This window comes from Schistocerca americana, chromosome X (assembly GCF_021461395.2).
Source record: "Schistocerca americana isolate TAMUIC-IGC-003095 chromosome X, iqSchAmer2.1, whole genome shotgun sequence".
NCBI lineage: Eukaryota > Metazoa > Arthropoda > Insecta > Orthoptera > Acrididae > Schistocerca > Schistocerca americana.
The window spans coordinates 946,493,752-946,565,840 of NC_060130.1; the positions used below are offsets into that span (position 1 = coordinate 946,493,752).

A 72,089-nucleotide genomic window follows, 5' to 3' on the forward strand; every position below is an offset into this window, starting at 1 on the left:
TCACTGTCCGTATCACAGTTTCACCTTCACAGTTTTTCACACTGTTTAAAGTAACTGTTTCGATTAGTTCACAAACACTAAAGTATTTCATTCAGTCTGAACTGGATTTTGGCTCGTGCTGGATTTTACCAGTCTCTCGCACTAATTACTTCGTTCCATTTTCCACTATAGTCGTACTTGCCTTCAGACTTTTGACTATACAACTGTATTTCCGTTTCATCTGAGGTAAGTCCCCATGTCATGTCTGCCTAGTCATTGCGTACTTGCCCTCCAGAGCCAGGCTCGACTTTACAAAACTTTGCCTCTCGTATTATTTTACACATTTTGTAATCTAGGCCTAGCGTGCAAGTTCCTAGATCAGTGTTAGATTTGTAACTTTTGTTTACACGATAAATTCGTGCAAATCTCTGCCTTAGAAGATGGCATTATACTTTAACAGTGCTTAGCGTTAGTCGCGTTTACAGTACCTTGTCCATAACACATGAGGTACCTTAGGTGATGTCCACCCTGCGCTCATGTTGTTTAGTAAATTATGATTGATCATATTTCAGGGTCGGTATAGACATAAATACATGGAATAACATATACACTATAATATTGTATTTCATAAGTTTCATTACTACTACAGTTCAAAAATATTCATGATACACTAATGAAAAATTCTTTCATCATTACATGCTGTTGAATTTTTAAAAAATATTTTTAAAGCATTTTTAAAAATGAAATTTGTAAAGTATTCTTAAACCTACATTCATTTTTTTTCTTTCAAAATGCAATTGCTTAAAAATACTGTTATTCCTTAACATCTACAAAATTGAATCGCGCTAATCCTGTGTGCCTCACTGTCTTTAAATGTTACACTAAAATCTGAACATTTACACACAGAAAAAAATACACTCTAAACTTAACCCGCTACTCACATATGTAAAAGTTGCTCTACTGCGCTATCTTCTTTAAGTCTTTGTAAGTATGTTTCTTATTTGCTTCGTAACTGCCTCCTTCTTTGACCACGGGATGGTGCGTGACAGAAAGTAAAGTGAGGTACCACTTCGATGTTATAGGTGTAGCCCTCAATAGCAGCGGGTTTTTCCGAAAACACATTCTCATAATCTGTAAGTAGCTGAGTCAATTCGTTTTGTTGTGCTTCAGTCAAATGTTCTGACTCCCTGACTTTCATGGCTATCAGTTTCCTTTTTTCCTCTCTGTCTTCAGTAATGAACTCTTTATAACATGCTTGTCTTGTACTTAAGTCAGAATATAAATTCATTACCTGTATTCCTTCGAATCTACATTGAAAGCTCCGGCAATATTTACCGTGCACTTCCCGTGTCCTCAACAATGGCAAAATTACACGTCTACCGTCATTCATAAGGCTTACTTCCCCGCACAAGAGGTCGATTTTTGCGTCCCTCTGGCGTAAAAATTCCATCCCCAGGATGCAAGCAACACCTAATCCATTAACTACTAGGAACGAGCTTTTCATTGCTTCATTTCCTACCGCAAACTGGACTTGCACCTTGTGCCTTATGATATGAGATTGTGCACCTATTGCACCAGTTACACAACAATTCTTCACTGGAAATACTGGTATTCTATTATTTTGACTCAAGTACTTCTAAAAATTTGCACTCATGACATTGGTTGACGCACGGGTATCGACTATTATCTGTATGGGTACTCCGTACATATCTGCTTGCAATATAGCCTGCACAACACTTTTGCCGGCTCGGTTACATTTCTGCGGTATGTCTACAAGTTCCTTTTCTATTTTTATTCCCTCATTGTATCTCAGCATACAAAGTTTATGGCTCTCATCCGTGAATGTGCCCTCACTATACCATCCTGCAGCCAACAACGGAGAGCGTATTGTGGCTGTCTTTAGTTTAACGGACGAGCATTAGTGAGTTGACAGTTGTCTGGCACTTCCACTAACCTCACATTGTGGTTCTGGTTGTTGTTACTGCTACTGTTGGGTTGATCGCCCCGCCTCCCCGATGGTGTATTTTGATACTGTGTATGGCTCTGGTTTTGCGGTGGTCGGTTGTAACTTCCTGATATGGATCAAATGGCTCTGAGCACTATGGGACTTAACATCTATGGTCATCAGTCCCCTAGAACTTAGAACTACTTAAACCTAACTAACCTAAGGACATCACACAACACCCAGTCATCAAGAGGCAGAGCAAATCCCTGACCCCGCCGGGAATCGAACCCGGGAACCCGGGCGTGGGAAGCGAGAACGCTATCGCACGACCACGAGCTGCGGACTTCCTGATATGTTCTGTGATGGAACTGGATTGGCGTTCCATTGCGGCGCTGTGTTTTGTTGCCACAGTGGTGTCGGTTCATTATAACCACGCCACTGGTTTCGGTTGTTCCGCCATTGCGGATTGCCTTTACCATTATATCCATTAGTCGTGCGTCCATCATGATGTGTCTTCCGATTTTGACGATTATAACAGTTGCCGTTATAACCATTGCCATTGTTTGTGCCTCGATGCTGTTGCCGGTGCTCTTGCCTATTCCCGTAACCATTTGCTACTAAGTTACTACCGTTACTGTTGCTGCCATTGTAATCGGCTTTTTGTTGATTACAGCCTGCATGGTTCCACTTGTTTTCGGTTTTCTTGTCTTCGATCAATAAGTCAACAGAATCCACTATTTCCATGAATTGTACTATATCATATTCCGGCACATTGATGAAATATCTTTTAATTTCACTGGGCAACTTCATTTTTATTAATCTGATTACGTCACGATCGGACATGGGCTCTTCCCAGTACTTGGTTTTGTTTATATACTATTCAAAATATTTGGGTAACGTTCCCACCTTTTGTACATTTCTGGACTGTACAACTCCTTGCCTAGTCTTTCTTGGACGCTATCGGACCAGAATTTTTGCAAGAATGCACCTTCAAACTGTTGCATCGTTAGACATTTTTCGGACACGTCGGTGGGCCACAGTGCCGTGTCACATTGAATAAAGGAGACTACGAACTGTATTCTTTGTCTTTCCGTCCATGTCCTGGGAAGCACATTCCTGAAGCTCTTAATGAATATCACAGGGTGGACATTTCGTTTTTCGCTATTGAAGGGTTGGAATGTCTTGTGTTTTATCACATTGTCCTCCTTTTTGCACATCTGATTGCTACATTCTGTGACATTCATTACTTCGTGATGTGCGCTGCACGGTATCGCATGTTGTTCGTGCTCATAATTCACATTAGGTTGCGGTTGCGGACTCGCACCCTGCATACCGTCCGCGTTATTATAGTAATCCGTACGCGGAGTCGGATTCATCTGTCCGCCACTGTTTACATTGCTTTCCAACACAGTCTCCGCGCGATCTCCTGTTGCCAATTCGGCAACTCCGCTGTCACACGGGATTTGATCTGTGTTAATTCGGCGTGTAGTGCGGCAGCGCTAGCGTCAGTGTTTACACTCGCGGCCGCAGTCGCTTGTTCTACAGCTGTTTTTACGACGCTTTCAATCTTCGCAGATATCTCGCGATCCTTTACTTCTAGCCATTCATTAAATTCTTTTTCGACTTTTTGAGCTTGCACTTCCAAATATGTATCAACACTTTTCCGTGCATCTATCCCCACATTATCCACGCGGCTGGTTAAAGTTTGGACATTGTCTTCAAGCCTAGCCTGCGATATCTGTAATTTTTGCATCTCGCCGGCTAAGCTTTGCACAAGATCGGGTATTTCTTTGCAAGCGTCCCGCATCTCAGCAAGTTCGCTTTGGATACTGTCTAGTTTCACTTGGCTGCTCTTGCTCACTGAGCTTTTGCCTAAATTCTTTCCATTGCTCACTGAGTGTTGTGTACATAGTTTCACGTAGTCAGCGTGTACACAAATTTCCCACTAGAGCGCGCCACGCTAAGCACAACAGCGCAGGCGCAGCGCTCGTCCGTCTCCGCTCTACGAGATGTCGCTGCCATAAAGACGGACTAAATTCTGCTTCTGCCGATCCGCGTATTAATATGTAACGCAGCCAATGAGATTGCTGCTAACGTAGAACCTTTTCTCCTCGCGGATCACGCTCGCGCAGTGATACCTGAACGCGCGAGGTATTATAACGAGTGTACAGACCTCCGATTAGTCTGCATTAGTCTGTAGTCAAGTTTCAGTCTGCGCCTAATAACATTATCATATTCCTGTACATAGCCATGAAGAGAAATGTATAGACACTTTGTCAAGTATCAGAGATATGTGAGAATAAGATTAATATACCAAGACCAAAGGAACTTCAGATTGTCAATTGTAAACACCATCCAGAATCAAGTTACGTAATTTCTATGCTTTTTATTATTTTAATAAATGTGTGTGAAAATTAATCAAGTTCTGTTTAAAGTCGGTCACCGTCAATCTGCTACTCTAAGCGTGCAAGTGGCGTTTCTATCGTCTAAACTAACGGCAGAAGATAAACACGCCACGATAAGACAACGAGACATATTGCTGACACTCGCCTACTTCGTTAGAGCGACAAGTCAAATAATCTGATGGTGTGTGTACCGAATATCTTACAGTACGCACACCACACTGAGCTTTTGCGTAAATTCTTTCCATTGCTCACTGAGCTTTTGCGTAAATTCTTTCCCTTGCTCATGTAGCATTTGAGCCAGTTTTTCGTCTCTTTCTTTTTCCCTCTGTTCTGACATCCTTTCTTTTTCCCTATCTTTCAGTTCTCTTTGTTGCTCTTGCTCAAAGAGCATCTGAGCAAATTTCTGATCTCTCCCCCTATGTCTTTCTTCTAACCTGCGCAGAAATTCTGCAAATGGGTCTGCAATCGGTGAGCATACTGGTGCCCCACTTAATATAGCACTCGATTTGCTCCCCTACCCAGGCAGTGGAGTTGTTGTTATTCTATTCCCATTCTGCTGTGGAGCGTCATTCACTGTCCACAGATCCTCGCCCCCCGCTCCGGAAATTGTTATCCGAGACGGTGGTTTGGGATTCGTTTACGTTTTGCACTTTGATCTTCACTTTCCATGTTAACAGAATTTTGTTCGTCTGGTACGGATGCTTTAGATTGTCCTATCTTACCCATAATAAATTCACTTTAAGACACTGACAAATCTTTAACACTGACACATACACGAATAATTATCCCCTCCAAAAATAGACACACAAATACACACAATTTAATTTGCACTTAACTTACTATTTTTTCACCGAAGGTATCTCATGTGCATATGGGTTCGATATTCCGCACAGAGCTACACAGGATGCTTGCACAATAGGCCTTGCCTTTGGTTTTTTTTTCTTTAACGTAATCCTTTCTCTTTTCTACACTTTTTTTTCTTCAGATCTCCTCATGGTGTGGTTTTGTTGTTGTACATGTAAAACAATTCATATAGGCATTAATATTTTACAACAATTAGGCACATACATAATTACATTCATTACAATAGAATCAGATTTAATAAATTTCGCCTTTACTTTGATCGGGCCCCAAAGTTGCGGCACCAATCTCGCGTCCGTCGGCCGTCGTAATTTAATATATTATTATTATTATTATTATCTTTCCTTTCTCAGACCTTAGGTCTGGTTCGGAATGAAAGTGACGCGGACCTTGATCAAGCGTCACTTCCTTTTAACTGTACGGTATATGTTACATTGCGTTTAGGAACTTTCGGGTAATTGAACATGTATCAATAATTACGGATTTCTGAAGTTGTATATATAAGTTTGGATGTAGCTGTATTGCATTGATGTACTGGTGGATATTGCGTGGTATGACTCCTGTAGTTGAAAGTATAATTGGTATAATGTCAACTTTATCCTGATGCCACATGTCCTTGACTTCCTCAGCCAGTTGGATGTATTTTTCAATTTTTTCTCCTGTTTTCTTCTGTATATTTGCTGTATTGGGTATGGATATTTCAATTAGTTGTGTTAATTTCTTCTTTTTATTGGTGAGTATGATGTCAGGTTTGTTATGTGGCGTTGTTTTATCTGTTGTAATGGTTCTGTTCCAGTATAATTTGTATTCATCATTCTCCAGTACATTTTGTGGTGTATACTTGTATGTACACTCCTGGAAATGGAAAAAAGAACACATTGACACCGGTGTGTCAGACCCACCATACTTGCTCCGGACACTGCGAGAGGGCTGTACAAGCAATGATCACACGCACGGCACAGCGGACACACCAGGAACCGCGGTGTTGGCCGTCGAATGGCGCTAGCTGCGCAGCATTTGTGCACCGCCGCCGTCAGTGTCAGCCAGTTTGCCGTGGCGTACGGAGCTCCATCGCAGTCTTTAACACTGGTAGCATGCCGCGACAGCGTGGACGTGAACCGTATGTGCAGTTGACGGACTTTGAGCGAGGGCGTATAGTGGGCATGCGGGAGGCCGGGTGGACGTACCGCCGAATTGCTCAACACGTGGGGCGTGAGGTCTCCACAGTACATCGATGTTGTCGCCAGTGGTCGGCGGAAGGTGCACGTGCCCGTCGACCTGGGACCGGACCGCAGCGACGCACGGATGCACGCCAAGACCGTAGGATCCTACGCAGTGCCGTAGGGGACCGCACCGCCACTTCCCAGCAAATTAGGGACACTGTTGCTCCTGGGGTATCGGCGAGGACCATTCGCAACCGTCTCCATGAAGCTGGGCTACGGTCCCGCACACCGTTAGGCCGTCTTCCGCTCACGCCCCAACATCGTGCAGCCCGCCTCCAGTGGTGTCGCGACAGGCGTGAATGGAGGGACGAATGGAGACGTGTCGTCTTCAGCGATGAGAATCGCTTCTGCCTTGGTGCCAATGATGGTCGTATGCGTGTTTGGCGCCGTGCAGGTGAGCGCCACAATCAGGACTGCATACGACCGAGGCACACAGGGCCAACACCCGGCATCATGGTGTGGGGAGCGATCTCCTGCACTGGCCGTACACCACTGGTGATCGTCGAGGGGACACTGAATAGTGCACGGTACATCCAAACCGTCATCGAACCCATCGTTCTACCATTCCTAGACCGGCAAGGGAACTTGCTGTTCCAACAGGACAATGCACGTCCGCATGTATCCCGTGCCACCCAACGTGCTCTAGAAGGTGTAAGTCAACTACCCTGGCCAGCAAGATCTCCGGATCTGTCCCCCATTGAGCATGTTTGGGACTGGATGAAGCGTCGTCTCACACGGTCTGCACGTCCAGCACGAACGCTGGTCCAACTGAGGCGCCAGGTGGAAATGGCATGGCAAGCCGTTCCACAGGACTACATCCAGCATCTCTACAATCGTCTCCATGGGAGAATAGCAGCCTGCATTGCTGCGAAAGGTGGATATACACTGTACTAGTGCCGACATTGTGCATGCTCTGTTGCCTGTGTCTATGTGCCTGTGGTTCTGTCAGTGTGATCATGTGATGTATCTGACCCCAGGAATGTGTCAATAAAGTTTCCCCTTCCTGGGACAATGAATTCACGGTGTTCTTATTTCAATTTCCAGGAGTGTAGGAACGTGTTGTTTTAAAAGTTTATGTTGTAAGGCAAGCTGTTGATGTATTATTTTTGCGACGTTGTCATGTCTTCTGGGGTATTCTGTATTTGCTAGTATTGTACATCCGCTTGTGATGTGATCTACTGTTTCTATTTGTTGTTTGCAAAGTCTGCATTTATCTGTGTGGTATTGGGATCTTTAATAATATGCTTGCTGTAATATCTGGTGTTTATTGTTTGATCCTGTATTGCAATCATGAATCCTTCTGTCTCACTGTATATATTGCCTCTTCTTAGCCATGTGTTGGATGCGTCTTGATCGATGTGTGGCTGTGTTAGATGATACGGGTGCTTGCCATGTAGTGTTTTCTTTTTCCAATTTACTTTCTTTGTGTCTGTTGATGTTATGTGATCTAAGGGGTTGTAGAGGTGGTTATGAAATTGTAGTGGTGTAGCCGATGTATTTATGTGGGTGATTGCTTTGTGTATTTTGCTAGTTTCTGCTCGTTCTAGAAAGAATTTTCTTAAATTGTCTACGTGTCCATAATGTAGGTTTTTTATGTCGATAAATCCCCTTCCTCCTTCCTTTCTGCTTAATGTGAATCTTTCTGTTGCTGAATGTATGTGATGTATTCTATATTTGTGGCATTGTGATCGTGTAAGTGTATTGAGTGCTTCTAGGTCTGTGTAATATTATTATTATTATTATTATTATTTTGATTGTTGCCGACTTTCGTGGTGGGCCTTAATAAAAATGACATTTCATTCAATTCTGATTTACGATTAAATGCTTTTGTTAAGTTCTCCTTTCTAACGATATTAATCTTAAATTATTTGTTACGTTAATGAATGTTAGACTCACTGAATCTTAAAACATGGTCATATAAGTTGAACAATGGAATAAACTTTTCATATTAATTTCCTCGGCTAGTCAGTTCACTTTAAAGCAAAAAATCTTTAGTTATTAATTACAATTGACGCGCCCACACGCGCGAGAGTATTTCTTCTTACCTCCGTTAACCATTGCATTGTAGTCGGAGTCCTGGCTCTGGCTGTCGGCTATTGAACTGAAAATAAAAATCTTAAAGCTACGTATTTCTTGCAACGTTGGGCGGCTGAGGAGAAAAACGTATTTTATGTGAATAGCGGGCGAGTTTTCCGCTTCCGCTAATTTTTTAAAAGTTAATATCGCCACGTAATGGCGTCGCTGGTTGCATCGGCCGCTGCAATTGTTGCACTGTAAATTACTCCAATGCAGGTTAATTCAAGGAAAGGCGGACATGAAATCGGGATCACCTCTTACAAATTAAAAGTGAACAATAATATTAAATCAATATATTATCTGCTTAATTAGTAAAAATATGCTTACATTTGCCAGCACTCGCAAGATGACCGTCTACACGCAACCAAGACAAGAGAAGAAGTGAAGACGACTAAAAAATTAACAAAAGAGCGTATCTTGTCGTCTCTTTAGATCATTTTGTTATATTTCTTTGCACTCGAAACTTACACGGAGAAATTATTATTTTACGGGTACATGATAAAAATATATATTACTCAATTTTTAAATGTCTCTTCTTTATAAATACTGTGTTTTAAGTCTTTTCGTATTATTTCACTGGGGACGCTATAACGGGTAGCAGGGGTTGTGTGGCGTGGACTGGGCGGTTTTTTTAGGTTAGATGGCCTCGGGCAAGTACAGAAAGGGCAACAGTCTCAAAGGGTGCGGGGCAAAGTGAGGACATGCGGGGACCAAGCAGCAATCGGTATTGTAATTGTAAACTGTTGAAGCTGCATTGGTAAAGTACCGGAACGTCAAGCGCTGATAGAAAGCACCGAAGTTGAAATCGTTACAGGAACGGAAAGCTGGCTGAAGCCAGAGATAAATTCTGCCGAAATTTTTACAAAGGTACACACGGTGTTTAGAAAGGATAGATTGCATGCAACCGGTGGTGGCGTGTTTGTCGCTGTTAGTAGTAGTTTATCCTGTAGTGAAATAGAAGTGGATAGTTCCTGTGAATTATTATGGGTGGAGGTTACACTCAACAACCGAGCTAGGTTAATAGTTGGCTCCTTTTACCGACCTCCCGACTCAGCAGCATTAGTGGTAGAACAACTGAGAGAAAATCTGGAATAAATTTCACATAAATTTTCTCAGCATGTTATAGTCTTAGGTGGAGATTTCAATTTATCAGATATAGACTGGGACACTCAGATGTTTAGGACGGGTGGTAGGGACAGAGCGTCGAGTGATTTATACTGAGTGCACTATCCGAAAATTACCTCGAGCAATTAAACAGAGAACCGACTCATGCAGATAACATCTTGGACCTACTGATAACAAACAAACCCGAACTTTTCGACTCTGTAAGCGCAGAACAGGGAATCAGTGATCATAAGGCCGTTGCAGCATCCCTGAATATGGAAGTAAATAGGAATATAAAAAAATGGGAGAAGGTTTATCTGTTTAGCAAGAGTAATAGAAGGCAGATTTCAGACTACCTAACAGATCAAAACGAAAATTTCTGTTCCGACACTGACAATGTTGAGTGTTTATGGAAAAACTTCAAGGCAATCGTAAAATGTGTTTTAGACATGTACGTGCCGAGTAAAACTGTGAGGGACGGGAAAAACCCACCGTGGTTCAACAACAAAGTTAGGAAACTACTGCGAAAGCAAAGAGAGCTTCACTCCAAGTTTAAACGCAGCCAAAACCTCTCAGGCAAACAGAACCTAAACGATGTCAAAGTTAGCGTAAGAAGGGCTATGCGTGAAGCGTTCAGTGAATTCGAAAGTAAAATTCTATGTACCGACTTGACAGAAAAACCTAGGAAGTTCTGGTCTTACGTTAAATCAATAAGTGGCTCGAAACAGCATATCCAGACACTCCGGGATGATGATGTCATTGAAACAGAAGATGACATGCGTAAAGCTGAAATACTAAACACCTTTTTCCAAAGCTGTTTCACAGAAGAAGACCGCACTGCAGTTCCTTCTCTAAATCCTCACACAAACGAAAAAGTGGCTAACATCGAAATAAGTGTCCAAGGAATAGAAAAGCAACTGGAATCACTCAACAGAGGAAAGTCCACTGGACCTGACGGGATACCAATTAGATTCTACACAGAGTACGCGAAAGAACTTCCCCCCCCCCCCCCCCCCCCCTCTAACAGCCGTGTACCGCAAATCTCTAAAGAAACGGAAGGTTCCAAATGATTGGAAAAGTGCACAGGTAATCCCAGTCTTCAAGAAGGGTCATTGAGCAGATGCGCAAAGCTATAGACCTATATCTCTGACGTCGATCTGTTGTAGAATTTTAGAACATGTTTTTTGCACGCGTATCATGTCGTTTCTGGAAACCCAGAATCTACTCAGTAGGAATCAACATGGATTCCGGAAACAGCGATCGTGTGAGACCAAACCCGCTTTATTTGGTCATGAGACCCAGAGAATATTAGATACAGGCTGCCAGGTAGATGCCATTTTCTTTGACTTCCGGAAGGCGTTCGATACAGTTCCGCATGACAAACAAAGTAAGAGCCTGCGGAGTATCATACTAGCTGTGTGGCTGGATTGAAGAGTTTTTAGCAAACAGAACACAACATGTGGTTCACAATGGAGAGACGTCTACAGACGTTAAAGTAACCTCTGGCGTGCCACAGGGGAATGTTATGGTACCATTGCTTTTCACAGTATATATAAATGACCTAGTATATAGTGTCGGAAGTTGCATGCGGCTTTTCGCGGATGATGCTGTAGTATACAGAGAAGTTGCAGCATTAGAAAATTGTAGCGAAATGCAGGAAGATCTGCAGCGGATAGGCACTTGGTGCAGGGAGTGGCAACTGACCCTTAACATAGACAAATGTAATGTATTGCGAATACATAGAAAGAAGGATCCTTTATTGTATGATTATATGATAGCGGAACAAACACTGGTAGCAGTTACTTCTGTAAAATATCTGGGAGTATGCGTGCGGAACGATTTAAAGTGGAATGATCGTATAAAATTGATTGTTGGTAAGGCGGGTACCAGGTTGAGATTCATTGGGAGAGTCCTTAGAAAATGTAGTCCATCAACAAAGGAGGTGGCTTACAGAACACTCGTTCGACCTATACTTGAGTATTGTTCATCAGTGTGGGATCCGTACCAGATCGGGTTGACGGAGGAGATAGAGAAGATCCAAAGAAGAGCGGCGCGTTTCGTCACAGGGTTATTTGGTAACCGTGATAGCGTTACGGAGATTTTTAGCAAACTCAAGTGGCAGACTCTGCAAGAGAGGCGCTCTGTAGCTTACTCGCCAGGTTTCGAGAGGGTGCGTTTCTGGATGAGGTATCGAATATATTGCTTCCCCCTACTTATACCTCCCGAGGAGATCACGAATGTAAAATTAGAGAGATTCGAGCGCGCACGGAGGCTTTTTGGCAGTCGTTCTTCCCGCGAACCATACGCGACTGGAATAGGAAAGGGAGGTAATGACAGTGGCACGTCAAGTGCTCTCCGCCACACACCATTGGGTGGCTTGCGGAGTATAAATGTAGATGCAGACATCACGCTATATGCGTTGTTACAGTGGGTTCTGTTTAAAATTACATTATGCATTAGTAAACTGGTTCATAACAAAGTTCCTATGAAATCCATTTTAGCCTAAACATAATTAACACGTAACATGGAAATATAAAAGTAAGGTACACAAGTATCGTATTAAATTGCTGCATATGCTATATCAATAAGTAAATAAAGTTAAATGCCTGTTTGAGCTCACCGTCCAAGTGTAATAACGTTCACATTATGAGAAGAAGTTTCTCATGCATCATTATATTTGCTAAACACTGTAAAGGGTGAATGATAAAGAAAAATGACACCAGTTTGGTGCAGGTGGGGGGTAGATTGTGTCGTTGGACGTCAAAGTTGTTGCTAACAAGGTGAGAAAAACAAAACTCGACGAGAATCTAAAGATTTCCATAGTGGAAACAGAAAGCGTAAGGAATTGGATTAGAAAAGACAAAGTTGAGCGTAATTTCTGAAGGACGTTTCCTTTATGAAGGTATAGTGCACGGCGCATCGTTCACACGACGGTGTCGCATGCTTAACTGTGTATATGACACTTCTGCGACTCCAAAATAGCTGCTACTTACTTCTTCCAAAAACTCGACATTTCTCACATAAAAAACAACTTTATTGTGCTGCCAAATTCGCCGTCTTCATCCTCTCAACATTTTGCGACTAAACTCGCCGTCTCTATAACTCCGTGGTGCTGGCTTCATTGGGCCCAGTTGGTTGCTTAAAACTCCGTCTATCCTTGGTTAAGTCGCAATGTCCTGGGACACGTCACACAGTTAAAAGCTACTACTTCAATAGTCGGTATTTCTTCGGAAAATACAACGGGAAAACAGTGTCAAAGAAGGCTCAATGTTTTGAACAGAGATTTCCACTTTTGGCGGTTTAGCTGCGGGCTAGACGCGGTTCGCGTCTGATGGTGCCTGATCAGCTGTCGCCAGAGAGCACTGCACACTGTTCTCGTGAATACTTCTTCGACATGAAAGATTAAGGAATGGACTATGCCGCGAAATTGAAAAGTGAAGAAACGGCACAGAACAGCTAAGGGTTCCACGCTATCGTCATTCGCGTCACGTAAGGTACGTGCCACTGCGGGTGTGGTTCTCTTGTTCATCCAACAGACCAGGTATATGGCCAAAGCTTGCTCGTTCTGTGGGCTTCATTCACTCTGTTTATGTTACCTATCACGGGGGTAGGCATGTGGTATGTCCCTCCAGATAAACATTCAAATACAAATGAAAATAAAACATGGTTACATCCTAAATTACTCTTCCAAACCAATTTATTACCTAAGACATCATTATTACTAAACAAATAATTGGCAATAATGGGAAACTTACTCTAGCATACAAAATTGTTAAGGATTTCGTGGCCACTTGTTGAGAAACTGCCTATTGGCTTCTGTTTCGGGTTCTTCGGCCGACGTTCATCTAATGATTTTTCTGACTATCACACGCGCTTGTTCAGAGAAGCTGTAGAAATACAGAAACACGCGAACAGTTTGAACAAGAAAGAGGAAAGCCTTAAGGTAAACGGATCTTGGCTTCCCGTATTGCAGCGAACGACCGTCGCAGGTAGCAAGAGGAGAACCGCACCGGAAATGACCGCGGAGAAGCCCTCGGACGTTGGCGCGCCAGGTACATACAGTCTGCGGCCGCGAGCTCGGCTCCAGTTCACCACCGGCAATGGAGGGTGAAGCATTGACAATGGCAGCCACTCGTGCTGGCGAAACGTCAGAAAAATCATTAGATGAACGTCGGACGAAGAACCCGAAACAGAAGCCAATTACTCTAGCATACTTGAAATCCTACAAAATGATTATCTTCGTCAATCTAGTAACACAGTGACACATGGAAACACTAGGTTGATATAAATACTAAATTACTGGTGCTGCCACAACTTTAGTAAAATTCTCTAAATAGTTGGTAATAAAACATAGTCAAAATGAACAATAATAAGGTAATACATGGACCTAAGTAATTGGACACAAGTAATTGGACACAAGTAATTGGACACAAGTAATTGGACACAAGTAATTGGCAACTTGTCATAGTGATACAAGCGGTTGCAAAACCGCAACAAAATCAAAAGTTCAAAATATTATTGCCTTTATACAAAATTGCCTTATCCTCCAGTTATATTTCGTAGCAAAATGAATGTAAGTATCACCTGGTATTCCTTTATGCTCTCGTTTATGTTTTCATACCAACTGATAGTCTTTGATACTTCTACCTAAAAGTCATGGCAATGTTATGTGTAATGCTGTGGCGTAGTGTAATGTCATGTTAATGCTTCCTTTAAGAAGATTCTGATGAAAAATGAGTTTATGTCTCCTTCAATGAACAGACAATTAATTATTAAACGTGTGGTAAGCCGTTTGCTGTGTTGATTTGTATTTACAAATGTTGGTGATCATCAGTCACCCAGTCAATCGTTCCAGGATATGATTGTCGTTCCTTTTGTTAATTCTATCACCTACCTGCTTCCATGTAATCATTATTGGCGGCTCGACGAAGCTAGTTGCATCTCGAAGACGTTGATATGACTTACCTGGCGGCGCTTTTGTTTTTACTAAAATTAGAGTTCATTTGCCACATATAAAGTGTGTAGGAAACAAAGTAAATTCCTTAGTGTTGAAAATGTGCATAAAGTTATTCAAAGGGTTCGGTACATAATGGTTAAGAATTTCTGTGTTGAGATTCAGTGCAGCTTGAGGTGTGCTCGTGAGATTGTAAATTGCTGACAGCACAGCTGACAGTAGGGCTGCGTCCGGTTTCACTGGCTCGGCGGCAGAACTGGCGTTCACGCTGGGTCCGTCCTCTTGCTACGCGTGGAGTTTAGTCCCTCGGTACTGCCACAAAATTTCCTTCCAGAGTTAGTTTATGTTGTTCACGATAGTTATGCATTGAGAATGTTCTTTTCTATGGGACTCTAATAACTTCAATCGCTAGAGGTCACGAAACTATCGGGTTTCGCATTATTTTACTTAAGGGGAGTAGGACGTCAAACGGCCCGACTTGGAGCCGGAGAGGCACCACAGGACATTTCATTTTCTACTGTCTATACTTTTACAAATAAATTCATAAAAGTTTGTCAGCATGACCAGGAAGGATTCAAGATTCACACTCATGGCAGTGGAAGTGCCAAAACATAACAAAATAAATTTTTTTTAGATACGAAATTTCATCATTTTTTTCACTTACTGTTGGCTGCATTTGTTGCTATAGGTACATTTTTCTTCACAAGTAAGAGAGATTCTTTGATGAATTTTGCACAGCATGCAAACCATACTTACAGGTGTATGAAACTCTACAATTTTCCAAATCTATTAAAAACTGTGGTAAAAATTGAGATAATTATCTAAAAATTTGATTTTTTTCTAAACATAAAGCTTAAAACGTAACAGCTCATTCATTTCTTCATAAATTAGATTCTAGAGTTTCAGACACCTGTGAGTATGGTTTGTATGCTGCGCAAAATTCATCGAACAGTCTCTCTTACTTATAAAGAACGGTGTACCTATAGCAACAAATGCAGCCAATAGTAAGTGAAAAAATGATGAAATTTCACATGTAAAAAATTTTTTTTTTTTTTAACTTCCGCTGCTACGAGTGTGAATCCTGAATCCTTCCTGGTCATGATGACAAAGTTTTATGAATTTACTTGTACAAGTATAGGCAGTGGAAATTAAAATGTCCTGTGTGCCTCTCCTGCTCCAAGTCGGCCTGTTTGACGTCCTACCCCCCTTAAACACTCTGTTCTAAAATTTAGGTAACTGGCAGGTGTTAGGCTTCTAGATAAACTGTATTTTGCGATGGCGTTGCAAACCTAAGTCCTTGGCTAATGCGTTTCCCCCACAGCGGTCGTTGACAGGAAAGATATATCGGCAAGTGCCGGCTTCCTTGACGCCATACAGATCCGTTTATTAACCGTGGTGGTGAAACAACATAGCCAGAGATCGATCTGAAATTCCACGTTTACTAATCCGGATGGTTTAGACAATCTCTCACGATTTTGTTCCTTACTGAAAACTCAAATAGACAACACAAATAGATCCCCATCTTTTGATCAGACTAGTAAAATCTGTAGGGCAATATTAAGCTGGTGAATTTATTTCTATAACTATCCCTTTATTCTGCTGTTTAAACTGCAACGTACGAACCTATATCATTGACGTCGGTTTGCAGTAGGGTTTTGGAGCTTATACTGTATTCAAACGTTATGAATCACCTCGAAGGGAACGATATATTGATACGTAATCAGTATGGTTTCGCGCTGCAGTCCGGAACCGCGGGACTGCTACGGTCGCAGGTTCGAATCCTGCCCTGGGCATGGGTGTGTGTGATGTCCTTAGGTTAGTTAGGTTTAAGTAGTTCTAAGTTCTAGCGGACTTATGAGCTACGATGTTGAGTCCCATAGTGCTCAGAGCCATTTGAACCATTTTCAGCATGGTTTCAGAAAACATCGTTCTTGTGCAACGCAGCTAGCTCTTTATTCGCACGAAGTAATGGCCGCTATCGACAGGGGATCTCAAGTTGGTTCCGTATTTCTAGATTTCCGGAAAGCTTTTGACACCGTTCCTCACAAGCGACTTCTAATCAAGCTGCGGGCCTATGGGGTATCGTCTCAGTTGTGCGACTGGATTCGTGATTTCGTGTCAGGAAGGTCGCAGTTCGTAGTAATAGACGGCAAATCATCGAGTAAAACTGAAGTGATATCAGGTGTTCCCCAGGGAAGCGTCCTGGGACCTCTGCTGTTCCTGATCTATATAAATGACCTGGCTGACAATCTGAGCAGTTCTCTTAGGTTGTTCGCAGATGATGCTGTAATTTACCGTCTAGTAAGGTCATCCGAAGACCTGTATCAGTTGCAAAGCGATTTAGAAAAGATTGCTGTATGGTGTGGCAGTTGGCAGTCGACGCTAAATAATGAAAAGTGTGAGTTGATCCACATGAGTTCCAAAAGAAATCCGTCGGAATTCGATTACTCGATAAATAGTACAATTCTCAAGGCTGTCAATTCAACTAAGTACCCGGGTGTTAAAATTACGAACAACTTCAGTTGGAAAGACCACATAGATAATATTGTGGGGAAAGCGAGCCAAAGGTTGCGTTTCATTGGCAGGTCGCTTAGAAGATGCAACAAGTCCACTAAAGAGACAGCTTACACTACACTCGTTCGTCCTCTGTTAGAATATTGCTGCGTGTTGTGGGATCCTTACCAGGTGGGATTGACGGAGGACATCGAAAGCGTGCAAAAAAGGGCAGCTCGTTTTGTATTATCACGTAATAAGGGAGAGAGTGTGGCAGATATGATACGCGAGTTGGGATGGAAGTCATTAAAACAAAGACGTTTTTCGTCGCAGCGAGATTTATTTACGAAATTTCAGTCACCAACTTTCTCTTCCGAATGCGAAAATATTTTGTTGAACCCAACCTACGTAGGTAGGAATGATCATCAAAATAAAATAAGAGAAATCAGAGCTCGAACAGAAAGTTTCAGGTGTTCATTTTTCCCGCGCGCTGTTCGGGAGTGGAATGGTAGAGAGATAGTATGATTGCGGTTCGATGAACCCTCTGCCAAGCACTTAAATGTGAATAGCAGAGTAATCATGTAGATGCAGATGTAGATGGAGATGTACGAAGGTGTAGCGTGGCTGACGCACGTGGTCTGCAGGGCGAAAGGATGCTGTGTCGGAGGGGCGAGGGGAAAGGTGCAGATGCTGTACGCGCCAAAGACCGCGGCAGCGGGCTGGGGTAGGGGGGACTGCAATGGCCGCTCACTCGGTGGGCGAGAAGGTGGGGAGGGATCGCCAACTGACAGGGAGGGGCGGGACTCGCCGCATGTGAACAGTTGTAGCTAACAGCGGCGTTATTTACCCGACTCCTTCTGTGGCATTTAATATACAGAAATTAGTGGTAACAAGAAAAAAAACTTACCTTATTGTCCGCCTCATGAAAACAATAAAATAGCACTTGAGGAAGACTCCTTTTACTTTAGAGTAACGTATTTGTTGTTTAACTTGGACGTACCTACTCTTGGTATTATCGTTGTGTGATCATTTAGCAAAACGTACATGTAATAGGGCGTATTTCAAAGGTCAGGTAGACGGCAGCATGTAGTCACTGGTCTACTGGCAGTTACGAAGGCGTGTTACTATCGTGATTTTATGGTAAAGCTTTGACAGCTGTGTTGGTGCACTATTCCTAAGGCAACAGGTGAATTGTGAATCCATTAAAAATATACAAGAGTAACTGATTCATAATCCAGCGTATTCTATTGGCAAGGACAACTTTCACCCTAATTCCATGATTATAGAATATTTATGTTTTTAATTCTCGACCGCTACGATAACATTACTGGAGACGTTAAATGACACAAGATAAAATGATTACAAAACTTCAATCACTTCCATTAACATGTAACATCGTAAATTCTGTTACCAATGGTTGCCAATTCTTATGTCTACTTATAACTAACATAAACAACTTAAATAAATGTATAGTATAGTGTTTTCCGTCAATTAATTCTCTTGCTGCATGCAGGACTTTTCCAACTGTTTACATACCATCTCAGATCTACTTTCTGGAACGTCAATCATAGGGGTTTGACCTTAGAGCGTATCTACGTTGCTGTCTAGGCGGTTGTATTGCCTCCTTTCTTGCTTTTTTGGGTGGAACTAATGGCGTAATAGGCCCGGTTTCACTGTTAGGTGCGACTGGCTCGGGTCCTTTATACAGTTTCAATCTGTCAAAGTGAACGATCACTGGGCGTTCCGCTAACTGACTCCTTAAAATCGACGCGACATTGCGCACTTCTCTAGCTGAACATTTCTTTCTTCTCCTTCATTTCTCATCTTTATGTCGCTGCTTCTCAGCTCCTCTTATTTCCTCAAAAATTTCCTGTTCACTGGCAACAACAGTACCCTACGGTATCACAACATCTTTTACACCAAAATTACCTATACTTACTGGTATCGCAAAACCCTTCTGTCTCCTTTCCGGTCGGCAGATACTTCTCTTCATATGTACTGACTGACGATCTAAGGCATCATTCTGGGTCAGCGGGTCAACCAGAATGTCTGTCTTAGGCTGTTCTTGATTTTTGACATATATCCAGAGAATGTTTCCACTTCCGCCTTTTATCCTCACAGGGTCAGTGGTTTTTATCGCCCACATCTGCGGTTTTATGGGGAGACTGTGAACGGCGCCTTTCACAGCTCCCTCGCGTCTGACGGGGGTGCGCACTGCCAAATCGGTGAATTGCTTCGCCGAACTGCACAGTTCTACATCTACATCTACATTTATACTCCGCAAGCCACCCAACGGTGTGTGGCGGAGGGCACTTTACGTGCCACTGTCATTACCTCCCTTTCCTGTTCCAGTCGCGTATGGTTCGCGGGAAGAACGACTGCCAAAAAGCCTCCGTGCGCGCTCTAATCTCTCTAATTTTACATTCGTGATCTCCTCGGGAAGTATAAGTAGGGGGAAGCAATATATTCGATACCTCATCCAGAAACGCACCCTCTCGAAACCTGGCGAGCAAGCTACACCGCGATGCAGAGCGCCTCTCTTGCAGAGTCTGCCACTTGAGTTTATTAAACATCTCCGTAACGCTATCACGGTTACCAAATAACCCAGTGACGAAACGCGCCGCTCTTCTTTGGATCTTCTCTATCTCCTCCGTCAACCCGACCTGGTACGGATCCCACACTGATGAGCAATACTCAAGTATAGGTCGAACGAGTGTTTTGTAAGCCACCTCCTTTGTTGATGGACTACATTTTCTAAGCACTCTCCCAATGAATCTCAACCTGGTACCCGCCTTACCAACAATTAGTTTCATATGATCATTCCACTTCAAATCGTTCCGTACGCATACTCCCAGATATTTTACGGAAGTAACTGCTACCAGTGTTTGTTCCGCTATCATATAATCACACAATAAAGGATCCTTCTTTCTATGTATTCGCAATACATTACATTTGTCTATGTTAAGGGTCAGTTGCCACTCCCTGCACCAAGTGCCTATCCGCTGCAGATCTTCCTGTATTTCGCTACAATTTTCTAATGCAGCAACTTCTCTGTATACTACAGCATCATCCGCGAAAAGCCGCATGGAACTTCCGACACTATCTACTAAGTCATTTATATATATTGTGAAAAGCAATGGTCCCATAACACTCCCCTGTGGCACGCCAGAGGTTACTTTAACGTCTGTAGACGTCTCTCCATTGATAACAACATGCTGTGTTCTGTTTGCTAAAAACTCTTCAATCCAGCCACACAGCTGGTCTGATATTCCGTAGGCTCTTACTTTGTTTATCAGGCGACAGTGCGGAACTGTATCGAACGCCTTCCGGAAGTCAAGAAAAATAGCATCTACCTGGGAGCCTGTATCTAATATTTTCTGGGTCTCATGAACAAATAAGGCGAGTTGGGTCTCACACGATCGCTGTTTCCGGAATCCATGTTGATTCCTACATAGTAGATTCTGGGTTTCCAGAAATGACATGATACGCGAGCAAAAAAACGTGTTCTAAAATTCTACAAGAGATCGACGTAAGAGATATAGGTCTATAGTTTTGCGCATCTGCTCGACGACCCTTCTTGAAGACTGGGACTATCTGTGCTCTTTTTCAATCATTTGGAACCCTCCGTTCCTCTAGAGACTTGCGGTACACGGCTGTTAGAAGGGGGGCAAGTTCTTTCGCGTACTCTGTGTAGAACCGAATTGGTATCCCGTCAGGTCCAGTGGACTTTCCTCTATTGAGTGATTCCAGTTGCTTTTCTATTCCTTGGACACTTATTTCGATGTCAGCCATTTTTTCGTTTGTGCGAGGATTTAGAGAAGGAACTGCAGTGCGGTCTTCCTCTGTGAAACAGCTTTGGAAAAAGGTGTTTAGTATTTCAGCTTTACGCGCGTCATCCTCTGTTTCAATGCCATCATCATCCCGTAGTGTCTGGATATGCTGTTTCGAGCCACTTACTGATTTAACGTAAGACCAGAACTTCCTAGGATTTTCTGTCAAGTCGGTACATAGAATTTTACTTTCGAATTCAATGAACGCTTCACGCATAGCCCTCCTTACGCTAACTTTGACATCGTTTAGCTTCAGTTTGTCTGAGAGGTTTTGGCTGCGTTTAAATTTACAGTGAAGCTCTCTTTGCTTTCGCAGTAGTTTCCTAACTTTGTTGTTGTACCACGGTGGGTTTTTCCCGTCCCTCACAGTTTTACTCGGCACGTACCTGTCTAAAACGCATTTTACGATTGCCTTGAACTTTTTCCATAAACACTCAACATTGTCAGTGTCGGAACAGAAATTTTCGTTTTGATCTGTTAGGTAGTCTGAAATCTGCCTTCTATTACTCTTGCTAAACAGATAAACCTTCCTCCCTTTTTTATATTCGTATTAACTTCCATATTCAGGGATGCTGCAACGGCCTTATGATCACTGATTCCCTGTTCTGTACATACAGATTCGAAAAGTTCGGGTCTGTTTGTTATCAGTAGGTCCAAGATGTTATCTCCACGAGTCGGTTCTCTGTTTAATTGCTCGAGGTAATTTTCGGATAGTGCACTCAGTATAATGTCACTCGATGCTCTGTCCCTACCACCCGTCCTAAACATCTGAGTGTTCCAGTCTATATCTGGTAAATTGAAATCTCCACCTAAAACTATAACATGCTGAGAAAATTTATGTGAAATGTATTCCAAATTTTCTCTCAGTTGTTCTGCCACTAATGCTGCTGAGTCGGGAGGTCGGTAAAAGGAGCCAATTATTAACCTAGTTCGGTTGTTTAGTGTAGCCTCCACCCATAATAATTCACAGGAACTATCCACTTCTACTTCACTACAGGATAAACTACTACTAACAGCGATGAACACTCCACCACCGGTTGCATGCAATCTATCCTTTCTAAACACCGTGTGTACCTTTGTAAAAATTTCGGCAGAATTTATCTCTGGCTTAAGCCAGCTTTCTGTACCTATAACGATTTCAGCTTCGGTGCTTTCTATCAGCGCTTGAAGTTCCGGTACTTTACCAACGCAGCTTCGACAGTTGACAATTACAATACCGATTGCTGCTTGGTCCCCGCATGTCCTGACTTTGCCCCGCACCCGTTGAGGCTGTTGCCCTTTCTGTACTTGCCCAAGGCCATCTAACCTAAAAAACCGCCCAGCGCACGCCACACAACCCCTGCTACCCGTGTAGCCGCTTGTTGCGTGTAGTGGACTCCTGACCTATCCAGCGGAACCCGAAACCCCACCACCCTATGGCGCAGGTCGAGGAATCTGCAGCCCACACGGTCGCAGAACCGTCTCAGCCTCTGATTCAGACCCTCCACTCGGCTCTGTACCAAAGGTCCGCAGTCAGTCCTGTCGACGATGCTGCAGATGGTGAGCTCTGCTTTCAACCCGCTAGCGAGACTGGCAGTCTTCACCAAATCAGATAGCCGCCGGAAGCCAGAGAGGATTTCCTCCGATCCATAGCGACACACATCATTGGTGCCGACATGAGCGACCACCTGCAGATGGGTGCATCCTGTACCCTTCATGGCATCCGGAAGGACCCTTTCCACATCTGGAATGACTCCCCCCGGTATGCACACGGAGTGCACATTGGTTTTCTTCCCCTCTCTTGCTGCCATTTCCCTAAGGGGCCCCATTACGCGCCTGACGTTGGAGCTCCCAACTACGAGTAAGCCCACCCTCTGCGACTGCCCGGATCTTGCAGACTGAGGGGCAACCTCTGGAACAGGACAAGCAGCCATGTCAGGCCGAAGATCAGTATCAGCCTGAGACAGAGCCTGAAACCGGTTCGTCAGACAAACTGGAGAGGCTTTCCGTTCAGCCCTCCGGAATGTCTTTCGCCCCCTGCCACACCTTGAAACGACCTCCCACTCTACCACAGGTGAGGGATCAGCCTCAATGCGGGCAGTATCCCGGGCAACCACAGTCATAGTCCGATCAGGGGATGCGTGGAACGAGCTGGCCGTCCCCGACAAACCCCCATCCGGACCCCCACAGTGATGCCCATTGGCAACAGCCTCAAGCTGTGTGACCGAAGCCAACACTGCCTGAAGCTGGGAGCGAAGGGATGCCAACTCAGCCTGCATCCGAACACAGCAGTTGCAGTTCCTATCCATTCTAAAAACTGTTTTGCTAAGAACGTCTGAACTAATCTACAGAGAGCGCAAACAAATCGACAAAATTTAAACGGTTATTAAAATACAAGATTGCCTAGTAAATGCAGTAATGCTGCTACTTGCGCACTGCTGACACTGCTCGGCGGCGGAAGGAGACTAAGCGAAATTACACTATTCAGGTACTAAGACACGATGCTACACTCTCAAATACTATAATACGCCCGAAATTTATGAATTACACAATGCGAGTACAAAAAACACGCAAAGAAATTAAGAAGTAAACTATGTAACAAATGAGTGAGCTAGGAGTATACGACTTGCTGCTGCAGCTGCTTATCCAACGGCGGCAGGGAGCACACTGACTGCGACCAACCGACACTGGCCGTTCAAAACAAAACAGTAGACAAACGACTACGCGAATTTACACTATTCAGGTACTAAAACGCGATGCTACAACTCTCAAATACTATAATACGCCCGAAATTTATGAATTACACAATGCAAGTACCAAAAACACGCAAAGAAATTAAGAATTAAACTATGTAACAAATGAGTGAGCTAGGAGTATACGACTTGCTGCTGCAGCTGCTTATCCAACGGCGGCAGGGCGCGTTCGATAATCCACTATGCTCTGATAACAGTGCACGAAGTCATTCCCTAGTATGATATCAAATACACCCTTCTTTAGCCATACTACTTCCATCCTCTGACTGTATTTACCCTCGTCTACTTGCAGATTCACTACACACGAACCTGCAGGGACAATTACTTCCTCTCCAAGGCCACTGATAGGGAATCGAGGTGGCTGTAACACCCTTCGATCATTTTTCTCCACAAACAATACACTAACTTGAAGCACCAGTATCAACTAAAATTCTAACTATTTTGTTCCCGAGTACGCCAACTAGACTAACGTGTTCCACCTCTTTACATTTTCTGGTCTTCACCGGGTGACCGAGCGAGGTGGCGCAGTGGTTAGACACTGGACTCGCATTCGGGAGGACGACGGTTCAATCCCACGTCCGGCCATCCTGATTTAGGTTTTCCGTGATTTCCCTAAATCACTTCCGGCAAATTCCGGGATGGTTCCTCTGAAAGGGCACGGCCGATTTCCTTCCCTAATCCGATGCGACCAATGACCACGCTGTCTGGTCTCCTTCCCCAAAAACAACCAACCTCACCTGGTGTATTATTTTTGACAGAACCAGAACCCCCCCCCCCCCCCGCCCCCGCAAACATTATTAGCATGACCTACTGTCTGGCAAATGGTGCAATACGGTGAGCACAGCGCATTGCCGTATGGTTGGGCCTTCCACAACGCTGACAAAATACTTCCCTCGATGGAGCAGGTACAGGGTCCGGCGGGCGCGGTGCGGCAGCGCAAAAGCTCAATACCTCTTCGTGTAACATTGCCATACGAACAGCTTCAAACAGAGAAGTGGGGGAGGCTGCTTTGACTTCTCCTCCGATGCGGGGGTCAATACCGCGAATAAATGCACCAATTGCACGCGCTTCCGCTTCTGAGCGCAAAATTCTGTTTTCACTGGTATTTTCGCCTAGCTTATATAGGTACGACAAGATACTGCTCGTATGCGATCTGCAAAGGCACCAAAATCCTCATTAGGCTTCTGCCTAAGGGTTCTCTGTAATATCAGGTACCTCTGGTATCGGAATACCGCGTAGTCAATCCGCGGGCCAATACTTCAAATTCATGCGTATCACGCAATTCGTCCACCGTTTCTATAAACATTCGGGCTTCCCCTGTCAACTTCAGTCTGGCTACATTGACCAACAGATCATCCGGCCAGGCACACGTGCGACCCACATCACGAATATTTTGTAAGAACATAGACACGTTTTCGTGGGACTTCCCAGAAAAGATGGGAATGAAATCAGCCGCAAGAAAATTGCTTATAGTCGCCTTGTTAGCAGAAATTGTGGCATTTGCATTAGAGACAGAATCATTGTTAGTTGCCACTGTTTGAGCATTTGTTACAGGGGTGGAGCTAGCCACTGGTACGGAAGTTCACGCGCTAGCTTCCAGCGTCTGTTTCAAGACGCGGTTTTGTTCGAGTAGCTCCTGATTTTGTGCGAATAACTGGCGCATTTCTGTATTTATGGCCTCGAGCCCGTCTTGCGAGGCAGGTGCCCCCCCTGCGGGAGTATCCCGTTCCGTCGCTCGTGTTCCCATCGCCATGTTTGCAAATTTATGATACGCTAGTGACCAAAAAAAGTAATAATTGTTACAAAATAAGTACGGCCACAAATATTCCTAATCCAGCGGCAGAAGATGGTCGAAGCTATTGTTGAAAGCATCGCGGCGACTTACACGGCGATGGAGGCGTTGCGACGCATTGGCGGCGGCGATGGCGTGGTGCAATGTTTCGCCAAACTCTAAGCTCTGGCTCACCCTCTCCTCCCTAGGCCTATGTAACTCCTTTCAATATGTTTTCGCCAATAAATGGCCTTTATATAAACATTACCCTATTCATTTCATAACGGCAACCGCCTGCTCATACGCCCATCCTGTACAACTGGTGTCAGAAGTGGGATCCGTTCCCGTAGCGGCTTTGTCGCTACACCATATTCTTTCCGGCAAGACGCCGTGCACTTCATCTACATCTACATGATTACTCTGCAATTCACATTTAAGTGCTTGGCAGAGGGTTCATAGAACCACAATCATACTATCTCTCTACCATTTCACTCCCGAACAGCGCGCGGGAAAAACGAACACCTAAACCTTTCTGCTCGAGCTCTGATTTCTCTTATTTTACTTTGATGATCATTCCTACCTATGTAGGTTGGGTTCAACAAAATATTTTCGCATTCGGAAGAGAAAGTTGGTGACTGAAATTTCGTAAATAAATCTCGCTGCGGCGAAAAACGTCTTTGCTTTAATGACTTCCATCCCAACTCGCGTATCATATCTGCCACACTCTCACCCTATTACGTGATAATACAAAACGAGCTGCCCTTTTTTGCACCCTTTCGATGTCCTCCGTCAATCCCACCTGGTAAGGATCCCACACCGCGCAGCAATATTCTAACAGAGGACGAACGAGTGTAGTGTAAGCTGTCTCTTTAGTAGACTTGTTGCATCTTCTAAGTGTCCTGCCAGTGAAACGCAACCTTTGACTCGTTTTCCCCACAATATTACCTATGTGGTCTTTCCAACTGAAGTTGTTCGTAATTTTAACACCCAGGTACTTAGTGGAATTGACAGCCTTGAGAATTGTACTACCTATCGAGTAATCGAATTCCAACGGATTTCTTTTGGAGCTCATGTGGATCACCTCACACTTTTCGTTATTTAGCGTGAACTGCCACCTGCCACACCATACAGCAATCTTTTCTAAATCGCTTTGCAACTGATACTGGTCTTCGGATGACCTCACTAGACGGTAAATTACAGCATCATCTGCGAACAACCTAAGAGAACTGCTCAGATTGTCAGCCAGGTCATTTATATAGATCAGGAACAGCAGAGGTCCCAGGACGCTTCCCTGGGGAACACCTGATATCACTTCAGTTTTACTCGATGATTTGCCGTCTATTACTACGAACTGCGGCCTTCCTGATAGGAAATCACGAATCCAGTCGCACAACTGAGACGATACCCCATAGGCCCGCAGCTTGATTAGAAGTCGCTTGTGAGGAACGGTGTCAAAAGCTTTCCGGAAATCTAGAAATACGGAATCAGCTTGAGATCCCCTGTCCATAGCAGCCATTACTTCGTGCAAATAAAGAGCTAGCTGCGTTGCACAAGAACGATGTTTTCTGAAACCATGCTGATTACGTATCAATAGATCGTTCCCTTCGAGGTGATTCATAATGTTTGAATACAGTATAAGCTCCAAAACTCTACTGCAAACCGACGTCAATGATATAGGTCTGTAGTTCGATGGATTACTCCTACTACCCTTCTTAAACAGTGGTGCGACTTGCGCAGTTTTCCAATCTGTAGGTACAGATCTATCGGTGAGCGAGCGGTTGTATATGATTGCTAAGTAGGGAGCTATTGTATCAGCGTAATCTGAAAGGAACCTAATCGGTATACAATCTGGACCTGAAGACTTGCCCGTATCACGCGCTTTGAGTTGCTTCGCAACCCCTAAGGTATCTACTTCTAAGAAACTCATGCTAGCAGCTGTTCGTGTTTCAAATTCTGGAATATTCCATTCGTCTTCCCTGGTGAAGGAATTTCGGAAACCTGCGTTCAATAACTCCGCTTTAGCGGCACAGTCGTCGGTAACAGTACCCTCGGCACTGCGCAGCGAAGGTATTGACTGCGTCTTGCCGCTTGTGTTCCTTACATACGACCAGAATTTCTTCGGATTTTCTACCAAATTTCGAGACAATGTTTCGTTGTGGAACTTCGCGCATGGAATGCGCCAACCGGCCGCCACGTTTGCTCCACGTGGGCCGTGGTTGCACCGGTAAACTCGCACAGGGCGCGTGCTGCAGTGGGGCAGCCCACGCAAGTCAGCCACGTGAGCCGGACGCCACTGCGCTGCTCGTTGCCTGAGTTCGAGGGGCCTGCGCTGCGCGACGGCCGGGCCGCCGTCATCCGTCGCCGCGCCAGCAGCCGCCGCCCGCCGCTGTCGCCGACGCGCCAGGGGCTGCCGCCATCGCGAACCGGCCGAGCCAGCGCCGTCTGCCGCCAACACATTTGCTGCCGCCCGCTGACCACCGCCCGCCGCAGCCACTGTCATTCTTATTATTGGACTAATTTGGACTTCGTACAAAAATGGATTCTGTTGACAGCTACGGCCGTCCCCTCCCTTGGTTCCAGAACCTCAGCCTCAGGGCGAATATAACTTGAAGCAACTGAACTAAGCAATTAGGCAAAAAAAAAAAAAAAAAAAAAAAAAGAGAGAGAGAGAAGAACCTATCAGGCATGTGCCCTCCCTTAGTTTTAAGAGTGCAATGGTGACATCAACTATTGTGGAGAAACTAGTGTAGCGTAGTGAAGTGTTCCCTTTAGCCGTCGGCACACGGACCGTGCATCCGAAGCGTTGAGCGTGCTGAGTTTCTGACGTCATACCGTGGAATAGCACTTTCGGGAGTTGGTTGGTTGGTTGTTTGGGGAAGGAGACCAGACAGCGTGGTCATCGGTCTCATCGGATTAGGGAAGGATGGGGAAGGAAGTCGGCCGTGCCCTTTCAGAGGAACCATCCCGGCATTTGCCTGGAGTGATGCAGGGAAATCACGTAAAACCTAAATCTGGATGGCCGGACGCGGGATTGAACCGTCGTCCTCCCGAATGCGAGTCCAGTGTCTAACCACTGCGCCACCTCGCTCGGTCACTTTCGGGAGTCTTTCCGAACGTGCAGAGCAATATCTGGCATATCAGATATTCTGAGCGTGTTTCTGAGCGTTGACCAATGAGGTGGCACAACGCCACTTACGTCACACGCGCGCTGTCTCCCTTCAGTACAGAGTTGTGAGGCGCCATATTGGCATTCATTTCAAGCCTATATGTATATATGCCGTTTCTGAGCACCAGCAAATTGAGAATCACTGGAAAACCCGTTGTTAGTTGTGTGAGTCGTTCCAATAAAATATTGAAGAACATCGTATTCGTGGCAAGAGAATTATTGTAACTTGCGTATTATGAGAGTAGGCTATTTGAAGGCAGCGACACACTGAAGATCCACCCAAAACGCATTGTTGTTGGTACAATTTGTTATAATTAAATTTCAATTAGTAACATAATTATCTACGATCCAAGTTTTTAGCAAAGGGTAACACAATATGATTAAGAACAAGGATTGCGTTCTTTGTTTAGCGTAATGAGTAGTGTCTCTGTCCAGTAGTGGGTTTTTGTTGGGGCAGTGGTTCGCGTCTTAACATTTCCAACATTCGCGTTTTTATTAGTTTCTGATACTTTATTATTAGTTTAATATAAGTATATGCTATAATATTTGATGTTATGTAAATATAAGTTCACCTTTTTTTTGAGGGGTGACTTTGTTCGATTGGCTTAATCTACAGGACAGCTTGCGCTACTTGAATAAACATATTTCGCTCCTTTTTCTCTTACGCTTCGTAATTCACATTTTGCAAAGATTCTGTTACTGGTTAGGAACAGTGCTCAAGTAAGGCTGACCTTGCGGCTTTACTAAAATGTGGGAATGATGAAATAATGTTTATCTTATGCGGAGAAGTATTCCAAATTTGTACCGCACTGTTTGTAATGGAACTTTTATAAGCCTTAATCCTTATTGATTGGATATGATACTTTCCTTTTCGTGGACGATGGAGGAAATGTGCGTTTTAATAGAGCTAACGTGGCAATTTTACGCGCGCCCGTTGAGTAAACAGTGTGGTTTACGGACTACGAACATCCCTCAGTCCGCTGGAGTGCGTTGCGATCGTGTATACCACGTTGAGGCCCATGTACCGTGTGCACGAGTCGCATCGTTCCTGAGCGTTTTGCAGCACGTTGAACTTGGCACGCTCAACGTTAACGTTCGACAGCACGGTCCGTGTGCCGACGGCTTTAGTTATAACTCCCTTTCTCAATGTGTTTGGAGCGTGTGAATCTCCACTCATAGCCCCCCCCCCCCCCCCCCTGCGCTGAGTTGGAGTCCACGGGCCTGGCCACGGCCACGCCTCCTTCCCGCCAGCAGCACGCGCGCTGCCCCCTGAGGACAACACACCACGCCGCCTAGGGCCAGTCACTTTCGCTGCGACTCATCAGGGGTGATATGTTTGCATTTTCAACTTATTTAAACAAAACCAAAAAAAAGACATTTTTACTTCATCTTAGCAACAAGAACACTTGGCATGTATGCGAGGTGCCGGGTGTATTTAACACTAAATTCTTCTCGAATCTTCATATGGAAATGATGCTCTAAGCCCCCCCCCCCTTTCCTAACTCCGACTTTTGCTGCTGCACATGGATTAAGAAGAAACGCGAATTCACTGTAATAGACCCTGCAAGTGGTATAGAAAAGAGTTTGGCACCTGCAATAATTTAATTTGATAGAAATTAATTAGATAAAGAAAAGTTTCATTAACATAGTGAGTAATTAAAGGGTTGCTCTACTGATTAACAGAATGAAAGTTATGTCCAAAATAACAATTTGATTTATTCTGATTAAACTCAAAATAATAAACAAAACGCATGAAACATTTACAATACATCAAATTGGATACTCAAATAAATGCTGTGAAGGTGAAGTTGTCCATAAACTAGATTGTGACATTTATGACCAAGTGGTATGTGGAGCCAATTCCTTGTAACTCAAATCTTAAGAGAAACACCAAGCCAACCCAACATTAATTGCTGCTACAGTAGTGACAACTCAATCAACACCCAAGGCAGAACAAAATTAGAAAAGACGAACAGGCGCGCTCTGCTGAGCTCTGATTATCACCTGGCAAAATTCCCTAATCTGCCGGTGCTGCTGACATACATTACCAAGCTGTCTTCTTAACTGCAAGGACACGATCTGTGTACTGGGGGTGATGGCTGATTGCTTCGACGTCCCGTCCGTCGTGGTGATGATAATGTCGCGAGTATAGGCCGAAACAAATTACCCTGGTCTGGTTGTTCCAGACTAAAGACTTCCTATTAATACAAATGCGCCTCTGAGGGAGACAAAGAAGGCTTGCTACACAATCACTGATGGTACAGTGATTGATTTTAACAAGCGAAGTCACACAGTAACTCCAATACAGTCAACTTTAGCCAAAACTGCTCAAGACAGGCAACATAGGCCGCTCGTGCGCAGAACGATCAATTGCCAACTGTACTCGGAAAGTTACGTTGAAGTCGGAACTTCAGCAACTTCGTCAAACAGTTACAATCAAATAAAAGTATATTAGACAGCCAACGGAAGGCAGGCTGTCCAGAGCAGCGAGAACTCAGTCTTGTAACCTACTCCGACCGAAAGGCGAGAGCCGACTTTCAAGAGCACCCGTACAAGCCGAACACAGAACATTCCCGCCCCAACGACAGTGGTCGTGGTTAAACGTTCCATTCAGCAACTCGAATACCGGTGGAAAATTCCCCTCTATTGCGGACACAGTACTATTACACCAATGGAGATACTTGGCGCCAATTTCTGCGCCGATTTTGCTACGTCACGGAGCTATTCCCTGAGCAAGCCAATCACAGCTATGATTTTGCAGAAAACGCGGGAATTTGCCCGCCAAGACTGCCTGGGAACACAAGTCATTCCCACGCCTCGCTGGTAGCCCGCTAGAAAAAGTTTTCACTAAGTTTCTGCGAAGTAACGGAATCTCTAGCCCAGCCACTCCGTCTGGCCCGTGTCGCCCATGCTCTTATGACAATGTCGGCATCTGGAAAGCATCCAATCGACTCCCTCACACCCGTCGGCTTAACCCTTTCGAGATCAGCAGAACCCGCCTGTCACCGGACCACCCCGGTGACGAGAGATGCTGCGTGGGAAGTCCGCATGTGAAGGAATAGCGACTTTTCATTGCATGCCATTAGAGAGGAAAATCGTATTACTCAAAGATAGAAATATGAGAGTGGGCTCATGCCACCTCTCATGTTTATTTTATTCACACATATGTTCCGTTTTAATTTTGTTTTGATGTTTTGATGTTTTATGATGATTCTTGTATACACACAATATTGTTGATGTAAGTCCCTTTGCGACCCCTAGGAGGTCTTTAGAGTTTCTACACCCTCCCATATGTTAAGAACCCTGCCATCTTCCGTGAGGGCCATTCTTAGTCAAGTGATGTTTAATTTGTTTTGCAAACTAAAATTGTTTACATTTAAATAATAATTACATTGAGCGAATTCACATACGTTCTCCGCTCCCACGGAAGGGGGAGGAGTGTAAAGGATGAGCCAGACAATAAGGGATTTTACATTATTATAAGAGCTTTCAAACAGTAACTTCATTTTTCCATTACGGCCAAGCCACGGCTGGCAGTGTTAGCCGCCTGTAAATTCTTTCGTCCCACGGTCTAGTAACAAGAAGTCAGCACCGAGGAAGGCCACCTCGGCCACGCGCCTCTGTCATGTGCTTACGAGGTAACGCCGCCCCAGGCGTCGCTTAGCAGGCAACGCTCTGGAAAGTTCCATGCCGCCCGAACGGTTTGCTCGGTCCTGACCAATCAGGGCGGAGGAAGCTGCTTGGTGCGTCGAATATACCCGGCCGCCCGTCGCCGGCCCCGCTCTCTGGTATTCTTGCTCACCCGCGAATCGGATGCGCGCCCTGTAGCATTGAACATCTCCCGCTTCTCCCGATGCTGCGGCACTGTGGACTTAGTTTTGGCAGACAACTTTCGGTAGCTTCGCGAACAATGTTTCGCCAAACACTAAGCTCTGGCTCACCCTCACCTCCCTAGGCCTATGTAACCCCTTTCAACATGCATTCGCCAATAAATGGCCATTATCTAAAAATTACCCTATTCATTCCATACGCTCACCGCCTACCCATACGCCCATCCTGTGCAATAGAAAAGTCTCAACTTCAAATACTTTTTTTTTGGAAAAAATGAAAATGTAACCAAAGCATCTTACCGTGTAAGTTCCGTATTTTGTTTAACGGTAAATCTCATTCAACAGGAGAAAAATTATTAAGCCATGTGTAAAAGACATAGTGTCATACATTATTTGCGAGTAGACTGCCAAAGAAATAGATGTGGTACGATTATGTAATAATACTGTTTCACGCTGTATAAAAGATCTTTCTGCTGTCATAATGGTGGAGTTAATGTATGGGCTTGGCGTCTGCAGTGAGTATGCACTGCAAATGGGTGAATTCAGAGATGTCGCAGAATTAGCTGTACTAATAATATCTGGCATGATACTTGACCTTCTTGAAGAAATCGAAATCTTTATCAACACAAATACAGCATGTGATTATTTACTCAATAATGAAATGAAATGAGCGTATGGCATTGTTGGCCGGGAGGCCTCGTCCGTGGAAGCTCGGCGCCAGGTGCAAGTCTTATTGCAGGTAATGATGAGATGATGATGATGATGATGATGATGATGACTACACAACACCCAATCCACAGATGGAGAAAATCTCCAACCCTGCCTGGAATCGAACCAGGGCCCGCAGAGTGATATGCAAGCACGTTACCATTCAGGTAAGCAGGCGGACTACTTACTCGGTGACCAAACTGAACTAAGAAATAAATTTTTATTTCGGAACTTCGAAGACTTACTAGTCCAAAACAGGTAATCAATCAACCAAACCTACCTCCTTCTCACACTCCCTCTCCCCTAACCCCCCCCCCCCCCCCCCCTCCAAATCTATCCATCTCTTTATGTCCTAACTGGTGTTAACATAAATATCTTACCATAGAATAAATCCTGTACTATATGTCTAAATGTCAAAGCTCTCTATTAAAATAAATCAGTAGTTTTATACATATCACCCTTAGCTGAAATAAACAGAATCTGTCTTTACTAATATTCCAGATCATGTTAAATTCGGAACGGAAATAAGTCTGCAGTTCATCAGAAGTTTTGTTCTTGTTTTTAAATGTAAAGCTCATGGTCATACAAACAACTGCAGTTTATTACAAATGCTATAACTCTGCCTTATTTTATTCCTGGGCATTCTTGTTAATGCCAATCTTGATGAAAGTATTTGCTCATAAACTGACAGTATAATATGTTAATATGAAATGATAATTAAATAGACACCCCAGCTGCAAGCAGGGGTTGATACACTTCATTGGGGACATGTTGAAAATGTGTGCCCCGACCGGGACTCGAACCCGGGATCTCCTGCTTACATGGCAGACGCTCTATCCATCTGAGCCACCGCGGGCACAGAGGATAGTGCGTCTGCAGGGACTTATCCTTTCCACGCTCCCCGTGAGATCCACATTCCCAACATGTCCACAACACTACATTCGTAGTGCGCCTAATAGATGTTTGCCCATCATACTCATTACTCGTGGCAGATTAATCTACCAAGTCCCGTACGAGTTCGGACATAGCGTGTGCGTTCGCACAAGAAGATCAAAATATACGTTATATGTTAATATACGAATAGAAATAAGACACCAGATCATTTTAAGTTTGTTTTTGTAGTAATTTACTTATTTTACATAGGGCTTTCATGTTAACTACAGTATTTGCCCATTCATCGTCTTTAATACTAGCAAATAAAAATAAATAATATCTCTGAGCAACGTAGGCATATGTCATATCTTTGTGTCAAGATACTTGTAACAAGTAACAGTTGTATAGCACATGCTGGATGCTGGCAAATTTTCGTTATCACATTCTATGTGCATACATATTCTTTAAGAGTGAGTAACGTGCTACCATCTAACTATAACAATGGAAGCACGCAGATGGATACTAACAACAAGAGCCGCCCTACTGTCGCAGTAAGTACGAAACTATATTTGGGATCCAGATCGTCAGATAAACACCACTCGTACCGATGCATTAAAGGATGTTCCATCTTCTTGTCACAGAGCCAGCACGAAGCATTATGCTTGAAATAGCTATGTAACTTTCTGTACACCATCTGAAGATGAGCCAGAAAAAGTTCGAAAACCGGTTCATGGGATGAATAAATAACTACTTCAAAAAAAAAATGACTGGTTGCAGTTTAATGTATTTACATATCTGTTCGTTAGACATTTGATAAAAATATTGAAGAAGGTTTCCTCATGAGCGCATATTTACATGAAAAAAACAGGAGAAGGTAATTAGTGAATACATTACAAAAAATGAGACAGGTTGGGAGAATATTAATTTTTGCACAGACAGTGTTACAGCCGTGGCAGAAGAAACCAAGGGAGCTGTATCACGTATACTCCAGGTAGCTACAAAAACCACAAGCAGTCACTGTATTTCCCATAGGCAAGCTCTAGTAACAAAAAACCACCTACTGATGTAAAACATGTTACAGATAAAGCGGTGAAAGTGATAAACTATGTAAAACCTCAGTCGAGTTCCTCAAACCAAGCTGTTATTGTTTTACTTCAGTTTACCACTATATATACACGTGAAGTATGATTTTATTATTATGCTGCAACGAGGACAATGATCAGGAATACACTTGACATCGCACCAGATATCAGAATTCAACCTACTACTATTGAACCTGATATCAAGAAGATTTGTACTTTCAGGACCAAAAATCATCGAGGTCATTGAAAACTTTATTCCACTTTGCCGTTATGTGTTTAGGAAAGAGAAATAAAATAATTAGTAAACTGAAATACTCATTCAATAATTGCTAGATTGAAATGATTATTTTTTATAATTTTTTAAAATTATTATTATTGTTGTGTTATTAGTTATGATTTATAACTGAAGTAATTACTGACTAAAACAATTTTTCTCATTTTTTGAAATCATATTAACCTTCAAAATAAACAAGGCATTCGATCAAAGTCCCGGCTTTCCCGAAGTGTTCCGTCAGAGAAAAAGTTTGGGAGCCCCTGGCCTAGAGGCGTTGTTAGTGTGAAACACCCAGAAAATAATCTAGGGGTAAAATACAAGGAAATGCGTAGAAATTCAGTCCGATTCTCACCCCCTATGAAATTCTTCCTGTTACTTTGGATTCTCGCTCTTAAAATGTCTGAAAACTGAATATCTCATTCATCACGCGATTTCCCGTTTATTAACAAAGCAGCAGTTCTATCGTTAGGAGCAGATGATACTTCTCGTTGTTTTGGTTCTTATAGACTTAATAACCGTATTTCCTTAAGGACGAAATGCTCAAGACATTGTGAGGGTCTTCTTGACCCGTCTGGATAGCTATGCGTGGAAAGCACCTCTTCCCAGACGGGGAGGTTCGCTACCATCGCATCGAATCCGAGCGGTGAATTAGCGATAAGGGCCGGTACGCCGGAGAGCCTGGATGTGGTTTGTAGGGGATTTCTCAGGGGCCCTAGGTGAATACCGGACTTGCCAAGTCCCACCTCAGTTACACGGCTCGAAAACGTTTAGAGAACTTGCTTAAGAACACACATTCGAGACACTGCTGTCAGTGTATATTTGAGCCCTATTTTTCAGTCGTTGACCAAGATTTTCAAGCACAGTTCGTTTTTCTGATTTGAAGCTGTTATTCGCCACTTATAAAATTCCTTAGTGGATATTCGTGTTTTGTAATCAGTGCTATTTTTTTCGTTTGTGCTATAATGTGTTAGAGGTGGTGCCAATGAAAGAATTCTCAAGAGGAACTCTTTTTCAGCGTAGAACATTAAAATATATGTTACTGAAAATGTACAATCATTTGCAACCTCTCGCTCGGCGAAAGATATGCACCCCAAACCTGGAAAGTAGCATAGGTTACACCAATATTTAAGAAAGGCAATAGGAGTAATTCGTTCAATTACAGGTCCATATCATTAACGTCGATATGCAACAGAATGTTGGAACATAGATTGTGTTCGAACATTACGATTACATCGAGGAGAACAATCTATTGACACGTAGTCAACACAAATTTAGAAAACATTTCTCTTATGGAACACAACTATCTCTTCACTCACACAAAGTGTTGAGAGCTATCGTCAACGGATTTCAAATTGTTTCCGTATTTCTAGATGCCAGAAAGCTTTTTACACCGTCTATCCACAGGCGGCTTGTAATACATTGCGTTTCTTATGGAATATCGTCTCAGTTATGCGATTGAAATCGTAATTTCCTGTCAGAGAGTTACAGTTCGTGGTAATTGACAGAAAGTGATCAAATGAAGTGACTTCTGGCGTTCCCCAAGGTAGTGTTATAGGTCCTCTGCTGTTCCTTATCTAAATAAACGATATAGGAGACAATTTGAGAAGCCGTCTTAGGCTGTTTGCAGATGATGTTGTCGTTTATTGTCTAGTAAAGTCATCAGAAGATGAAAGTCAATTGCAAAACGATTTAGATAAGGTATCTGTATGGTGCAAAAATTGGCAATTGACCGTAAATAATGAAATGTGAGACGCCATCTACATGAGTTCTAAAAGGAATCAGTTAAACTTCGATTACACGATAAATCAAACAAATCTAAAGGCTGTAAATTCAGCTAAATACCTAGGAGTCACAGTTACGAACAACTTAATTTGAAAGGAACACACAGAAAATGCTGTGACGAAAGTGATCCAAAGGGTGGTGGTAATGCGAGATTTCTCTGACTGCAACGAAAGATTTTACTTCGGCATACGGAGAGACAACACGGCGGTGTACTTGCTGTGGCCGCTTATGACTCAGTTGTTTTTGCTCCCTAAAACAAAACAGAAATGATCGTGTATTTGCTGCTGTCGCCATCGACACTAACGACATCAAAGTGTAATGAATGTAAACAAATAGCAATAAAGGGTTTGTAGTAACTACGAGCTGCCTTTCCTGCTGTACTTGCACGCGTTTTCGGTAGAGAATCACTGCCCACACTTAGCCATCCTAGACACTCAGTTACAAACACGTGAAATTAGATGGAAATTTTCTCATCTTTCTGATGCTGCCCGTAGTTTTTGCATGGTTCACTAGATTGCTCAAAAATTAAAATTTTCTCAGAGTAATAGCTACTTTAGGCTATTCTTCTGTTCAAGATTTAGAAACAATTACAAATTAGTGTGAAGGGACGATCTGTATTTACTTTCTTAGGAGAAGACAAACTTCTTAGTCAAGATCGCAATAAAACATTCTGTTGTGGATATCCGGTTTCAGTAAAACTATGTTACCATTCCCAGACCTTCGTACAGATTATTGTACACATCTTGCGCGAAATGCACACAAAATCTCTCCATTATTTCTCAAGATACACAACATATTACACGAATGATGTGTTGGCACGCCAAAGTAATAGTTAAAATTACTGTGTACAGAAATCGCCACAACATTACATCCATATGATCACGTGTCATGCCTCCTAGGGCGCCACAAGACTGACTGTCAAACATGTGACAGTCAATCTTCTGTTGCCCTAGTAGGAATGACGTGTGATCACACGGATACAATGTTGCTGCGATTTGTGTACGTAGTGATTTTAACCTTTACTTTTGACGTGACGACACATCATTCATGTCATATGTTGCGCACCTGGAAATTTAATGGAAATATTTTGTGTCCCTCTGGCATAAGATGTGTATAATAACTTGTACGAGGATCTGATGATGGTAACATAGTTTTACCAAAACCGGTCATCCACAATATAGTGTTGTTAAGAAGTTTGTCTTCCCCTAAGAAACACAGTAGGAAATAAATACACTTACGCATAAATTCCTAAGTTTACATTGATATGATGCCGCTACTTTACTCTATTAAACATTTTGCATAAAACTGACATTTTTATCTTGGAATACATATTCTGGTAGTTTAAAGTATTTTATATTTACAAGTATTCTGATAGTATGGTCTGATAGATCTCCATTAATCCTATCTATGGACACTTAGTTTATAAAGCTCGTCCAAGACTTTGGAAAGATAATACGTTCATGTTAGTCGTAAAAAAAACTGATACTGAATAACTTTGTTTGAAGGCGCGTTTTCACCCATTCACTCGTCTTAATGTTTTGTTCAATACTCGCGCACGCTTTGGCGATTCCCGTAAGAGTTTGGGCAACCTGTGCGCATTCGCACAGACGAAGGTCAATGGCTGGGTAGCCTTTAACTAATATATATATATGAAGACAGTAACTGTTCTCGAAAGAACAGAATACTGTTGATGACCGTGCAGCTTTTCTCTTACGGGAATCTCCAAAGCGTGCGCGAGTAATGAGTGGATGGGCAAATGTCTATAATGTACATTACTTATGTAGAATTGTGGACAGTTGGGAATGTGAGTCTCACGGGAGGCGTGCAAGGGATAAGTCCCTGCAGTCGCGCTATTCATCTGTGTCCTCGGTGGCGCAGATGGATAGAGCGTCTGCCATGTAAGCAGGAGATCCCGGGTTCGAGTCCCGGTCGGGGCACACTTCTTCAGCTGTCCACATCGAGGTACATCAACAACACCTGTCGGCAGCTGAGGGTTTCAGTTATCATTTATTAGTGTAATTATTTTCTGTAATAATAATGAATTACGTATTATTTTCAATTTACAGAATACACATATGTGAAATGGTAAACTAAAACAATGTGAATGTAAAACATTAAATAACGGTTTAAAACATAAAAGAAATATGAGTAAACTAAGTAATTAGAATGGTAATTAATGTTTAGTTATTTTAATTAAATACGTAGAAAATACTCCAACAGCATATTGTGTACAGCTAATTTTCCAAAAATTGTATTCCAGGAAACAGCTTTATTACACGAGGATGTAAGTGGCTTGAAAGCTTCTTTTATTTATGTTGTAAAAAAGGTATTTATTTTTCAAAATTAATTAATGGTTGTGGAGTATTTTGCAAAATTTCAGATTATTACAGAAGTCGATTATACATTTTTAGTGGACTTTAATTGCAGGATCAACATTTATATTAGAAATATTATTTTTATTTCATTGTTTCCCTAAATTGCAAAATTACCTTTCGGGTTGTGTTTTACCGCTTTAAATTGTAATTGGTCACTAAAAAAATATATGTATCACTTTATTTTGTCCTCCTCTACACAACCGCCAATCTTCATCACGATCGTTTATGTAAATTTGGGAATGTTCCACTGTTAGTACACATGACATTCGTAAACCACGTGGGGTCCAGATGATTTTCTATTGATTAAAAGTATTCTGTCTGCTCTACATGAGTTAGACGCAAAATATTATCCCATATAACATCAACAAATGTAAGTATACAAAAGTGTACGGCTGTAAATGACGACAGACAACATTCTTATCTCAAACACCTGTGTATTCAGCTTCTGTAGGAGATAGTGAATACGCTTCACAATAAATAATCATATATCCTCAACTAATAGAAATCTGGTGTCCTCTAACTCACTTTTCGAACCTCTATGGTAAGAAGACGAATGTCTGCGGGACCAGAATTGTGTGTAAGAACGTAGAAGCACTGTATTGTATTTCAATTACGATTAAAACTTAGTCTATGTGAAGTAAAAATTGCTATTCCGTAGAATAATATTTGGAGGTCTTCAGTGACAATGCGCATGTCATCCGCAAAATAAAAATTTTTAGACTTATCTGCAGTAGCTGAAGGTAAGTGTTTTATGTATACAGAAAAATAAGTGGCACGATCATGTAATCATGCATTTCCCTTCACGTAACAGTGCATGCAAAATTTCTGCTTCCAACTGCAGAGAAAGAATGAAAAGAAACAAAATGAATTCCTTATCCATTTTAAATAGTGCTCTAATTTATTTACTAATGTAATACAGTCTACGCCATCTATTGTGTTTGGTATGCCGCGAAAGTGTCTGCTTCACAGGAAATCCACTCCTAACATCAAACTTGGAGTGGTTCAATGAAACTTCGTTTTACCTCGATGTTTCGAATTCTCGTTTCAAAACAGGTAACAGTAATATCTGCCTTAGTTTTCAACATCATCTATCTACATTTTCATCTAAATACATATCTCGCAATCCACCATACGGTGCGTGGCGGAGGGTACTTCGTACCACAACTAGCATCTCCTCTCCCTGTTCCACTCCCAAACAGAACGAGGGAAAAATGACTGCCTATATGCCTCTGTACGAGCCCTAATCTCTCTTATCTTTGTGGTCTTTCCGCGAAATGTAAGTTGGCGGCAGTAAAATTGTACTGCAGTCAGCCTCAAATGCTGGTTCTCTAAATTTCCTCAGTAGCGATTCACGAAAAGAACGGCTCCTATCCTCTAGAGGCTCCCACCCGAGTTCCTGAAGCATTTCCGTAACTCTCGGGTGATGATCAAACCTACCAGTAACAAATCTAGCAGCCCGCCTCTGAATTTCTTCTATGCCCTCCCTCCATCCGACCTGATAGGGATCCCAAACGCTCGAGCAGTAATCAAGAATAGATCGTATTAGTGTTTTATAAGCGGTCTCCTTTACAGATGAACCAAATCTCCCTAAAATTCTACCAATGAACCGAAGACGACTATCCGCCTTCCCCACAACTGCCATTACATGCTTGTCCCACTTCCTATCGCTCTGCAATGTTACGCCCAAATATTTAATCGACGTGACTGTGTCAAGCGCTACACTACTAATGGAGTATTCAAACATTACAGAATTCTTTTTCCTATTCATCTCCATTAATTTCCATTTATCTATATTTAGAGTTAGCTGCCATTCTTTACACCAATCACAAATCCTGTCAAAGTCATCTTGTATCCTCCTACAGTCACTCAACGACGACACCTTCCCGTACACCACAGCATCATCAGCAAACAGCCGCACATTGCTATCCACCCTATCCAAAAGATCATTTACGTAGATAGAAAACAACAGCGGATCTACCACACTTCCCTGGGGCACTCCAGATGATACCCTCACCTCCGATGAACACTCACCATCGAGGACAACGTACTGGGTTCTATTACTTAAGAAGTCTTCAAGCCACTCGCATACTTGGGAACCAATTCCATATGCTCGTACCTTAGTTAGGAGTCTGCGGTGGGGCACCGAGTCAAACGCTTTCCGGAAGTCAAGGAATATGGCATCCGTCTGATACCCTTCATCCATGGTTCGCAAGATATCATGTAAAAAAAGGGCGAATTGCGTTTCGCAGGAGCGATGCTTTCTAAAGCCGTGCTGATGCATGGACAGCAACTTCTCTGTCTCAAGGAAATTCGTTATATTCGAACTGAGAATATGTTCGAGAATCCTGCAACAAACCGATGTTAAGGCGGAGGTTCGAGTCCTCCCTCGGACATGGGTGTGTGTGTTTGTCCTTAGGATAATTTAGCTTAAGTAGTGTGTAAGCTTAGGCACTGATGACCTTAGCAGTTAAGTCCCATAAAATTTCACACACATTTCATTTTTTTTTGTCAACATCACTTTTTTTCACTTCTCTAGTGTCTAGGATTCAAGACGGCATATTTCAGTTCGGCTTTTAAAGGCCCTACTTGAATAGTTCTGTTACATTGGAGTTTCAGCATGTGACATCCTGTGAGATTCTAGAAAGATATGGGGAACAACTTGCTCTGTTTCAAGCAGCAGTTTATAGCAGTTCCCCGGCTTAGAAAAGGGTACCAGTCCTTCTGAAAAGGCACTCATTCCGGTTTCCTAAAAAGCTCGTCGCACACATGCTATATCGAAATTAAAATCGGTTCCACGTCAGAGATCTTGCAAAACACAGTTATATCTATTCGCCCATAACATCCATAGTACTGTGGAGAGACCGAGACCGAGCGGTTACCGCGCGCGGCTTATGTTAAGTCCATTAAAGTTATGCGTTAAACTAAACAGTCAATTTTACTCTCGGCATGGTTACCTTTAAGTCGCAAAATGGTTTTTGCAATATTTAGCGAAGACATGCTGTAATATGTATCGATTAGTCGTACAAACTCTCTGGGTTCTCTCTTCGTGGTGTCACAGTAACGTGTTTTCTCCTTTGGAGAGCTGTTCGATCTCCCAACAATCAGAGAGGCGCACAGACGACTGTTCCACAGGAGGACTTGAAATTCACTTTGTGTTGCGGGAGTCGAAGCGAAGCAGTTTGCAGGTTGCGGCTGCAATGTGGAGATTTTTATGAGATCACCTTAGTTATTTTACCACGACTGTTAATAGGCAACGTTTTGATCATTTCAGTCTGTGAAATAAACATTTTCACTGATGTTCTGCGATATTTCTGTATACGAAACTCATAATGAATGCTGACCGTGGTGGCCGAGCGGTTCTAGGAGCTAAAGTCTGGAACCGCGAGACCGCTACTGTCACAGGTTCGAATCCTCTACATCTACATCCATACTCCGCAAGCCACCTGACGGTGTGTGGCGGAGGGTATCCTGAGTACCTCTATCGGTTCTCCCTTCTATTCTAGTCTCGTATTGTTCGTGGAAAGAAGGATTGTCGGTATGCTTCCGTGTGGGCTCTAATCTCTTTGATTTTATCCTCATGGTCTCTTCGCGACATATACGTAGGAGGAAGTAATATACTGCTTGACTCTTCGGTGGAGGTATGTTCTCGACACTTTAACAAAAGCCCGTATCGAGCTACTGAGCGTCTCTCCTGCACAGTTCCACTGGAGTTTATCTATCATCTCCGTAATGCTTTCACGATTACTAAATGATCCTGTAACGAAGCGCGCTGCTCTCCGTTGGATCTTCTCTCTCTTCTATCAACCCTATGTGGTACGGATCCCACACTGCTGAGCAGTATTCAAGCAGTAGGCGAACAAGCGTACTGTAACTTACTTCCTTTGTTTTCGGATTGCATTTCCTTAGGATTCTTCCAATGAATCTCAGTCTGGCATCTGCTTTACCGACGATCAACTTTATATGATCATTCCATTTTAAATCACTCCTAATGCGTACTCCCAGATAATTTATGGAATTAACTGCTTCCAGTTGCTGACCTGCTATTTTGTAGCTAAATGATAAGGGAACTATCTTTCTATATATTTGCAGCACATTACATTTGTCTACATTGAGATTCAATTGCCATTCCCTGCACCATGCGTCAATTCGCTGCCGATCCTCCTGTATTTCAGTACAATTTTCCATTGTTACAACCTCTCGATACGCCACAGCATCATCTGCAAAAAGCCTCAGTGAACTTCCGATGTCATCCACAAGGTCATTTATGTATATTGTGAATAGCAACGGTCATATGACACTCCCCTGCGGCACATCTGAAATAACTCTTTCTTCGGAAGACGTCTCTCCATTGAGAATGACATGCTGCGTTCTGTTATCTAGGAACTTTTCAATCCAATCACACAATTGGTCTGATAGTACATATGCTCTTACTTTGTTCATTAAACGACTGTGGGGAACTGTACCGAACGCCCTGCGGAAGTCAAGAAACACGGCATCTACCTGTGAACCCGTGTCTATGGCCCTCTGAGTCTCGTGGACGAATAGCGCGAGCTGGGTTTTACGTGACCGTCTTTTTTGAAACCCATGCTGATTCCTACAGAGTAGATTTCTAGTCTCCAGAAAAGTCATTATACTCGAACATAATACGGTTCCAAAATTCTACAACTGATCGACGTTAGAGATATAGGTCTATAGTTCTGCACATCTGTTCGACGTCCCTTCTTGAAATCGGGGATGACCTGTGCCCTTTTCCAATCCTTTGGAACGCTACGCTCTTCCAGAGACCTACGGTACACCGCTGCAAGAAGGGGGGCAAGTTCCTTCGCGTACTCTATGTAAAATCGAACTGGTATCCCATCAGGTCCAGCAGCCTTTCCTCTTTTGAGCGATTTTAATTATTTCTCTATCCCTCTGTCGTCTATTTTGATGTCTACCATTTTGTCTTCTGTGCGACAATCTAGAGAAGGAGCTACAGTGCAGTCTTCCTCTGTGAAACAGCGTTGGAAAAAATACATTTAGTATTTCGGCCTTTAGTCTGTCATCCTCTGTTTCAGTACCATTTTGGTCACACAGTGTCTGGACATTTTGTTTTGATCCATCTACCGCTTTGACATAAGACCAAAATTTCTTAGGATTTTCTGCCAAGTCAGTACATAGAACTTTACTTTCGAATTCATTGAACGCCTCTCGCATAGCCCTCCTCACACTACATTTCGCTTCGAGTAATTTTTGTTTGTCTGCAAGGCTTTGGCTATGTTTATGTTTGCTGTGAAGTTCTCTTTGCTTCCGCAGCAGTTTCCTAACTCGGTTGTTGTACCACGGTGACTCTTTTCCATCTCTTACGATCTTGCTTGGTACATACTCATCTAAAGCATATTGTACGATGGTTTTGAACTTTGTCCACTGATCCTCAACACTATCTGTACTTGAGACAAAACTTTTGTGTTGAGCCGTCAGGTACTCTGTAAACTGCTTTTTGTCACTTTTGCTAAACAGAAAAATCTTCCTACCTTTTTTGATATTTCTATTTACGGCTGAAATCATCGATGCAGTAACCGATTTATGATCGCTGATTCCTTGTTCTGCGCTACTGTTTCAAATAGTTCGGGTCTGTTTGTCACCAGAAGGTCTAATATGTTATCGCCACGAGTCGGTTGTCTGTTTAACTGCTCAAGGTAGTTTTCAGATAAAGCACTTTAAAAAATTTCACTGGATTCTTTGTCACTGCCACCCGTTATGAATGTTTGAGTCTCCCAGTCTATATCCGGCAAATTAAAATCTCCACCCAGAACTATAACATGGTGGGGAAATCTACTCGAAATATTTTCCAAATTATACTTCAGGTGCTCAGCCACAACAGCTGCTGAGCCAGGGGGCCTGTAGAGACATCCAATTACCATGTCTGAGCCTGCTTTAACTGTGACCACCCAAATTATTTCACATTTCGGATCTACATCTACCTCGGGCATAGATGTGTGTGATGTCCTTAGGTTAGTTAGGTTTAAATAGTTCTACGTTCTAGGGGACTGATGAGCTCAGAAGTTAAGTCCCATAGTTCTCAGAGCCATCATAATGAATTGTAACGTGATTTGCTATTCAAGTACAAAACATTACAAAGACTCAGAGACAGCTCGTTTTTCGTAATCTGGAACTAGATTTCGGGATCGGGTCGTAGTTGATAAAATTTATTATCTTGTTCTGCGCTCTAGATAAGTCACCGATTTATTGGAAGACGTGATAAAAAAATATAGTTCTTGGCTTTACTGCAGCTTTGATTCATAATACATATACAGAGAAACCCATGTGGTTTATATTACTTGTCCAACAATTTGAAATCAATATAGAATGTGAATTCAGTTTTACTGGTCGTTATTCTCGCTCTTCCAAGCCATTTATGTACATTCAGTTACAAGCGCACTTTGTGTGATGCCGTCTTCTGAGCTGTTGCCAAGATCCCCATTTGTCTTTTCAATGATTAATTAGTATGTGCATGCTGAAACAGCCCTGTTGCTACAGCTCTCCCATTTCATTGGTGGAAGATATCCTGCTCTCTGCACGTATCTCTCTTCCTTCTACTCTTTGTCTTTACTATGTACACGTAAGTACAGTACGTTTTAAGAAAATTATCTTTATTCCGCTTCAAATCTATTTTGGAGCAACCTGAAAAATTCAATATTTTGAGATTGATATTCATACTAACTTCCTTCTCTTGCTTAACCACTCGATAATTGCAGAGATACTGAAACGTACAAGAGAACGCATACTAAGCAAACTCGAAGTACTGTCTGAATAGATTAGAGGAGAACAGAAAGAATCCCAGAGGAATGCAAGATACCTCTAATCCAAACGTTACATAGCACAAGCAAAATGTCAAAAAATGCAAAGGAATATCATTGGTTCCACCAGCGTAGAATATTACACACATCAGAAAATGTTTTGCATCACCTCGGTTCCGAGAGTTCCGGAATCTGTACAGAAAACTGGAATAGGGATCAACATAAACATCACTTCCGCCCTTTTTATTGCTCATGAAAACCACACATTGCATGTTGTACCACCATACAGTGAGACCTTCGGAGATAGAGGTCCAGATTACTGTACACACCGGTACCTCTAATACCCAGTAGCACGTCCTCTTGCACTGATGCATGCCTATTTTCGACGTGACATACTATCCACAACTTCATCAAGGCACTGTTGGGCCAGATCGTCCCACTCCTCAACGGCGATTCGGCGTAGATCCCTCAGAGTGGCTAGTTGGTCGCGTCGTCCGTAAACAGTCCTTGTCAGTCTATCCCAGGTATGTTCGATAGGGTTCATGTCTGGAGGACATGCTGGCAACTCTAGTCGAGCGATGTCGTTATCCTGAAGAAAGCCACTTACAAGATGTGCACGATGGGGGCGCGAATTGTCGTCCATAAAGATGAATGCCTCGCCAATATGCTGCCGGTATGGTTGCACTATCGGTCGGAGGATGGCCGTTACGACGCCTTCCATGACCACCAGCGGCGTACGTCAGCCCCACATAATGTCACCCCAAAACATCAGGGAACCTCCACCTCGCTGCTCTCGCTGGACAGTGTGTATAAGGCGTTCAGCCTGACCGGGTTGCCTCCAAACCCGTCTCCGACGATTGTATGGTTGAAGACATATGCGACACTAATCGGTCAAGGAAACCTGATAACAATCCTGAGCGGTCCATTCGGCATATTGTTGGGCCCACCAGTATGGGCCCACCTGCATGGTGTCGTGGTTCCAAAGATGAGCCTCGCCGTGGACGTCGGGAGTGAAGTTGCTCATAATGCAGCCTATTGCGCACAGTTTGAGTCGTAACACGACGTCCTGTGGCTGTGCGAAAAGCATTATTCAACAAGATGGCGTTGCTGTGAGGGTTCCTCCGAGCGCTAATCCTTAGGTAGCGGTCATCCACTGCAATAGTAGTCCTTGGGCGGCCTGAGCGAGGCATGTCATCGACACTTCCTGTCTCTCTGTGTCTTCTCCATGCCCGAACAACATCGCTTTGCTTCACTCTGAGACGCCTGGACACTTTAACTGTAAGTAGGCTGTTCAGGTTTTTATATTGGTAACGCCTTACTGGCTGTGCTGTGTGCAGTCTGTGGCTAGTTTGCATTGTTGTCTGCCATTGTAGTGTTGGGCAGCTGGATGTGAACAGCGCGTAGCGTTGCGCAGTTGGAGGTGAGCCGCCAGCAGTGGTGGATGTGGGGAGAGAGATGGCGGAGTTTTGTAATTTGTCATGAACTGCTATATATATATTATGACTATTAAGGTAAATACATTGTTTGTTCTCTAGCATGTCATCGACACTTCCTGTCTCTCTGTGTCTTCTCCATGCCCGAACAACATCGCTTTGCTTCACTCTGAGACGCCTGGACACCTAAACTTCCGTCATTGCATTACCACAATGCCCCCTGCTGCTAACCATCACGATTTGCCACCCATCCTTTCCCCTTTCCTTCCCTTTTCTACATCTCATGTTTACAGATGTGTCCAAGTCCAGTGATGGCGCTGGTAGCGTTTATTGGGTATCCCGAAGCAAACAAGAAGTCCTATACAAGCTGGTTCCAAACTCCATTGTTATGACAACCGAGCTGATTGCCATTTTGGATCCCTGTTATTCGCACGGACAACCACAACAGACACAATAGTCACCACCTCTGATAGTAAGTCAGTGCTACAGAATTGTTGTACATTCCCCATAGTTGCAGCAGTTATCGCCACTGCGATTCGGGTGCAGAAGAGCTGTCCCAGCATCGTGATGGTCAACCGGGGTACCTGGAAATGAAAAGGCAGATGCCCTAGCAAAGCAGGCATCTCTGCATGGAGCCAGTAGATACTATACTCACAAATATAATACCCGCGCTCAAAAAGTTGTCCTCGGACTGGCAAGAGAAATGCTCGCAGACTTCTAAAATCAAAGGCAGCCATTACACACTAATTCACTCACGATTCCAAAAGTGCTATGGTATAATAAGGTATCAACGTCAAGGAGATTCACGACAGCTATAGAACGGCTGAAATTTAATCATTGGAAGTTCAACAAACACCTCTACTAGTTCAGTCGAAGCGCTATCCCTCTATGTGTTTGATGGGAGGAAGACGTTCCAAACCATCCATTCCTACAATGACCTCAGAACACTTATCATATAAACGTACTTGCAACTAATTTTAGGGCTTTGAATCATGAGTTCCCAAGCAGTCTTTGAACCTTGTTAGCGTCCAACGATATAGCAATTTATAATCTACTGTAAGAGTTCGTCAACGGTGTCAACATCAGGCTACAGCACCTTGGGCTGCTAATCTAATGCTCTTGGTTCATAGAATGCCAGGAGAAGATTAAAGCTCAATTAACAGACTATATTCCCACGTGCTGGTCAGCTGAATATTGAACGCTGAGCCTTTAAATCATGTATATCACTATGCACCGTCTATATGTGTGTGCCTGAATACTACTGTAACTATACGTGTGACTATAATACCGAAATCTGGTTCTTGTAATTATTCTCCTGTTTTGTCTAGATAGCAGTTACAGATCTGCACAAATATTAAAGTCTCTATCCGTAGCTTTTGAAACAATTCTTGCTGGACATACAAAAGTACATTTTATTTTTAATTTAGGTATATAGTTGTTGAGCCGTGTGGCTCGATTAGTGATATTCCTGCCGCCGGTATGGGTCATCTTTCCGGCGGTGTGCGCAGAGCGCGCGGTGGCGCCACCTACCGGGCCGATCGGGGAGCGAGCGGTAAGCTCTGGCAAGTAGGGTGGAATTTTTGCTTTGGGACACCTAACACTAATGTCGTTAGCCAAGTCTGGCGGACTGTACAGGTGCCGTGCGAGGCAGCAGGAAGAGGACATCTGAAAGGGGCTGTTTACCCAGGTGACGACGCCATAGGAAATATCGCCGGCGTGGAAGTAGTCACGCTACTGGGAAGCCGTTGGTGTATTTCGCTTGCTATATGTCTGCAGGCAACGGGATCTGCGGCTGCTGGCCTCGTCGAACAAGCAAGAGGGTAAGGGTCTTACTTGTGCTGTAAATTGTGGCCGGCATCGATTACTGGGTTCTGTGCTGTTAACTTCATTTTATTGGCCAACCGTTGCTACTCCTACTGAGACTGTCCTTTTTTTCTTGATTTTAATTTTAACACCTTTACAGAAACGTAGGCCAGCAGCGGCCTATCTATGCCGGTCTTCGGCCACAGAAAAAACATACATAACACAGGAAGACATATAAACAAACATACATGGAGGCTAAAAAACAGGAGACATGCATATTAAAATAAATGAAGGCGTTCACAGATGCGCTGTTTGTATAAAAAACAGGAGAGACACTGAGTAACTGATGGGAAGACAAACACTATCATAGTGGCGACGATCTCCAGCGCACTCAAAATCATACTCTGCACACGAAAAAGCCCAGGGGCCTACCAGAAGGAAGAGGTGAGGGGAGGAGGGAGGGGGGGGGGGGGCAAGATGCCAGTGGGAGAGAAGAAGGAGGGGGAGGGGAGAGGGTAGGGAGGGGTGTGGAAGCCCGGGGAGGGGGGAAGGGGAGGGCGGGAGGAGGGGGGAGGAAGTGAGGAGGGAGAGAAGGGAAAGAGTGTGCCCTGGAGGAAAAACACAGGAGGAGGAATGGGAGGATCAAAGCTAGTAGGAGGGGTAGATGGAGAGGACGAGGGCATCATCAGGGAGGGGGAGTTGACAGGAAGCCACCTTGGGCAAGGGTATGGAGTGTGGTAAGTCTCGCAAAGCGTTTTTAAAAACATTCAGTACAGTCGATGGAACAAAACAACCAACAGTTATATCTTGGATGTGATATCTGAATATATTCGCAGCACACGCACGAGCCGGACGATCCATTTGTTGTGGGTACCTTCCCACTCTGGTATCCTCTATAATGATGAAGTTGATGCATTAGCCAAACAAGCGGCAACCTTAGCCACCGTCCTGGATCTGCACCTTCCTTATACAGACTACTTACGTGAAGTCAAGGATCACGCAAGACAACAATGGCAGGAAATGTGGAACGTTTCTCAACAGACAAAAGGCGGTTATTACGCAGTGCTACAACCTCGGATTCCTTCACAGCCGTGGTTCATGAGGACACATCTGGACCGATCCACGATTTCTACCATCATAAGACTCCGCTTCAATCATGCCTCTTTCCCACAACATCTACATCAGATCAACGTTTACAGTTCACCAGCATGTGAGTGTGATCCTGAGTCGGAAGCTGATGTCAACCACATCTTATTTATGTGCTCCAAATTTGACCATGAACGGTTGGTCTTTCTGAAGACATTGCTGAGTATGGGCTACCATCTTCCTCAATCAGCTTCTTCTCTTTTTTGTACTAAAGACGTTCATCTAAATAAAGTGATAGTTAACTTCATCAAGAGTACTGGTTACAATCTGTAGGTTTTAATGGTGTACGTAAATTATAAATATGTCTTTGCTGATGAAGATATTTCAGAATTGGTGTGAATTGTAAGCCAAGACACTTTTAATTATTTTCCAATTCAATTCAATTTTTAAAACATTATGTACAAAACTGTAACAGTTAAGCTTTTTATTCTTGTAAATATGCATTTCTGTATTTGTTTATTCAATTATGTGTACATTGTCACTATGTGTTGCCGATGGCTAAGTTGAGTACACACTCAAAGGCCAAATAAACAAAATAAATAAATAAATAAATAAATAAAAAGTTGGAGAGCGGGTGTGATGCAGGTGTACAGGCGCGGCAGCGGACGGGTGTGGGAAAGGATGGGAGAGACGAGTGGGTGAGGGGGATCAAGTTTAAGGGAGGTGTAAAGGATCAATATCCGTTCAAGGAAGAGGAGGAGGTTTGGGAAAGGAATTAAGCCATAGAGGATCCACGTGAAGGGAGGGAGTGAGTGAGTCTGTCCTCGAATATGTGTAATTTCAACTTGCTTAGTACGCAATGTTCTAGTGAGAGCTGTATGTGATGTGATGACTAACATTTACTAGGGCCTGGAGTGCTGATACATTCTGTTTGTAGGTTGCTACTGTCGGTGTTTAACCGTCATTGAAAACAGTTCGGCTGGTCCTTATCTAAGTGCCGCCTGGTTATTGTATTTATATTACACGACGGCGTTAAGCTGGCCAATTGCTATAGATATACATGGACAAAATTTTCCCTGGATATACTTACTGCGAATTGAAATAACATTACTGTTACGTTTCTAGTGTGTCTGAGAGACACGTGTCTAACTCTAAATGGGTAGTTTCATAAATTCTTACAAGTTGTTCAAATGGCTCTAAGCACAATGGGACTTAACATCTGAGGTCATCAGTCCCCTAGAAAAAAATGGTTCAAATGGCTCTGAGCACTATGCGACTCAACTTCTGTGGTCATCAGTCGCCTAGAACTTAGAACTAATTAAACCTAACTAACCTAAGGACATCACACACATCCATGCCCGAGGCAGGATTCGAACCTGCGACCGTAGTGGTCACGCGGTTCCAGACTGTAGCGCCTAGAACCGCTCGTCCACCATGGCCGGCTTCTTACAAGTTGCTGAGAGGCCAGTTGTTATTGTGTGTTTAAATGGTTTGAAACTGATTCTATTAATGAAAGTACAAGAGTTCCTTCAATGACAGTATGTGGATATTGTAATTAATTCTGATTTAATCACAAATTTAAGTGTGGCTATTTGCTGTATGTTGCTTCATGTTTTGCGTCGGGGGTGATGGGGAAGGGGGGGAGGGGGGGAGGGGGGGTGTTACTCGTTATACCGTTAGCCTGCACACTGTTCCCTGCATTTTGATTTCGTTTTGTCGGGACTTCCACTGTTTGTCTTGGTAGCGGGTACGGGGTCCTGGGTTGTGTCGTGCTTGTGCTGTTGTCTATTTTCCGCCCCCTTTGCCCGCGCGTGCCGGCTGGCCGTGTATCTAGTTCGCTCGCGGCTTAATGTATAATTGGCCTTACGCACATAAGATAATAGATTTTTACTGTTTAGCTGATGTTCATTAATAAAAAAAAATGGTTCAAATGGCTCTGAGCACTATGGGACTCAACTGCTGAGGCCATTAGTCCCCTAGAACTTAGAACTAGTTTAACCTAACTAACCTAAGGACATCACACACATCCATGCCCGAGGCAGGATTCGAACCTGCGACCTTAGCGGTCTCGCGGTTCCAGACTGCAGCGCCAGAACCGCGCGGCCACTTCGGCCGGCGATGTTCATTAATAGACTGATTAATTCTGCAGGTGATGTGCTGTAATGAATTATTGTTTTTCTAGTTACTTAAGGCAGATGTCAGTCTGTTGTAGGTACCCACTAGTTCTGGGATTTTTCGTGCCTATTCGTGACCATTGCTACTCCCGTTTGGGCGTCCATGCCGAGCATGTATTGGAAACAGCTGAGCCGGCCGTGGTGGTCTAGCGGTTCTAGGCGCGCTGTCCGGAACCGCGCGACTGCTACGGTCGCAGGTTCGAATCCTGCCTCGGGCATGGATGTGTGTGATGTCCTTAGGTTAGTTAGGTTTAAGTAGTTCTAAGTTCTAGGGGACTGATGACCACAGTAGTTAGTCCCATAGTGCTCAGAGCCATTTGAACCATTTTTTTGAAACAGCTGAGTGAGCGGGCGTTTGCTTCTGGGCGCAGTTTGTTGAATCCCACGAGGTTGCTTGGTCATATGAAATTTTATATCCTACATTGTAGGGTGCCTGCCATTTAAGTAACGTGGTTGTGTGCCATGGTATCTGATTTGTTGTTACCTGTACTCTGAATTACTTTGGTAATACCAGTCACTGCAGTAATGAAAGACTACATTTCCTCGTTACATTTTAGTAAATTGATCTTCAGGTTGGTCATAATTTTTGAGTAAATAATTTTTAAATCATTTCACTAAATGTGTAACAGGTCGTAAGTGCCGTGGTTTATGAATGTTTATATTTTAAAGTAACTTGCTCTCGTGTAAATGGTAAATTTAAAGATGTGTGGTAAGTTTGAAAACGTGTTGATGGTTTTATTTGTTATTTTTTTTGCTTAAATGTGCCAAATAAATGTTCAGTGCAACTGTCGATGGTGATTGCCTGATGTGTCACTTAGTCCAGTCTTGCCACCCCACAGCCTATTGTGCTGAGCTTACGTCGTTGTGTAAAAGGTTGAATTCCATTCTGTGTTGACACACCAGTTGTTAATTTGGTATGAATTGGGAGTATTCCAAATGTGTACCAACGGTGATTTATCATTTCTTATTGTGTTAAATTTTCATCTTGCTTCCTCGTTTCTGTATAGTGTGGATGTAAAACATGTTTTATGTCGGTGTCAGTCGTTTTTTAAGGCCATGAAACTTCGTACGAGGGTAAGACTTTAACTAATTTCTAATTTGAATTTTCAAAAATAAATAATAAAAAAATCGCGAAATACAGTTGAAGAAAAAAATAAGGAAGACAGATGCAGCTACCAGGCACGTTTTACGAAAGAAGTACCGCAGCTCGAACAGTTAAAACCTGTTGGAAACCTGCTAAAATATTTTACTATACTTGTTTGAATGTTTATTAATGCTATTCGTCTGTAAAACTGCGTACTAGTACGTGGCCTTAGCAACATCAGATCAGAGTCTTGGCTTCGCTATGTTGTAGCTGTACACGCAGAATGAGTGAGATTGTTTCAGTGATTAGTAGGGAAGTGCACGTACTAACGACAGGCATGAACAGGTGACAGCTAATTAATCCCGAGAACAATGCTGCTGTGTGAAAAGCTACGCCGAATTTACACAATTGAGATGTAATTGGAGCGGAGGGTGGGTCGTCTGCATGCGCGTTGCATAATTTCATAACGCAAAAATGCTATGGCGAGTTAACAGAAATACATTCCGACACATTGGAGAGGAAGAGCATCAGTGAATCTGATTGCAGACCGTAAAAAGAATATCGGTATGTGAGTTCCAGTGGTTCTAAAATATCATATCTAGCCATTAGAGTAACTAAAACTCAAAGTGAATACGCACATTCACTCCTAAAAAAATCAGGAAGAAGTGAGCCACGGAATACTGATGATAAAACATAGGTCTGTCTTAAGTGCGTTATCTACAAGAACCATTCTCCTCCCAGATAGAGACCTATGTAACATGTTCATGGCATGAATCTGGTTACGAAGCTGATATTGCAGTTGAATCATTTGATAATCTGAACACAGCGGCTTTAGATATTGGACTACAGCAGTGCGGATATACGAAAAATGATTTATATCGTCCATATGTTGCCCTAGTCAAGTGTGCGTACTGTTCTGTTCCGCTCTATTTTTTAATCACGTTATAAAACTCCAGATTTGCACATCTCATAAGGACAGAAGGTATGATAAAGCAGCAGCTACCTCTCTGGGAAATACAACTCGGTAAGTTGGTTGGTTGGTTGTTGTGGGGAAGGAGACCAGACAGCGAGGTCATCGGTCTCATCGGATTAGGGAACGATGGGGAAGGAAGTCGGCCTTGCCCTTTGAAAGGAATCATCCCGGCATTTACCTGGAGCGATTTAGGGAAATCACGGAAAACCTATATCAGGATGGCCGGACGCGGGATTGAACCGTCGTCCTCCCGAATGCGAGTCCAGTGTCTAACCACTGCGCCACCTCGCTCGGTAACTCGGTAAGTACTGCGTGTGTTAATATAAGGATGTATCAAAAAGAATCATCCGATTTGGCACGTCTATATTTCTGAAACTACTAAACATGCAATGAATTTTGTTTTTTGATGATCGGGAAACTCAAAAAGTCTTTTTCATACCTCTTCATAGGTGTTCAATACGCCCCCCTTGAGATGCACAGCATATGTCAATGATTTTGTTTTTTAATGAACGGGAAACTCAAAAAGTCTTTTTCATACCTTTTCATAGGTGTTCAATATGCCCCCTTGAGATGCACGGCATATGTCAGTGCGGTTCAGATTGCTCCCACACTGCAGCTAGCATGTCTTGAGTTACAGCTTCCACAGCTACTGTTATGCGATGTCCACCCCCGGTAGCTGAACGAACAACATAGAATAAAATGAGATCAAGAACAAAAAAAAACGTGGTCAGCTCGACAACATGTCAATCCTAAGGGCTCGGGCTCGATTCCCGGCTGGGTCGGAGATTTTCTCCGCTCAGGGGCTGGGTGTCGTGTTGTCCTTAATCATCCTCATCTCATCCACATCGACGCGCAAGTCGCCCAAGTGGCTTCAAATCCGGTGATTTGCCTTTACACAAAAAACATGTTTCTCGGAACTGATCATGCCATCGTCTAATGCTCTATGCTGTAGGAGGATCCACACCATACCTAGTACGAAAGTCACGCTGAACTGCGCGGATCATCATCTAAGCTCTCCCGACCAAATTTAAATTCACTTGTCCACTTGGCAACAGTTGAATACGAAGGAGCAGAGTCCCCCAGTATATTCTGAAAATCGACATGAATGTCTTTTGGTTCCATACCTATCTTTATGAAGTACTTAATCACTGCTAGAATCTCGATTTTCTCCATCTTCACAAGTCACTACGAGGGAACAACAGAACTCTCTTCCAAGAGCACTGACGTGGCACGTGCTTACAGGCAGCACTCCAATGAATATCACGTGAACAACTCGTTGCGCTAGCGCAGATCTCTCATGGTGATTCTGAAAACATTTCAAACCACCCTCGTATTCGAATGGTCAAGCCAAAGTCCAGACTTAAACGCCATAGAACATCGAGTTGGATATACGTGTTCGCCAACAAAACTGCAGCAACAAGGAGGCTTTCTACAAAGAGATGTGTGAGCAATGGAAGAAAATTCCTCACGCTCGATTGGCCAAACTAGTGGATTCTTTGCCATCCTGGTGTTCTGCTGTAACACACGTAAAGGACTATGCAACCAAGTATTAATCCAAGAACATCATGGGATAAAACTTGTTATTGCTTTTCTTCTGTTTTATTTCAATAAAATATGTTTGAGCCTATGTAATTTGTTCGTTTGTGTTTTATTAATGATGAAAAAGTTAGAACTGCATAATATACGTAAGAAAATAAAGCACACAGTATAAAGATTTGGTAATTAAGTTCTTTCATTTATATTTTCCCCTAAAGAATTTGTTTTCCGAATTTATTATCTCTATAAAGTACTTTCTAGCGGTACTCGATGTCGGTTGTAATCGTTTGGCGTACAGATGGACTATTGTGTGCTGTAATTCTAGTGTAATTCGTACGGCGTAGTGATGCATCACGGTACTTACTCCGACTCCTCCCTTCTCCCTCCCCTCCCCCCCTTCCAGCCACCATTTCCATACCACAGCTTATGATGAACTTGAATAATGTGCTGAGTTGGCAGGTGTCCTGCTGTGTAGCACTATAAGCTACCACAGCAGGATGTCACCATTCTGAGATTCAGTAACTGCTTTGCTTGACATTACAGACGTGTTCGTTTCATATTCCACTTTTCTTTTCTGTCTTCCAGACACCTCTAGTGCTAAATAAATCTACTACATTACAATAAGAGACACTATAACCGTTCCTCCCACAATTTATTACTTAGTACATATTAAGAGGATATACGTAAAGGCGTGTAGGTGTAGTGTCAGTAGGACTCGGTAGTATGCCAAGGTAAGAGACTAGAGGGGAAACGATGGGGCTCCTGGAGAAAAATTTGCGGAATGTATAGGATTTTCGGTCATTCTCGATATAGAGTTAACCTCCTCCCGAATACGTATCTCATGTGACGCACCGTCTGTTACATACAAGAAGTACCACAATCAGCTTGAAAAATAAAATGTGTAAGTGTAATAACCTCACCAGATTCTTCAGTGTTGTAAAGAATAGACGCTGCATCATCAAAGACGGTAGCTGTTGCAACAATAATTACTTGTTTCTTCCTCAGTACTTTAAGGGCAGCTGTGGGCCATCATTATCGGCCTATTATCAGAACGGTTTTGAATATCATATCTACAGAATCTATTGCATAGCTTAACATAGCTTCAAATGTTTCAAGTAAAAGCTTCTCACCCGTTAAATGCCCCACCTTCATTCTGAATGACACGCACTTATAAAATAGATATTTGTGTACAGCTTATTTATCCAAGGAAACATCAGCTTATGGGAGCAATGATGTTTTTTATTATTCTATAAATCATGAAAGTGAAATTTTGCATGTTTAAGTCAGCGATAAACCTAAAATATTTTCGTCAGGCGTAAAGTAAAACAGGTCTTAACAACTTTCACTGTAGTACACGTCTGCATTGCAGTGGCTGCATGCAGAAACTTCCGTGCATATTTGCTCCGTAATAACGCGCTCAGCCTGCAATTTATGAAGTATATTTAAATGGGCCGCGTACACGACTGTTCCGGACTTGAAAGAAACACTGTAAGTGGTGAAACGCTTCGTCCTTCGCGCTTCGTGCTGTCGTGGCTTTGCGCGAAGTCTCTTGCTCGTCCGCTGCAGAACTTACCGCGCTCCTTTCGATGTGGGCCACCCCTATAAATTATACCACTTACTACACCACCTACTACATCTATGTACATACTCCGCAAGCCACCGTGCGGTGCATGGCGAAGGGTACCTTGTACCACTAATAACCATTTTCTTTCCTGAATGAGATTTTCACTCTGCAGCGGAGTGTGCGCTGATATGAAACTTCCTGGCAGATTAAAACTGTGTGCCCGACCGAGACTCGAACTCGGGACCTTTGCCTTTCGCGGGCAAGTGCTCTACCAACTGAGCTACCGAAGCACGACTCACGACCGGTACTCACAGCTTTACTTCTGCCAGCCATGTCTCCGCAATATCCTTTCTTTCAGGAGTGCTAGTTCTGCGGGGTTCGCAGGAGAGCTTCTGTAAAGTTTGGAAGGTAGGAGACGAGGTACTGGCTGAAGTAAAGCTGTGAGTACCGGTCGTGAGTCGTGCTTCGGTAGCTCAGTTGGTAGAGCACTTGCCCGCGAAAGGCAAAGGTCCCGAGTTCGAGTCTCGGTCGGGCACACAGTTTTAATCTGCCCGGAAGTTTCATTTTCTTTCCTGTTTCCCTCGCAAACGGAACGAGGGAAAAAATGACTCTCTAGATTCCTATGTACAAGGGATAATGTCGGATATCTTGTCTTTGCGGTCCTTACGCGAAAAGTATGTTGGCGGCAGTAGAATCGTTCTGCAGTCAGCTGCAAATGCCGGTTCTCTGAATTTTCTCAATAGTGTTTCCTCCAGGGGCTCCCATTTGCTGTCATGAAGCGTCTGCGTAATTACCTATCGGTAAAAGGCCTAGCAGCACGTCTCTAAATTACTTCGATATCTTCCTTTAATCCGACCTGATGAGAATCACAAACACCAGACCAGCACTCAAGAATAGATAGTGCTAGTGTTCTACACGCAGCCTCATTTATTGATGAACTATATTTACATAAAAGTGTCCCAATAAACCGAAGTCAACCATTCGCCTTCTCTAACACCATCCTTAGGTGCTCTATCTATTTCATATCGATTTGCAACGTTACGCCTAGATACTTAATCGGCGTGACTGTGTCAAGCAGCACACGACTTACACTGTATTCGAATATTACAGGATTGTTTTTCCTACTCGTCTGTTAATATATTAATTTACATTTAGCCACTTTTGGAGGACACTAAATAGAAAATAAGTCTAAGTCATCCTCTTTCCCCCTACAGTCACTAAACGACGATCCTTCCCATATACTAAAGTGACATCAGGAAACACTCGCAGGTTGATGCTTACCCTATCTGTCCGATCATTTCTGTATTCACGGTGTTTCAAAACCGGACAGAAAAACTCCAGGAATATAAGAAAAGAGTCTAATACACGTGGTCTTTAAAATGCATACTTAAGAGCCACGAATATGAGCACCTCTTGATCTTCGATACTGAGAAACAAATCTCTTCTAATGCATGTTCTTTGCTTTCCATATTTTGGAAGGATGCAGTATGAACCAAATAAGCCTAGTAAACTTAGGCTCTACAATGCATACCTTGAGAGCTGTGAGCACTTGTTGGTCTACGCTACTGCAAAACACATCTCTTCTGTTGAACAAGTGGTCATAGCTTCTGAGGTATGTACCGGGTGATCAAAATGTCAGTATAACTTAATAAACCACGGAATAATGTAGATAGAGAGGTAAAAATTGACACACATGCTTGGAATGACATGGGGTTTTATTAGAACAAAAAAAAAAACGAAGTTCACACCCCATATTGCTAGACGCGTGAAAGATCTCTTGCGCGCGTCGTTTGGTGACGATCGTGTGCTCAGCCGCCACTTTCGTCAGGCTTGGCCTCCCAGGTCCCCAGACCTCAGTCCGTGTGATTATTGGCTTTGGGGTTACCTGAAGTCGCAAGTGTATCGTGATCGACCGACATCTCTAGGGATGCTGAAAGACAACATCCGACGCCAATGCCTCACTATAACTCCGGACATGCTTTACAGTGCTGTTCACAACATTATTCCTCGTCTACAGCTATTGTTGAGGAGTGATGGTGGACATATTGAGCATTTCCTGTAAAGAACATCATCTTTGCTTTGTCTTACTTTGTTATGCTAATTATTGCTATTCTGATCAGATGAAGCGCCATCTGTCGGACATTTTTTGAACTTTTGTATTTTTTTGGTTCTAATAAAACCCCATGTCATTCCAAGCATGTGTGTCAATTTGTACCTGTCTATCGACATTATTCCGTAATTTATTCAGTTTTCAAATTTATACTGACTTCCTGATCACACGGTATTTTAGAGCCCACGTTTACTAGGCTGTCCTCCTTCTTGTTATATGAGGAAACCATTCGTGAAGTTTTGTCTTCGAGTTTTGGGACATCCTATATAGAGAACAGGAGCGACCTATCACACTTAGCACTCTTGACGAAGACCGTGCCTGTGATGAAAAATCACCGTCCAGGACAACGTAATTGGTTCTATTACGTAAAGAAATCTTCGAGCCACTCACACATCCGGGAAAATATTCGGTATTTTCGGATCTTCGTTAACAGTCTCTATTGGAACACCGTGTCAACCAATTTCCGGAAATCTAGGAATATGGAATCTGCCTGTTGCTCTTCATCCATGGTTCTCGTCACGTCGTGTGAGAAAAGGTCAAGCTGAGTTTCGCACAAGCAATACTTTCTAAATCTGTACTGATGTGTGGACACAACCATTTCCGCCTCATGGAAATTTATAATATTCTAATTGAGAATATGTTCAAGAATTCTGTAGCAAACGAACTTTAAGGACATTACTCTGTAATTTTGCACTTTTATCCAGTCGTTTGGGACTTTGCGCTGGGCGAGAGATTCGCGATAAATACAAGTTCAGGGGCCAATACAGTAGGGTAGTCTATGTAAATCCGAAGTGGGATTCGATCCGGACCTCAAGACTTATTTGTTTTCATATCTTTCAGTTGCTTCTCTAGGCCAGGGATGCCTATTACTATGTCCTCCGTACGAGAGTCTGTATGTTTGTACAATCTTCCTGCGTGAAAAAAAAAATCAGATGTTTCTAGGTATACTTTGCTCTAGATACAACAATTTTCCCTTGTCTGCACTGGTCCTTTGGTGGCAACTGAGAGTGCAGGCTTTTTCAAAACATCGTTTTGTCCCTCAGGTGTCAATTATGAATAACAGTACAAACCACAAAACACTCTGATGCCTCACGAAAGTCCATCTTTCAATGCCAGACAGGTGTGAGAGACATAGATTAAAAGAAAAACCGTGAAATATGTAGCTCATAATGTTATGAAAGATTTTTAGTTACATTTTCATAACACAACAGTTGCATTTCTGCTACATCTATAACCAGTGTGTTACAGTTATATTTTCGTAACTCATTTACAGCAAATGTATCACATTCTCTTCAGCATAATACATGTATAGTGTGTAGGCTACAATTACATGTCCATAATACAGGGTGATTCAAAAAGAATACCACAACTTTAGGAATTTAAAACTCTGCAACGACAAAAGGCAGAGCTAAGCACTATCTGTCGGCGAATTAAGGGAGCTATAAAGTTTCATTTAGTTGTACATTTGTTCGCCATTTCAGCCAATAAAATTTTGGTCCCTTTTTCTTCGAAGGTGCTACTGTAACTGGACTACAGTATCTGGAGATGTTAGAGAATTGGCTGTTCCCTCAGCTCGAACAAGAAGCACAACAATTCATATTTCAGCAGGATGGAGCGCCACCACATTGGCACTTATCTGTCCGTAACTACCTGAACGTCAACTACCCGAGGCGATGGATCGGCCGCCAGGCAGCCCGTGACAGAGCACTTCATCACTGGCCTCCAAGAAGCCCTGATCTTACCCCCTGCGATTTTTTCTTATGGGGGTATGTTAAAGATATGGTGTTCCGGCCACCTCTCCCAGCCACCATTGATGATTTGAAACGAGAAATAACAGCAGCTATCCAAACTGTTACGCCTGATATGCTACAGAGAGTGTGGAACGAGTTGGAGTATCGGGTTGATATTGCTCGTGTGTCTGGAGGGGGCCATATTGAACATCTCTGAACTTGTTTTTGAGTGAAAAAAAAACTTTTTAAATACTCTTTGTAATGATGTATAACAGAAGGTTATATTATGTTTCTTTCATTAAATACACATTTTTAAAGTTGTGGTATTCTTTCTGAATCACCCCGTACATTAGCTAGTGTGTTGCTTTTTCAGAACGGTTACTCTGACACACATACGACACACGACTGTCATTGAGATAAGACACATGCAGCTACTAACCTCACTAGACCTAACAAACAAAACAAGACATTTACCTTCTATAATGGGTCTGTAGTATAGGCTCTAGAACTCTGTTTATACGTTTAAAAATGGAATAAAAGTGTAATCCCACGCAATAATTTGGTCTTCCAGATTTGCGGGTTGCACCTTTTAACTGACGGAACGTTTTAATACGCAATTTGCTGTTGTGCTATTGAATATTTCACTTCATTTTTTAACAGCCATCCTAAACTTCAAGCAATAATCGCTGCTTCCTGATGTTCCTTTTAAACAGATATTAATTCACTGTAATTTGAATTACTGCCCACCACTTTCGATGCTAGTAAGAAAAGTAATTTCTCTACCAAATCATTTTGGTTATTCTAGTGGACATACCGGCAGTTGACGTATGCTGATGATTCTTTGGATGCCGTTTTCCAGTCTTCAATGTCAAGTTCATTATCTTTTTCTCCATGCCTGTAAGTTCCCATGCCAATATCAATTTCATCATCTCTCAGTTCTGACCCATCACTTATTGCAGGCTTAAAAATATTGGTGCATCTCTAACCTCTGTCGAAATTAACGGTCTACGAGAGACATAATTTTGTTTCTAAGCCCCCAGAATTTTAGTATAATTTTGGAGATCTCGTGTTGTGTCACTCTCTTTATTGGGTATAATTTTAAACAACAAATTTTGTAATCCTCTCGTTCATGAGTATCCTACATTGCGAATTACTGCATAATCTTCATCTTCATCTTCTGGTGAATCATCAGTCATCCACTCTCTTGTTATGAATCAATTTCTGTAGTGGCTGAGGAACAGGTTTAAATCCCTTATCCAGATCAGTCTCAGCTTCAGCATCCCTTTTTTTTGCAGCAATGGCAGCTTCTTGGCGATATTTCAGTGAGTAGCATGTGCCTAAACTAAGGTGTGTTGACCTTGTGGGCGTCGGAAACATACGCTTGCATAATTCTTTAGTTGGATTTATTTCGTAGCTTGAAATTTTACGAGAAAAAAGATTTGAAGGTACAATCACTTCGACAGCTAAATCAAAAACTTTTTGTTGTTTTTCTATATTTGAAAGTATTTATAAGCGAAATGTAAAACGGTTTGTTTACTTCTTATACACGACAATTCTGCAGTATTCCAAGTAAAACATGCTGACTTTTGATGATAGAACAAAGGAAATACAGATATTTACTGCTAGTAGGAAAGTTGAAAATTTGGGCTTGACTGGGATTCGAAACTGGGTCTCGTGCTTACTAGGTACACGTTGCGCCATCCTAACACAGTGGTCATTAGATCTGCATGGGCTACCCTGGTACGCTTCCCGTCAGACCCAATGTCTCAACTAATCAACACATTAATGATGTAGTCCCCCTTGCTCATCACCCTGATTACTGGTGACATTCCGCTAATTCCCGTATGAGTTCAGGCTTGCTGTGCATCTGCACTGAAGAAGAAACTGCCCGTCCTCGCCCTAATTATTTACATGCAATGTCTGTTCTCTCGGACAGTTCTGAAAGAACAGACACCACATATGTTTCATGACAGTATTGCTTGCGATATGGGAGAGGTCGGAGAGGTGCTGGTGTGGGGTTAGCACCTATTATTGCAAAAAACGGTGGGTACAAAAAGGAAACTTCACTATCTGGAAGTTTTTAGGAGGTTTTCAGTAGTGGTTCACCTCACCAACGAACAATTGTAGATGGCATTCAACTCTGATCAATATAAAATCTAACGGCTTCATGACAACTGCATAAACATATATATTCATTAAAATAACATATATATTCATTAAAATATAGAGAAATGTGAATCACCTACAAAGCATTTACTTTAGTCCAACGTGATATATTTAATGTAGTTTATTAATAACAAAAACAAATACTGCGTTATATGATTTATTATATATAATATTACATACACATTCACACCAGCGCTCAACATTCTGTTGCAAAATCCACTCAAGCACTCAAGATAATCAGTCAGATGTCTCATCACTGCCTCCATCCTTAGTGGGATCTATAATTGTTAAAGAAGAGATAGAAAGTTATGAGATAATGTACTTAAAAAGACGATCTTATTTCGAATGTTTATGAGAACAGAACTATGTACCATTAAATTTCAATAAGAAATGTGTATATACAGCCAACACTTGACTCAAGAGTTGTTTATGTGTGTAATCTCCTCGTTCTCCACTTTTCGCTCACTCTGCAGTAACATATCTGCTTCGTACTGGCTGATAGACTGACAGTCGGAAGAAAGTACAGAGGATGTAAATTTACTATGGTGATGTTTATCTTACAGATTCCCCTCACCCAAAACAAGTCCACTTTGGATAAACCAAACCGCACTTGTGTGCAGCAAAGGGTATAAGCACTGATGGCAAAGACATTTGAAAGCTATCAGATATAGATAACCTTATCCTGAACTGCTTCGTTGGCTGAGAAATTCTGTTCCGGAAATGCCTCATAGGATGTAATGAAAAGAAATATTTCCTGAGGTGTGTCTTGAAATTTAATGCAGGGAAGCACTTGACTTGCAGCACCAAATAAGAGTTCTGGTAGACATATTGTATGCACATCTCCTTCACGTACAGACTTAAGTACATCTACTGGGGTGTAAGGGACTGAATTACACATCAAAGAGTGTACAGTGGCCCGCATTTCGGCACACAGCTAGGAGGTCCTGTGCCTACATGTATGAAATGATTCAATGAAAACTTTTTTGCACAGTCCCTCATGTACCATTTTAATCATCTTGCATAAGAGATCATCTGTGTTGACTTTGCTAGCTCAGCGTTAGATAGAGATCACGTATGTGAAGGTCAAGCTAGGCTCAATGTTCCACAGCACCCCAAACAAAATTAGCCTTAAAGGATTAATTCTACGATGCAAGCATCTCAGAAAATTTCCACACTTTCATATTCACACATAATGATACTAGTCAGACACAGCTCCCATAGATAATCGTACAAAACCAGTAATTATTGCTATAAAACCAGTTGACGTTTCTATAAAGCTGTTTGTTATCACTATAAGCAATCTTGGAAAATATCAAAAAGTACTGACAAATATCAAAATGGATGTAAAATTCGAAACAATCGGAATTTAGTGAGAAATGTCCGAAAGATATTTGTGACATGAAGTTACGGGACTCACAGGAGAAGAATCAAATGCTTCTCACTCGTGTATTTAAGTAGATTCCACGATATACAACATACTTGGAGATTACGTCAACTACTCCTTGAATGTGCATGTGCGTACTTCAAGTCTTACTGAGAAAACAGGGAGATAGATATTAAAAAACTGGCAGCCACAAGTAGCTGCTGTCATGGTTACTAGTTCTGTGTATGTATGTGTGTGTGTGTGTATGGGGGAGGGGGGGGGGGGCGGGGCGCGCTCGCCATCGAGAGATTTTCCCCTCTGGCCTGGATGTATGCACTTATTTAGACGAGAAATGTGTCAAAGTTGCTGTATAATCTCCTCAGGCAAGCTGGCCCTCCACCGCTGTAACTGGTCCTTGATATCATGGATACTGGAACTAGAAAGGAGTTGACGGTTAAGCTGACCCCACACATGTTCTATTGGGGACAGATCAGGGGATCTTGGTGGCCACAAGAGTGCATGAACATCACACAGGCAGATCATAGACACATGTGCCACACGTAGATGAGCCCTATCCTATTGAAAAATAGCATCACAATAGCGTTATACAATATGTACCACATGAGTAAGTAGGGTATCTGTGTTAACACAGTGCCGTCACAATTTCCTCAACACTACCAGATGTGACCTGACGTCCACCTAATTGCTCACCACATCATGACATCTGGAGTAACATCGGAAGAATGGGGCTTCTCCCCAGGAAGCCACTTTACCCTCCGACGATTGTCATCTGGGCCAGAACAGAACCGTCATTCATTGCTAAACACAATGCGTCGTCTTTCACCAGCGTTCCATGCTTCCCAGTCAGGTCAGCCATCCAAACACACCCGTTCGTATTATGGTGATAACGGAAGCTTACGCATCGGAAGGTAATTCTGTTGTCTGGCTGCTGTAGTCCCCGAAAGATGGTGTAAGATAATACAGAATGTTGCAAAGAATCCAGTACTTGTTCTCGGATGGCAGAAGCAAATGTGAAGAGAATGCAATCTGCTTGGTGCACAGTAATGTGATCCTTACTTGTGGTAGTCGAACATGATTGACCGAAACCTTCATGACGAGTTCGCCTACCGTTATTTTCCCATGCAGTCCAATATCGGGCCACTATCTCACAAATCTGGATATTGCACGATTACACCAGCCAGACAAGTGAATAACCACAATGAAGCCACTTTCAAACTCGGTCAGGTACCGATAACGCCGAGCCACACGAATACGCAGCGTCTTAGCGTGCTTCCCAGTCATCACTCAACATCTGACGCTGTTCAGGCCACTTACGTATCCTACCAGGTCTAGTAACAGCACTCAACCAACATAACACGACTGCATTCTAATGACCGTTTTACTAGTTAAGGAATTTGCAACTCTTAATCATTTAGCTATCCGCTGATGCTGCGCACGTGTACGAAGTTATGCTGACAGCCGACCATGTCCACTGGGTGCCTCATTTTCTTGGCAGGCTGTGTACGTAGCTCTACATAACTTTCTTAACTATCAAGATGAAAGTGTAAAGGACATCCCTATCAATAGTTCATATTCTTATACTTTTTGTGCTAGAGTGCAGACAGACTCAATTGTTTTGCAGATACAAAACATAGCCACGAAATTCTGGAATATTGTGACACCTCCATTTTAACCTGTTGGTGAAGAAGAAGAGTTCAGTAGTATAAATTACAAATAGTGGCCGAAATGTATGCGAAGCAAGTTAAAATCAGTGGTGATACCCTCTAATGGATTTGCGCGGACTCTGATTTTAAAAGTCGAATATGCACTGGCATAATAACCAATCGTGATGGTTTTAAGGATCTCAAACAGTTTCCTGATGCGTTTCTACCAGTCTTCACTAACAGAGTACGCGAGTACAAGCGACCACTTAAGATAAATGTTTCATTTGTCTATAAATTCGTACTTCATGTGATGTTGTCGAGATGTATATGGACAGCAAGAACGCGTGTATATCGTTGTCTGGTTATATTAGCGAATGATACTGAAACAATCTTAGAGACCAAATAAAATAACTGAAACTTTCCAAGCTTGCGATTCCAGTTGGACATTAAAAGAAATTTTGAAACTTTATGTTAAAATGAATATAAATAAAGGCTTTTGTGCAGGTACACACACAAAATTGTTAATGTGACTGCAAAGAAATGGATTGTGATAAATGTTTAATCAACAATGATAAATGTTGCTGAAAGTGGTCAGTTATAGTTAGTTTGTACCAAGAAAATGCAGTGTGAGCCACTTGTCTAGTTATTTTCTTTATTCATATTTATTAAACATTTCATTTCTTAGCAATCTGAAGCGTGCAGAAATATTTAATAAAAGCAACGAAAATATATCTGTTAATGTGTGTTTGTAGTATTCAGTATTCTGGACACGAGGGAAAGGTTACGGGGGGAAAAAAGCATATGAAGGAAATAGTTCAAATTGGTTCCATTGTACGTTTCGAAATATAGTCATGAGGGACACGTGAAACATTTAATGCTGCTGGTTACATAATAAACCTTTGGATGCTAGAACGTAGTAGCATTATTGGTCATCACCATTCAGTTGGAAAAATACTGTTCCTGATATTTTTATTTTAAATCAAAGCTGGTTGCTCATTTAGTGACCTGTTAACGACTGAAACAAGTAAAGCGTCACGCCAAAAGTAAAGAAACAGTCCACAAAATTCGACAAGTATAGCAAGCAATTAAAACTACCCTTTGTCACGTATGCAGATGGTGAAAGCTGGCGACAACTGGGTGTTAGTGATGAAATTGATGTACACAAATAACACAGTATTGAAACTTCCTGGCAGATTAAAACTGTGTGCCGGACCGAGATTCGAACTCGGGACCTTTGCTTTTCGCGGGCATGTGCTCTACCATCTGAGCTACCCAAGCACGACTCAGGCCCCGTCTTCAGAGCTTCAGTTCTGCCAGTACCTCGTCTGAACACATTATTGGTTTCTACGTGCACTGTAGTTACAATGAGGAACGTTCAGTTTAAGCTCGGTCGAGGTGCTGACTATAAGTAATGGCTTAGCAAACAGTTTTATGTGGTTGTAGAGTGCATAAAATATTGCATATTGTGAATGAAGCATATGAATATCAGCCTCAAAGAAGTAGTACTGTTTCGAGCAGCAGAAATTTGTCGCATATGAGAAGAACGCTTCAAGCAAGCTGATTTGAAAGACAGATATTTTCATACGCTTATGTCGCATGGTATTATTTTTTGGGGTAATTCTTCTGATAGAAAAAGGGCATTTTTGGTTCAAAAACGGGCTGTTGGAGCTGTATGTGGTGTAAGTTCGAGAACCTCTTGTCGACCCCTATTCAAAAATCTGGGAATTGTGACATCGCCCTCACAGTATATATTTTCTTTAATGTCGTTTGTTGTTAGCAATATTAGCCTATTCTCAAGAGTTAGCAGCTTTCACTTAGTTAATACTAGCAGAAATCAAATCTGCATGTAGAATGCACTTCCTTGACTCTTGTGCAGAAAGGAGTGCAGTATTCTGCTGCATCCATTTTCATTAAGCTACCACAAGAACTCGAAAATATTAGCAGTAGCCCAAACTCTTTTAAGTCTAAACTGAAGAGTTTCCTCATGGCTCACTCCTTCTATTCTGTCGAGGAGCTCCTGGAAGAGCTAAAAAATTAAGCAAATTCCAGTGTTACACTGTTGATTTTCTTCATTTAAACTTACGACTTGTCACCTGAATATGTTTTTTTATATTTCATTTTATCTGCTTCTAATATCGTGTTATAATTTCATGTATTGACTCGTTCGATGACCATGGAGACTTCTCCTTAATTTGGTCCCACGGAACAATAAATAAATAAATAAATAAAATAAATATCAGTGTCATTTTACCGGCAGGTTTTGAAGCGCTGCACATGCTGGATGAATTTTAAATTACAGACCTAATTCTACAGTGCGAGTAGTTTTTCACTGTGTGATGAGTTGTTACGCCCACTTCATAATTATGAACCTATGCGGACAAGTGTAAGTAAGTGAGTGTAATGAAATGGTAAAGATAAATCCAGGACGTTTTTCTGTGATTACAACAAACATGGAAAAGTTTAAAACCTTTACTAAAACTATCACAGCGGAGCGTCGTTGCAACATAAAATTTCGATTTACAGATTCCTCAACTTTATGGCACACCCTCTAGAAAGATGCGCCACATATTTCATCTGCCGAGTTGGAAATGACAAAGTGTGTCCCCGACAGGAAGCACTTGAATTTGATTTATAAGAAAGGCGTGTTTCCATATGCGTGTCTGCCGCGAAGGATTAGCCGAGCGGTCTAGGGGCGCTGCAGTCATGGACTGTGCGGCTGGTCCCGGCGGAGGTTCGAGTCCTCCCTCGGGCATGGGTGTGTGTGTTTGTCCTTAGGATAATTTAGGTTAAGTAGTGTGTAAGCTTAGGGACTGATGACCTTAGCAGTTAAGTCCCATAAGATGTCACACACATTTTTTTGAACATATGCGTGTCTAACAAAAGAATCCCTTTCTTTTTGGTGAACAGTTGCCATCAACAGAAGCGTTTGAAAGCGTGATGACTGGTGAAACAACAGTCAAAGAATTAGAGCAGCGAAGGGCGTGTAGGGTGGCGTGTACTAAAGTTCACAACAAGATTAGAAGATTACCCCAATTTGTATTTGAAAACCGCTTGCTAGTGTCCTTTCAAAATTTCCATGTACTCTGTCTTAAATTGTACGAACTAGATCAAGCCCATTATGTGACGTTACCTGGTTTGGCGTTGGATACTTTACTGAAAACTACTAATGTAAAACTGCAAGTAGTTGGGGACATAGAACAACTGTAGTTTGTTCAGCGTGGTGTCAGAGGTGGTATTCTTCACCGTTGGCAAAGACATGCTGATTCAAACTATAGGTTCATGGCTTACTAAACGAACATAGTTATGATTAAGCGTATATTATATACTTCGATCTTAATATGTTGTAAGGCTGCGCAGTGGTGCTCTCTCTGATTTTGCGTTGCTCTTCGTGGAAAGTTTCGATGTAATGAACATGCCAAATGATTCAGACATAAGTTACATTTTAAAAGTATACCTTGACTATCCAGAAAATATCCATTGAACTGCAGTCCAGTCCACCATTACGCCTAGAGAAAATGGCACCACTACTAAACATTAGCAAGCCAGGAGTTCCAAAAAAGCCGATTTCCATATTATACTATAAAAAGTATCTGATTCACGACAGAAACTTAAAGCAGTGTCTGAAGAATACTCTTATTCCGAGCAAAGTTCACGGGATATTATCATTCCGTCAAGGTCCCTGGATGACACCGAATATCGATATTAATGCTGATGAACATGTGAATGCAAAAACACTATTTGAAAAAAATTGTAACTAATGAATAACCGTGTCTGCAAAACTATGCAGAATGTGCGAAAAATGAATTATGTGAAAGATGGTAGACATGGAGTTGCTCTCATGACTGTAAGATCACGTTTCAAGTGCAGTATCGTTTTTAAGCAAAATGTTGATACTATTGAATTAAGTAGACTTAATACCGATTTTCAGAAACTCATAGCTGTAGGAGTGGCTATTTTATATATTTATAATATACTCCCAGAAAAATGTAAATTATGTGAACATGTTGAAGATAATTGGAGAAACAAAATCTTAATATGTGTTACACAGATACGGATAGTTTGTATGTCATATAACTACCTCAAATATTTGTGACGATATTAAAAATGTGCATGCTGATTTTTCAGCTCGGGTTATCATTTGTTGCATCCTTTGTTGCATCCCATGCGACAATAAAAGAGACCAAGAATCTATGCACTTGAAACAACGTGTAAAGCGTACAGCGAAAGCTGTGAGATTCTCTCAGCTAATTAATCAAGCATTGATGGTTATCAGGAATGCGTATTAAATAATGTCGATAAATCGACCGTTCCGTGTTTAATTCGATCCTAGCTACAAACTGTTTCCACTATAAAGTAATGAAAATTGGAGTTGCTGGCAAAAGACGATAGATGCTTCATACTTAATGACAAAGCGAGCACAATAGCGTGTGGACGTTTTCGAAAAGACGGCTTGGCAGTAACTGTGTGGACAAGGGGAGGTGATTAAAAAGTGATTTCCCATAAAAATGCAGTGTACTGAAATTATTCATTAATTGTCGTAGACCTAGAAAAGATGCGAACTGAAATTGTAGCTTATAGGTCTGTGGGTACTTAATATACTGAAATTATAGCCTATATGTTGTAGATACAGGGTTTGTACAAAACTATGGAAGCACAGCGAGAAACGCGTGCCTGAACATAAACGCTGATGCTTGCCAACCCTGCAGGTTGCGCTGCTGTATTTGACCACGAACAGCACCTGTGTAATGTCCTCAATACGTTGCGTCTGTCGTGGTCAGAAAAGTTGACTGTGTAGTTGTGAGTGCATTATGTTGCAGCAAATTATGTGGGGAAATTGTTGATGCTCGTATTGTGGGTGCTTGCGTAACCAAGGTAGTCAAAGTGTTTGGTGTTTCAAGAGGCACCGCATACAGAGGAAGCGGGAAAACATTACTCACCAAGCCACAACACGGAAGAAAGTGTGTGTTGACTGATTGTGACGGAAGGTCATTGAAGAGAACTGTGACGAAAAATAAGGGAACGACAGCTGCAAAAGTCACTGCAGAACTGAATGTCGCATCCACGAATCCTGCCAGTACCAAAGCTCCATAAGCTGTAAATTGCAGGTCTAACTGAAATTCCAAAACCACACATCAGTGATGCAAATATCAATAACAGGAAAAGG

The 72,089-nt window shown here is 42.6% G+C and overlaps 1 non-coding gene across 1 annotated transcript; it reads right to left on the reverse strand.

Moving 5' to 3' along the window:
• Positions 1–33,859: 33,859 nt before the first annotated feature.
• On the reverse strand, positions 33,860–33,934 carry Trnat-ugu. The gene has a single exon. It is a non-coding gene; the product is annotated as a tRNA-Thr (tRNA).
• Between the last annotated feature and the right edge of the window lie 38,155 nt (positions 33,935–72,089).